Source organism: Phragmites australis, chromosome 9 (assembly GCF_958298935.1).
Source record: "Phragmites australis chromosome 9, lpPhrAust1.1, whole genome shotgun sequence".
NCBI classification, from domain to species: domain Eukaryota; kingdom Viridiplantae; phylum Streptophyta; class Magnoliopsida; order Poales; family Poaceae; genus Phragmites; species Phragmites australis.
In genome coordinates, this window is record NC_084929.1 from 23,975,287 (window position 1) to 24,046,898 (window position 71,612).

General features: G+C 45.3%; 4 protein-coding genes and 1 pseudogene across 4 annotated transcripts; 1 reads left to right on the forward strand and 4 right to left on the reverse strand.

Annotated features, from left to right (window-relative positions):
- The first annotated feature begins 2,655 nt into the window (after positions 1-2,655).
- On the forward strand, positions 2,656-6,913 carry LOC133928856 (uncharacterized). The gene is made up of 4 exons (XM_062375354.1): positions 2,656-2,849; positions 4,182-4,400; positions 4,495-4,537; positions 6,554-6,913. Exons 2-4 carry the CDS (start codon positions 4,260-4,262, stop codon positions 6,607-6,609), a joined length of 240 nt encoding a protein of 79 aa, XP_062231338.1. The 5' UTR covers positions 2,656-2,849; positions 4,182-4,259; the 3' UTR covers positions 6,610-6,913.
- On the reverse strand, positions 6,749-19,959 carry LOC133928081 (uncharacterized). The gene is made up of 2 exons (XM_062374361.1): positions 19,309-19,959; positions 6,749-6,862 (listed from the first exon to the last, which is right to left on the reverse strand). Exons 1-2 carry the CDS (start codon positions 19,957-19,959, stop codon positions 6,749-6,751), a joined length of 765 nt encoding a protein of 254 aa, XP_062230345.1.
- A 7,760-nt stretch (positions 19,960-27,719) lies between these two features.
- Positions 27,720-31,585, reverse strand: LOC133928857 (methyl-CpG-binding domain-containing protein 4-like). Its single transcript, XM_062375355.1, has 2 exons — positions 30,113-31,585; positions 27,720-28,466 (listed from the first exon to the last, which is right to left on the reverse strand). Exons 1-2 carry the CDS (start codon positions 30,338-30,340, stop codon positions 27,960-27,962), a joined length of 735 nt encoding a protein of 244 aa, XP_062231339.1. The 5' UTR covers positions 30,341-31,585; the 3' UTR covers positions 27,720-27,959.
- A 17,609-nt stretch (positions 31,586-49,194) lies between these two features.
- Positions 49,195-55,849, reverse strand: LOC133929787 (pyruvate, phosphate dikinase 2-like; annotated as a pseudogene).
- A 2,436-nt stretch (positions 55,850-58,285) lies between these two features.
- LOC133928082 (pyruvate, phosphate dikinase 2-like) lies at positions 58,286-58,958 on the reverse strand. Its single transcript, XM_062374362.1, has 3 exons — positions 58,872-58,958; positions 58,558-58,788; positions 58,286-58,444 (listed from the first exon to the last, which is right to left on the reverse strand). Exons 1-3 carry the CDS (start codon positions 58,956-58,958, stop codon positions 58,286-58,288), a joined length of 477 nt encoding a protein of 158 aa, XP_062230346.1.
- Positions 58,959-71,612: the final 12,654 nt, after the last annotated feature.

Sequence of the window (71,612 nt, forward strand, 5' to 3'; positions counted from 1 at the left end):
CTCTTGTCTCATCATTTGTGCAATTTTAATTAGTTGTGTAGTTTTGGAATTTTTTCCATACAATTAGTTTTTGTGATCATCTTGTTAGTATCTCTTATTGTTTAAGCTTTGTGCTGATATTAGAACAAGTATCACCTTTTAGACCTTAGTTGTTCTTGCTTAACCTTAGTTGTTCTTAAGTTCCTATATAGACCGGAGACTCCGGACTAGACCAGATACTCCGAATAGACCGGAGTATCCGACCTTCACCGGAGTATCCGGTATCTGTTTAATCCGCTAGTTAGTTTTAATTTTCAGAAAAACCTATTCACCCCCCTCTAGGCATCTTTAAGTACATTCAGGTTCACATGTTTAGCATTTGCTCCCTGCGTGAACACGTCCATGGCGTGCTCTGGCGACCAACAGTATTGTTAATAGTTGATCTAAGTTGTGTTCTGTGGATTGGTTGGAGGCGGTATAAGCAAATTTCGTTTTCTTTTCTTTTCTTTATACTTGTTAGGGAAACACTTGAAGGTCACATTTTTGCTTGCAATTACATAGTTGTTAGACATCATTTTGTTACAACTGATATTAGATTTTGTTACAACAAATTCGAGCTAGGATGGAGACACATAGTCTAAGTAAAGAAGAATACCTTAATAATATGATGAACATATTAGTTTCCCAACAAAAAACAACAGAAAGATATGAACCTGTAAAATTAGCAAAGGTGTGTGTCTATATATATATACATACATATATATATATATATATGTATATATATACATATTGTCGGAGGATGAACTCTACAAGCGGGGATCCGGAGGGACCCCCTTTGAGATTCGGCCGGGGGATGATTCTGAATCTACCTCGTATGTGAAATAAATGGGAGTAAATGAGATACAGGTGGGATGGATGGTCGGATGCAAGATGAAATAAATGCTCAGGGGATTTTAGACAGGTTCGGGCCGCACGGAGCGTAATACCCTACTCCTGTGTGTATGCTATAAATGCTCTGGAAATGCCTCTATGAGGATCTCTGGTGTTACAAGGGTTTCTATCTGAGTCTAGAGCTTCGTGCTGCGTGAGCCTCTGCTCTGTTGTGCTTCTTGAAGTTGTCTTAGTCCTGAAGAACTCCTTCTCGAAGAACTTGATCTGTAGCGAGCTCGATCCCCTTTCTCCAGGAAGCCTGCCCCCCTTTTATACCCCGTTGGGGCAGTTAGCGTGCCCAGAAAGGATGGCGCAAGTTCCAAGGCGCCATAAATGGAAAGCAACCATCATGAGCTGCAGTTTGATGTTAGGGGGGGGGGGGTGAAAACATGCCCCCGTCCGGTCCTATCGTCATCATCCCGCTTTTCAGCGGATGCAGTGGGCAGGGCCCACCGGGCAGCCACAGAGCAACCCAGCGTGCCCGCCCGGTCAGAGCGAGCCTGACACAGCAGAGAGGCAGGCGATATACCTCGAGCCCTGCGACGTTATCCTGAGGCGCGCCGGATGACGCGCGATGGGACCCGCCGCATTAAATGTCCCCACGCCTCCCTGCTAGGGAGTGGCAGGGGCTGACAGTAGGCGTGGGGAGAGTGGTTGGAAGTGACAGGCCACACGCCCTCTTAAATGCAGCATCGGGCCTCTTACCAATTGATACCTCACCGCTGAGCCCCTGTGGGGACCACCGGTGAAGGACTTCTCAGGTCCTCGGGGAACTGTGAGTGCTCGGGGACTACTGTTCACAGCCCCGAGCACTCTCTCTCGGATATGCCCTTTTCTTGGTCCTCGGGAAACTCGGGTACTCGGGGACCACTGTTCATAGCCCCAAGCGCCCTCTCCCGGAACTGTGTCTGCTCGGGTCATCGGGGAACTCGGGTACTCGGGGACCACTGTGCATGGCCCTGAGCGACCTCTCCTGGAACTGTGACTACTCGGGTCCTTAGGGAACTCGGGTACTCAAGGACCACTGTTCATGGCCCCGAGCATCTTCTCTCGGAACTTAATCTTCTCAGACCTTAGGGAGATAATCCTCGAGGGAGGACGCCACGTGACACTCTGCTGCCTCGGGACTCGGGAACCCCTGGTTCCCATGTCACCGACACATATATACATATATATACACATATATACACATATATATACATATATAGACACACACATATAGTGGTGCCAACAAAATCTTAGCTAAGGTATAATAAATATTGTTGCTAACAAGGTATAATGTGGCATAATATGTATTTTTGAATTAAATGTTTAAACATGACTCCACATATAGATTAAATATTTAATACTGCAATAAGAAATATAATATTTCAATGACAACAAGCAATGGACCACAACTTAATATTTTTGTTAACAACTGTTAGAAAATTTGGAGTGTTTTCCATAAATTTCGAATTTGAGTTTATAGTCAAATTTGAAATGTGGAATTTCCATGGAAAAGAAAAAAAAAAGAGAGGGAATGGGGCGGCGGTCAGCTTAATGGGCTACTGTAGGCAATGCCAAGCAGCCCATTTAGCCCACTCGGCTGCCGTGAGGGTTGCCCGAGCAGAGGCGGCGGTCGTGCGGCGGCACTCGAGCACGCCCGCTTCCTGCGCCACCGCCGCCACGTTCGCCCGTCTGATTCGGTCGCAGGAGTGTGGAAGCCGAGCTGCTGACCTTGCAGCTCCACTCCTTGTTACTGTAACAACGGATCCCTCCTCTTTCTACCCAATCTGCAACCTCAGCTTCTCCGTCTTCACTCCATTCCTTGTCCAGCTCGATTCCGTCGCGGTTCACCTCGTCTCCAACTCCGACAGGCGCCGGCTCGTTCCTCTGCTTGTTGCGCCGCCGGGGCACCTCGGGCGGCCGCCCGACCTCGCCCAGTGGTGGATCCGCCCCTGGTGTGCTACTATCTCTAAAATTTTGTTCTCTGATGTATTAAGTGTGTATTCTCTGCTCTTATTGTTCTGACATTTTTATCCGAATGTGTCCGTCATGTAGTCCTTTTTAGAGATTCTCCTCCATGCGTAGTAACCCTAAACTGGTGATTGTTTCATGTTCTTGAGCTAGAGTCTTCGTGGTTAATCTTTATGATTCTACCTATCCTACAATGCAAAATATAGGTTGAGCAGCTACTTATGCTGCTGGAAAATTAACTAGCCAGCATGTGTGCTTTCTGAACTCGTGATGGAACTGCATACAGTGATATCACCTTGGAACAAATATGTATCTTCTAACCTCACAGGAAGAAAAAAAGCCTCAAGTGCTTTTCCGTAGGGAAGTACCGTGCATGCAAAATTCACAGAACCTCGATTGCTGATCTGTAAAATACTATTAGTCATTGACTTCAATTTTTTTTTTGGCCAGCACCAGCATGTGTTAATTCATCGTTAGCAGCATGTGTATGCAATTGTAATTTTGTCCGGCTAGATTTTCAATCAGAACTATTCAGCATGTTCGCAGCTTGTGTTAGCTGAATTGAGTCATTTGTTAAATTATTCAATATCTAGCAGCATTGACTACAATACAAATTGATGTGAACAAAATGTGTAGGCCACTAGGTCCAAACAGATTTGTTAGGTTATTTGTCGTCTTTTGTTTTGACCGATCTATTGTTGGAACACTTCTATATAGTCATCCTATGTTAGCATACTCTATTATTTGAACAATTATGTGTTATTTGTGATTCATACTTGTGTGTCACTCTCGACAAATTTGTTACAAAAACAAAAACCAGAATGCTAATATATATTCCTTGATGATGTGGTCCTTGCATGTATTGGGCTCACGTGATGGTCAGGTCCTTGATAGTGTACACATTCATGCACAAGAAAGAGATGAATCGTGATGTTTGTTTGCAACAAAAACCCACCTACCTTCCATGGGTAGCATGGTGTATTACTCCTAGAACCCCTCTTTTCATGTTTCGAGTCAACCTGTCTGGGAAACATTTTCAGAGCTTGCTCCTGATTCTGTTGAGGAGTGCATCCTGATAGGAGCAAGGAAAATCCTAGAGCGGAGCCCTGCCAAACACACCCTAATAGCTGAATAGTGCAGACTGCAGAGCGGCGTAAATTGTTTTTCCCCTTTTTTCCCTTACAATTCTGACTGAGTTTGTATCTTAATATTTTGCATGGCTCTAGAAATGCTCTGACCTACATCTTGTAGTTCCTTTTGAGATTTGTTCAGACATGATTGTCATAGAATTTACAACTTTTAGGACATTTTCACAGGTCCAACCTGTCTGACAGCAACCGAAAGGCCACAATCGACTAATCAAGGTGGCACCACCAAAGCAAACCAAGGTCCCAATGAGCTCTTCCTCGAGCAACACCAGTGATGTGCCGCCGCCTGCATCCCAGCGTCCCCTACATGTGATGGATGCAGATGAGGAGGATGAGAGCGTGAGGCAGCTTAACGAGTGCGCCACGATCTACCTCTCCCTCCAGGCACTGGCCTCTCCCCACTCTGCACAAAAGCCACTTGTTTCCTTCAATAACCATTCTTTGGCCTCTCAGATTGTGATCTCATTTTCGTTTGCAGGACTGCCTTGTTGAGTCCAATCGCAACTGGAAGGCCTGCCAAGCACGTAAGTGCTCTAATTTAGCTGCACAAATTTGTCTTGTCTGAGACAAGATCTGTTAGTTCCCAGAAGGTTGGAGATGTATACTAGTGAAAGGAACTCAAATGCCTTGAATAAGGATGCTTTAGGTTGATTGATACATGCAAGATGTTTAAGTCTCTTGTGAACTGAGTTAGAGAGCAGTAGTTATAGTTATAGGTTAGGATTTAGTTGTCTGCTTTGTTTAGCTAGAGGAGTTAACCTTCGTGAACTGGTCAAGCATGAAGCTTGAGGGCTGCTTTGAGTTCCTTTTGGTGGAACCGTTACTGGTGGAGCTTAGTGGTTTTACATATAGCTTTTTAACTAGTTTATGTATCTGCTGGAGCTTGAAAAGGATCAAAAGTGTGTTCTAGAAAAGGCCTACCAGGTGAAAGTGAGAACTGGAACAAACTTATGTTTAGAGCAAAACAACTACTTTGTATTAGCATTAGGGTATACATACACCCCAGTCTTACGCTACATTTACCTTGTAATGATTTGCACTGATTTCACTGCATTAGGATATACGTTCTAGGGTTAGAGCAATGATCATCAAGCGTCCATAGATGTTGGCTGGAACTGGATCACTTTTATGTGATAAATGGGTCCTAATATTCTTTCTGGGCAGATGTCAAAACCTAATACCCTAGGATGTTTACGTGCCTCGGCTTCTGATCCTTTAGACAAGCATTCCACATCTACTCTAATCCAAGGCAATGATGTAAACTATAAATGACACTAATAACAAGTGCCAGAAATAATTTGAATAAACTCAATTTATTGATCATTAAATTAACATCGAGCATTATCATTGGTTTTGGAAAGCAAAATGAAGCACCATTCTTTAATTTTTGCGATGTTAAACTGCATAACTTTGGGGCATCCACTAAACCTCTTACTTTCCATGTTTTCCTTTTCCTTTTTGAGATGCGAAATCCATGCATGCGTAAATTCTGGTTCATGCATCCACATGGGTGTGACAACTAGTTTTAAGCTGGACGATTTGTCTAGAATTCTAGACAAAAGTCTTGTAATGTTTGGCCTACTAACTTCCTGTTATCACTGCTTGACTGCATTCAAGCAAACCACAAAATGTTCCCCAAATACTATATATTCTGGAATGGTACACTTCAGCATGGTGATGGAACATACCTTGTTAGGCCTCGCTTGTCAGATCACTATCAGAGTCAAATCTTTTTTTGTTGCATGTAATGGTCTTGACAATTCATCCAAGATAACTCATGTTGATATACTCCCTCAGGTCATAAATACTTGTCACTTTTGACTTTTCATGGTCTTTGATGTGCAACTCATTTTTTTCTATTAGAATATAGTCATAATATCTAATAAAAATATAATATTATGAAAGTGTTTTTCAAGACAAATCTACACATATGATTTTATGTTTCCAAAATAAATATTTTGGAAGCTATTGACAGTCAAAGTTTTAAAATTTTGACTGGGTCTTGGTCAATGCGACAAGTATTGATGACCGGAGGGAGTATATGTTTTCTGGCTTTATGGGTATATTAATGCTTGATATTTACTCATCCATATTGGTTTAATGTTTCTTAGCAATAATATGCTGTCACTCAGGGCTATTTTATAAGAACTAATAGTCCATAAAACTAATAGTTACTTAACTTTTGTCAGAAACAGATATAAATTATGCTGATCCCCTTGCATTGCGTAATGTTAGTTATTCCAGAGATTTTTATCGATTCTTCAACTTCTACTTAATGTTTGACCTTCTTGTAGTTGCACTGTTGGCATAAGGTAATATCTGCACAAGTGGTTGCCCTGTGGTAATATAGTATCGCAATGCATTTTCAGATGCCCTGTGCTGTATTTTGAATCTAATTTTACCTTCATTTACTTAATGTTTAGTTTTTTCAAGAGAAATGTGTAGCAAATTCTGGATGTTAGTATTACTCTTGTTATAGTTTAGATTGGCTTATATTATCTGCACTAACTAGTATCTATGTTACTTCCTTTTCATAACAGAGGTTCAAGCCTTGAAAGCCTGCCAAGCAAAAAGAAACAAAAATGGCAAAACCTAACGCTTCACGTCCGGGAGAAGCTGATATCGTAAAATGATCAGCACATATGTCTACACATTCCGTGTATTACTGCTAATGAGAAATTTCAAATTTTTTGCGCCATTTTGTGGATTGAAATTGTATATTTGCTCCTGCCCTGTCAGTACGCAGGAGACACCAGAACAAGCAATGTGTCTGATATCCTGAGCTGTGGATGGACATGAAGACCGTCTCGAACAACTCTGATGGACATGACGTTCTTTGTTACATTGTACTGTATAAGCGCATTGAATGGCAATAGAAAATGATGCTATATTACTGGATTGCTTGCAGTTTCTCTAACAGTATAAGGCAACCTTTTTTTTGCGAATCGAAGGACAATCCTTAAATAATATGAACATCAGGTAGATGAGGTCTGAAATACATATGCATTGAAGTCATAACGAGTTCTTGATTGTGAAATGCAAGAATTCCCATGTTTACAAGGTCAATCTCAATTTGTTTTGTGAGTTGTTGGATTGTATTTCAACGGTTGTCCTTGCTGCAGCTGTAATAGTTGTGGTTATATAGTGGATGGTGAACCTGTGCAGGTAGGATGTCGTCCACAAGAAACACTAGTAATCTTTGTTCGACTTTCATCAGCGTTTGACAGAAAGTTGTAAAAAAAGATAGCTTGAGTGATCGATAATTGAATGAATTTAAGGTAAACTAGCTTAATTATCATGTTGAAAACTGGGATGCTACATCAACTCACGCGAGTCAGATATTTTTAATTTCTAGTGGTTTATGTATTATGATGTTTGTGTTTTTTATAAATCCTGAACTAAGATGTAATTTTATAGACTAGAATTTTCTGTAAGATAGTAAGACTATTGTTGCTTGACCCAAATTCTTTTGGGTTGAATTTTATCTATAATTGTATTAATTCTTCTACTTAAGATTTGACATTTGCAAGCTCTCTTAGCAGTACTCATACTGGGCTCTGTCCTCATTTGACACAGGTTCACCATCCACCATATGAACAAAATAACAATTACAAAGTGACATCTGATTAAGAAACGAAATTACTAGAAATGCATTAGCAAACGCTATACACTTCCAACGGGTACCCGTTCCATTCTGCAAGCCCCTCCCTCCTTGTTATCGTTCGTTGCCCCCACTTTGTTCCCTCGGGATGAGCCAGCGCTCGCATCAACCCTCTACACCATCGCTCATTCCACCTCTGCATGTGTCTGCCTCTCCTCCACCGAGTGACATCCATCCGCCCTAGCCACCTGTAGCTTAGGCTCGTCCTCTGCTTCGCCCTGCCCCTCCTCGCCTCGAGCCTAACCAGCACACCTCTATTTATACTTGTACATAACTATGGGAATGTTTCCAACAAAATATCTAGCTTTAGAAAATTCACTCATTCTTATCTATTTCCTAGATATTTATCTTCATGACAAATATCTTTGCCATGAAACATGGAAAATCTAGCATACATGTATTAATCGTTCTACTTGGGCCTTGACATTTGCAAAAGGTTTTTCATGTATAGCATGCTTTCTATTGTGTCTTACAAATTTGTTCTCGCTCATAAGACTGATGCTCAATTTCAGTTCAAATAATTCTTAAAGCACATATCATACAATTTCGATCTTAATGGTATTGGTTATTTAGTGCATGACACAGTAATAAGACATGCAACATGGCCATATCTACTGCTAATAGTGTGGTTATCACAGAAGCCAAGAGTTTTCAGTCATGGGCTTGAGAATCACAGCATGAAAAAAAACTGAAGGAATCAATATCATTGAAAGTATGCAACAAAGTGCTAATTAATAGAGTTATGCTTAACTTCATGACAATTAGAAGTAGAAACAAGAATATCATACACAGTTGAAATGACACACACAGTTCGGAACAAAAATGTCGGGCTCTACATGCACAATCGAACAATATTTGCTCAGGTTTTTGCAAAAAACACAACGTTGGACACTGAATACGAGTTTCATATTCTATAACTTTGTGAACCATTTACATGATACTGACAAAGTTTGATCCACCTCTATGCATACGTTTTTTGAAACAGTGCGCAATTTTTTAACCCCAAATTAATTGAATACAAAATAGAACAAATTTGTAGTGTTCAACACATATCTGAAAGTGCATCTAGCTCTTAAGTGTGGTTTTGGTAATTAATGATAATACCTATAGACTAACAATATTATTGAGAATTATTGGTAGGTTGTTCCATAGGTGATGCATAGAGAAGAGATATGTATCAAGATGAATGAGCTCTAAGTGATGCTCGAGTAAGTGATGACAATACCTATAGACTAACAATTACATTAAGAATTGTTTATTATGATTATTCCATAAGAGATGCATACGAAATGAAGTGTGGAATCATTGAAGAATGCCATGAGATCAAAAGAAATGCATTATTGTCATTGAGCTCTTAGTGATGCTCATGAGATGAATGAGAAGCTCAAGAAAATTGACAACAAGCATGAAAGCTAAGTTACTTGTGGAAATCAAGTAACTAAAGGTATGAGATTATCAATTAGGTTTATGGACTAACCCATGTGTTTTGTGCTTAAAGATGAGTTAGGGTTAGATTCTATAAGAAGGCATGAGTTAAATTGAGATATTCAATATGCCAAGTTGGAAGAAGTAAGATCAAGACAAACTTAGTGAACAACTTGTGTACTTGATGCTTGCGGTTCATGCTTAAGTGGTGACCGGATAAAGATGATGTGAAAAGAGAAGTCTTCCATGCTTGGTGCATGAAGATCAAGTAAAGATCAAAATGGAAACGAGGATGCTATTAAGAGGGACTACCGAAAGCGTTGCTCGATTGTTGTGTTGAGTGCTCAAACCATGTGTTTAGTTTAGGATGAGTTTGTGTTGAGAGTTCGCTTTAGGAGTCTAGGGTATCTAAAATGTGTTTTAGATCTAACCCTTTGTGTTGTCGACTTTATTGGCGAAAAATGATTTTTAGAGTGTCAGCTGTGCTGAAATCATTTTTAGAGTGTCAGCTGTGCTGAAATCGGAAGTTCCTATGTGTAAAATTGGAAGTTCCGATGTCAGTCGGAAATTCTGATGTTTTAGAAATCCGGTGCTCTCGGGTTTGGAGGTAGCTTTTAATCGGAAGTTCCAATTTAGGGGATGAGAAGTTCCGATGTGTGTTGGAAATAGGCTATAATGGCTAGTTTTCGCCGTTGGGATTCATAGGATCGGAAGTTTCGATATGTTGAGTCTGAGTCCAACAGCTAGTTTTTCAGAGTGAGGTATTTATACCCCTTAGCCTCATTTCGTGGGGCTGATTACTTGGCTAGCTTTGTGCTGCTTGTGTGAGGTGTTTGAACTTGGTGTTCCACTTTGAGTGCTCCCCTTCCCTCTCTATCAAGATTTGGTGAGAATCAAACCATTGTGGCTTAGTGAATAGAGGGAGAGAGGTGTGAAGGGTGTGGTGCTTTGGTAGCCCATGGTTTTGCATTAGTTGCGTGTGTTGAGCACTCATCGTTGATCGTGCACGAGTTCGAGAGTTTGTTACTTTTGGAGACCACTGTCTCCTAGACGGCTCGGTGGTGGATTACCAGCGATCTCCTTAAGTGAAGATTATGAGGAGGTCCGGAAGTGGTTGCGGAACTCACCATCTCCGAAGTGGAGAAAGAGTTGACTATAGTGGAGGTGAGGAGTGCATGTGTGCAACCTCGTGAGAAAAAAGGTTGAAAAAAGACCCGACTCAAGTGTGACGGAGCTTACTCAACGGAGATGTATGATATCTGTCGGTGACATGGAAACCAGGGGTCCCCGAGTCCCGAGGCCAGGACAACAGAATGCCACGTGGCGCCTTCCCTTGGAGACTATCTTCCCGAGGGCCGAGAAGAGCCAGTTCCAAGAGGGGTGCTCGGGGCCATGAACAGTAGTCCCCGAGTACCCGTTGTTCCCCGAGGACCCGAGAAGAGCCAGTTCCGAGAGGGGTGCTCGGGGCCATGAACAGTGCTCCCCGAGTACTCAGAGTTCCCCGAGGACCCGAGAAGAGCCAGTTCCGGGAGGGCTGCTCGGGGCCATGAACAGTGGTCCCCGAGTATCCAGAGTTCCCTGAGGACCTGAGAAGCCCCTTGCCGGTGGACCCCGCAAGGGCTCAACGGTGAGGTGTCAATTTGTGAGAGGCCCGATGCTGCATTTAAGAGGGAGTGTGGCCTGTCACTTCCAACCACTCCCCCCACGCTTGTCGTACTGAGTACGTCAGTCCCTGCCACCTCCTGGCAGGAAGGCGTGGGGACATTTAATGCGACGGGTCCCATTGCACATCACCCTGCGGGGCCCATAAGGGAAACGACTTGGAGATATCGTTGCTCGGCTCGAGGCATATCGCCTGCCCCCTGCTATTTCAGATCTGCTCTGACCGAGAGGGCATACGGGGTAGTTCGGCGGCTGCCCGGTGGGCCCCCCTGCATCTGCTGAAGTAGGGCGTAATGGGCGACATGACCGGTCGAAGGCATATTTTCAACCCCCTGTAACATCAAACTGCAGCCCCATGACGGTTGCTTTCCATTTATGGCTCATGAGAACTCGTGCCCCCGTTCTGGGCACGCCGAGCCTCCCCCGACAGGATAAAAGGGGGGCGGGTGCACTCCGGAAGCTAAGCAGAAGTCTAACAAGCTCTAACACATAGCTGAAGGTCGGAGAAATCCAAGTCGAGTAGAATCTCAGAGAGATCGGCACTTGAAGACCGAAGCTCAAGACTTAGACAAAAAATCTTGTAACACAAGAGATCCAGAGAAAGGCATTCTCAAAGCATTAATAGCATATCATACACACAGGAGTAGGGTATTACACTCCGTGCAGCCTGAACCTATCTAAATCCCTTGAGCATTTACTCTCACTAGCCGACGATCATCCGTCCCGTCTAGATCTCATATATTCACATTAAATTCACGTACGAGGTAGATCCAGAATCAGCCCCTCGGCCGAATCTCAAAGGGGGTCCATCAGGATCCCCGCTTGCGGTGTTCACCCACTAACAACTGGCGCGCCAGGTAAGGGGGTTGCATCCCTTAATCCGCCTTGTTTTCTGCAGGAAAAATGGCGGGCGGACATCATCTTCAGCGCACTGGCTCAAACTCGAGCGAAGAAGTGGAGCACGTGGCCCAGGAGGCCCCAGCTACTGCTGTTCCTCAGCAGCAGCAGCAGTCGGCCCGTACGGCACCTCCCTACATTAGGGATAACGGCGTTGGTCCCAGCAGGGCCACCGCCACCGTAGGCGGGCCGCCAAACCCTCAGCAAGTGGCAAATGCCCCTACCGCAAGATCGATGTCCGGATAGCACCGGGCGCCGTTACGGCGTAGGCTCATCTTCGGTGACGCCAGCCCCGGGAGTGCTTTGCTTGCGACGCAAGCACTCCTCAGGCACCCACCCGTCCAGGCAGCGGGGGAAACCCCGGAGGGCCGTTGGCTGCAGGAGGTGGCCACCTTGGTGGGCATGGCTCACCGGCAGGTACTTACTGAAAGTTCCCGTGCCACCTCCCACTGCGGTGCAACGAGAGCCGGACCATCTTCGGGTGGCGGCAGAACCAGCCGGGGGCGCTCCGGACGAAGTACTGCCCCCTGGTCACAACAGGAGCTCAGGACCTTCGCTTGCACCTCAATGAGCGGAGGGCTGTTGAGGATGCGCGCGTCACTCTCGAGCGTCACCGGGAGTCCTGGCGCGAGGCCGAGGCAGAGGACTAGGCTTCCTCTATGCCAGGCCTGTGACCGCCGGGGTTCCCCAGCGTGCCAGCGTTCTCCCCCCAAGGGCACTGCTGGCGCCGTGGGATACGGCACGGGCTACCTCGCATTTACCAGTGAGCTCCATAGGGTCAACTGGCCCATGAAGTTTCGGCCAGAACTACCGGAGAAGTACGACGGGTCTATTGATCCCGTTGAGTTCCTCCAAATCTACACCACCGCCATCCAAGCAGCGGGCGGGAATAAAAAGGTTATGGCCAACTATTTCCATGTGGCCTTGAGGGGCTCTGCCTGCTCTTGGCTTATGAACTTACCCCCAGGATCTATTGGCTCCTGGGATGATCTGTGCCACCAATTCGTGGCTAATTTTCAGGGCACTTTCACACGCCCCGGCTTGGAGTGCGACCTCCATGCCGTTAAACAACAAGAGGGGGAGACGCTGAGGCGCTTCATACAGCGTTTCAGCCAGGTCCGCAACACCATCTCGCGGATCACCCCCCATGCCATCATTGTCGCCTTCCGGCAGGGCGTCCACGATGAGCGGATGCTCGAGAAGCTAGGTACGCATGAGGTCGAGACCACCGCAGAGCTCTTCGCGTTGGCCGAGAACTGCACCAAGGCGGAGGAAGCTCGGGCGTGGCATGTCCCGCGCCTTGAGCAACTCACCGCCGACAAGGTAGGTCCTTCCTGCTCTGACAAGTGGGAAAAGAAAAAGAGGAAGAAGCGCGGTGCTGTCCGCAGGCCGGCACGTCGGGCGGTTGTCGACAAGAAGCACGCTCCCGCGAGGCCCGAACCAGGGAAATGGTGTGAAATCCACCAAACTGACTAGCACAACCTCACAGAGTGCCGGTCGGTCAAGGGCCTTGTCGAGCGGCGCCAGAAGGAGCGTGAGGAATGCCGCAGGGGTGGCGATGACAAGGCCGCCCCCAAAAACCAAGAGCTCGGGTTTCAGGAGCCCGAGCACACCGTCGCCTTCATCAACGGAGGCGCATACACGCCCTCCTCTCGTTGCTGCGTTAAAACACAATGCGGCATGAGGTGTGCTCGGTAACCCCAGGCGCTGCGGTCGCAAGGCCTCTGAAGTGGTCGGAGACCCCAATCACCTTCAGTCAGGCAGACCACCCCGCGAGTACTACAGGGGTGGGGCGACTGCCTCTGGTAGTGTCCCCCACCATATGCAATGTGAAGGTCAGCCGAGTGCTGATCGATGGGGACGCAAGCCTGAACCTCCTGCCCCAGGAGGCATTCAAGAAGCTGCAGGTGCCTTCGAGGCGCCTAAAGCCGTCCCTCCCCTTTTATGAGGTGACGCTGGGACACACACTACCCCTCGGGCAGGTCGAGCTGCCCGTCACCTTCGGGAGCCGGGACAATTTCCGGACGGAGAACGTCGTCTTCGATGTCGCGGAAGTCCCTCTCCCCTACAACGCCATACTCGGGCGCCCGGCGCTCGCTTGGTTCATGGTGGTCACGCATTATGCCTACCTCACGGTTAAGATGTCGGGTCCTACCGGCCCCATCTCTGTGCCCGTCGAGACCGGCAGTGCTGTCTCCTGCGTCGAGCAGTAATACTCGGCTTGGATCTCCGTTCGGGCCGAGGTCGAAGGACACCTAGGGGGCCCGGGACCCTCTTCATCCAAACCCCGACTCACCGCCAACGCCTCCATCCCCACGAAGGAGGTCATGGTGGGCGAAGACTCGTCCCAGGTCATCCGAATCAATGGTGACTTGGGCGACAAATAGGAAAGCGCGCTCGTCACCTTCCTCTGGGCTAACGTCGACGTGTTTGCATGGTAGCCGTAAGATATGCCCGGGATCCCTATGGAGGTGATCGAGCACCACCTTGTCGTGCGCCCGGACGCACGGCCGGTAAGGCAGAAAATCCAGCGGTAGGCGCCCGAGCGCCAAGAGTTCATTCGGGAGCAAGTCAACAAGCTCCTCGATGCCGGCTTCATCCAAGAGGTCCTCCACCCAGAGTGGCTAGTAAATCCTATCATCGTCCCGAAGGCCAACGGCAAGCTGCGGATGTGTGTCGACTACACCGACCTAAACAAGGCTTGTCCAAAAGACCCTTTTTCTTTACCCCGCATAGATCAGATAGTCGATTCCACCGCGGGGTGTGATCTTTTGTGTTTTCTAGATGCAAATTTGGGTTATCACCAAATCCGCATGGCCAAACAGGACGAAGAAAAAACATCTTTTATTTCCCCAGTGGGGACCTATTGCTATGTGTCAAGGCCTTTTGGTTTGCGCAACGCTGGATCTTCATTCCAGCGAGCCGTGCTCATTACCCTTAACACGCAGGTTGGTCGCAACATCGAAGCTTATGTCGACGACCTCGTTGTCAAGTCCCGAGATCGGGCCACCCTGCTGGAAGACTTAGCCGAGACTTTCAATAGTCTCCGCACCACCCGCCTGAAGCTCAACCTCGAGAAGTGTGTTTTCAGGGTACCCGCGGGCAAGCTCCTCAGTTTCTTGGTTTCCAGTTGGGGAATCGAGGCCAATCCCGAGAATATTCGGGCCATCGAGTAGATGCATCCCCCGACTCAACTCACAGAGGTCCAGCACCTCGCTGGTTGCATGGCGGCCCTAGGGCGCTTCATCTCCAAGCTTGGGGAGCGAGGGCTCCCACTCTTCAAATTGCTAAAGAAGACCGGTCATTTCGACTGGGCACGGGAGGCCGAACAGGCCTTCCAAGACTTGAAGAAGCATCTTACCTCACCGCCCGTACTGGTAGCCCCCTTCGAGGGCGAGCCTTTATTGCTCTACATCTCGGCCACTTCTCAGGTCGTGAGCATGGTACTGGTGGTGGAGCGTGACGAGTGCTCGGGGCAAGGTGCTGAGCCCGAGCTCCCAGCCGCCCCCGAGCTGCCTACAGGTCTCGGGGCTCCTCCCGACCAGGGAGTCAAGCCCGAGACCTTGGCTCCTCCCGACCGAGGAGTCGAGCCCGAGACCTCGGCTGGCCCCGACCACTACGCCGAGCTCAGGGGCTGTGATAAGTCCTCGGGCGAGGCCGCAGTCCGGGCCCACCGTATACAGTGACGAGTGTACTTCGTCAATAAAGTCCTCCGAGATGCCAAGACAAGATACCCTCAAGCCTAGAAAATGCTCTATGCAGTGCTCATCACTTCCAAGAAGCTGCGCCACTACTTCCAGGTGCACAAGGTCTCGGTGGTGACCACATACCCACTGGGGCCGATCCTGCGGAACCGAAAAGGTGCTGGGCGCATTGTCAAGTGGGCAGTCGAGCTCACAGAATTCGATCTGCACTTCGTCAGCCGCCAAGCAATCAAAAGCCAAGCTCTGTCCGACTTCGTGGCAGAATGGACACCGGTCCCCGAGATCGACAATGAAGAGTTGTCCGCATACCCCGGGAAAGATGGGTCCGGATACTGGGTCATGCACTTTGACGGCTCCCTCACGCTGAAAGGCCCGGGGGCTGGAGTGGTGCTCACCTCCCCAACGGGTGAAGCTGCATTTTCGAGCGACCAACAATATGGTGGAATACGAGGGCCTCATCGCTAGCCTCCGAGCAACGGTGGGTCTTGGGATCCAGTGGCTGCTCGTTAAGGGAGACTCCCAGCTGGTGGTCAACCAAGTATCCAAGGAATACCAGTGCGCAGACCCGCAGATGGCGGCGTACGTGGCGGAAGTCAGGAGGCTGGAGTGGCACATCGACGGCCTGGAGCTACAGCATATACCTCGCCGCGACAACGCTCTGGCCGATGACCTCTCCCGCTTGGCCTCTGCCCAGGCGCTCGTCCCAGCCGAAGCCTTTGAGGAAAGGCTCACACGGCCATCCGTCCTGCCTGCCGACCAGGATGAAGGGGAATCCTCGAGCCTAGTTGGGGGAACCCAGGCAGCACCCTCAGTGGGAGGTCCCGTCAGGGTATCACCGCCTGGTGAGTGCACGGTGCTTGCCGGTAGTTCTCAAGAGGCCTCGTGGATCGATGAGATCCGAGGGTACTTGAAAGAAAACATCCTTCCCGGGGATGATGCCTCTGCAGAAAGGATTGCACAGTAGTCCAAACGCTATGCCATAGTAGATGGGGATCTCTACCAGCGCGGCATGGATGGTGTCCTCATGAAATGCATCACTCGGGTAGAAGGCAGTGAGCTCCTCACTGAGATCCACGAGGGCGAGTGCGGTGGCCATGCATCATTCCGCACGCAGGTCGGGAAGGCCTTTCGGCAAGGCTTCTACTAGCCTACAGCCCTCCAGGATGCTTCCGAGATGGTTCGGCGCTGCAGGGTGTGCCAATTCCACGCAAAGCATATTCACTAGCCAGCTCAAGCACTTCATACCATCCCCCTGTCTTGGCCCTTCACGGTCTGGGGGCTAGACATCTTGGGTCTATTCCTCCGAGCAATCGGGGGCTATGAGTACCTCTACGTCGCCATCGACAAGTTCACCAAGTGGCCGGAGGCGGTCCCAGTTGTCAAGGTTACCAAGAACACGGTGATCCAATTCATCCGTGGTATCACAAGTCGCTTTGGCGTCCCGAACAGGATCATCACCGACAACGGCACCCAGTTCACAAGTTCTCTGTTCGGGGAATACTGCGAGGACCTTGAGATCAAGCTTTGCTTCGCCTCTATCTTTCATCCTCGGAGCAATGGGCAAGCCGAGCATGCAAATGCCGAGATACTGAAGGGGCTCAAAACCCGGACCTACAGCGTGCTGGCAAAGCATGGAAAAGGGTGGATCGACGAGATGCCTGAGGTGTAATGGGCCAACCGGACCATGCCAAGCCGGGCCACCGGGGAGATGCCTTTCTTCCTCGTCTACGGTGCCGAGGAGATCCTTCCCTCTGAGCTCACGCTCGGCTCCCCTCGGGTGAATGCTTACTCAAAAGGTGAACAGGAACAACGAAGACGCGAAAACGTCGATCACTTGGAGGAGCGTCGGCGACGAGCCACCGTCCGAGTTGCCAGATATCAGCAGAGCCTATGGCACTACCATCAGCGCCACGTTCGGGCCCGGTCACTCGAGGTTGGGGATCTAGTTCTCCAACGCGCCCAGACGCACGAAGGAAAGAATAAATTCTCCTCCATGTTAGAAGGCCCCTTCATCGTGACCGGTGCTCCGCGGCAAGGCTCGTTTCGGCTGGCCACAAAGGACGGGCAGCCTCTCCCAAACGCGTGGAACATCGAGCATTTGCGCAAGTTTTATCCCTAGGTCAGCATGTTTGTGCTCAGGCCAACCAGGACAGGGGCCTTCACCCTGCCCAAGTTGGCCGGGGGCTGCCACCAACCATGTAAGTTAGCACTTCTATACAAATCGACAATATACGCTCATATTACTCTTATTTCGAGTTTTTCCTCTGGAATCCATATGTTTAATCTGCTTGGTGAGATGCTCGATTTGTGCAAGAAAAACACACTTTCTCATTTTTTCCGTTGATAAAAAAGTATGCGCGCAGGCAGTGACTGCTAACTTAAGTCTGTTGTGGTAGGCTGTGGTGCCCGGCTGCATGGCATTACCCCGAATACTACCGAGCCTCTGGGGTTCTCGGGTAATCCTACCGCTCGAACATGAGTGGTCGAGACCGCCTAGACCCCAGGGTGGGCTGTCGGTGCTCGGCCTGGTCAATCCTATCCCGGGCACCACTGAACCATTGGACCTCTTGGTCATGCCTCTGTCTGCACACTTCGCCGGTCCAGGCATTTGAGAGGTCTCGGATAAAAAATGAGAGCAGTCTATAATGAGTACCGCACTAACAGAGTGCACCAAGCAAAGAATCTTTGCCTATTTTTCAAGCTTACAGATAAATGCTCGAGAACCAAGCAACCTGACCACAAGGGCCTCAGTGCCCAGGGCGCTGCTCAAGCCTTTGGGGTCCTCGGGTAATCCTACCGCTCGGACATGACTGGTCGGGACCGCCTAGGCCCTGGTTCCACTACCGGGTTTCCAGTACTCGGTGCTAAAATGACGTCCTAGGGGCTTAGGCGCTCTGCACGAGGGAACCCATGTTCCCAGGCGCCCCGAACTCAGGGCATCTACCCTTTCCTGGATCGGTTAGTCGGAAGGCTGATAGCTATCCGGTGAGTTACTAAAGTTATATGAATTTCCTTTCATACATACGCAATAAACTATTATTCCTGAGTTATCCTTGGGACCCTCGCATGCTAATTTGTTAGGCGAGTCAGTCTCCTCGTGCGCAAAACCCCACCCACGTGCTCGCTTTTTCGGAACGACAAAAACAAATAGTAGTTGGTGTACCGTATAGGCGGCGATGGCTGACCTAGGTCCTTTATGGTGGTCATGGTGCCCGACCGGCTTGGCAGTACCCCGAGCACTACCGAGCCTCTAGGGTTCTCGGGTAATCCTACTGCTCAAACATGAGTGGTCGAGACCGCCTAGACCCCAGGGGCGGGCTGTCGGTGCTCGGCTTGGTCAGTCCTACCCCGGACACCACCAAACCGTGGGGACTCTTGGTTGCGTTTCCGCCTGCACGCGTCTCCGATCTATTCGTTTGAGAGGTCGCAAGGCAAAAAGCGTTCACTGGCCGTGGCGTGTACCGTGCTAGATGGATTTGTCTCCCGAGCAAAGAAGTTCGTGTCTATGTCTCCTGACTCTGCAGCCGCGCACTCGCGAGGGCTCGGGGGCTGGATGCTTGGGTGGTCCCGCTGCTCGAACATGAGTGGCCGGGGCAACCTAACTTCTTGGGGGAAGACTGCCAGCTCGGTCTGGCCAGTGCCTCTCGGGACATCAAGGAAAAACAGACAACACAAAGAACAAGTACAGAGCGGAGTTCGATTCCAAGAATGGCTTCTATTATATTAAAAGGAACCGTTCAGAAGGGAACCACTCCCATATTTATAACATTCAAATAACAAAAACCCTAACTTTTTACAGGCTAAGGAGGAGGGCACGCTTCACTACTGCTATCGCTGCTCGGGCCCGGCTCCTGCACAAAACATTCTGCCACCTTTGCTTCAACCACACCCGGCCGAGCTGGCTCCAGCGGGAAGACGGGTCTCGGCTGCGGTAGCAGGCGAGAACGTGCTCGGCCACACTTTGGGCCAGTGCACGCCCCTCCCGGGTCGCCAGCTCCTGGACAGCGGCAGGAAGGGCCTCAAGGCGCCGGGCGATCTCTGCGAACCCGAGGGCGATGTGGCCTATCGTCTCTGTTTCCAGCGACTGGCACCTCACAAACACACGCCCAAGCTCGGCTACCTCCACGGTGTCCCGCGCCTGCCGAAGGATGTCCCGCATCATCAGCTTCACGTTCCTCCGCTCTGAGAGGACATCATCGAGCTCATCCTTGGCGTTCTTCAGCCGGGCCTCGAGACTGCTGTCGTCGGCGGCACTGATAGGGATGCCTCTCATGGTCAGTATCTCCTGGTGCTGGGCAGCCACCTCGGCCTGGGATTGCTCCAGTTGCTCGGCCCGGGCCTTGACGGCCTGCTCTCGGGCAGGCAGGTCGACCTCTTGGTTGGCGACCTGCTCCTCCCAGGTGGCGAGTGCTGATGACGCCAAATCGGCATCTGCCACACGCCGCGCGATCTGCTCCTCCCGAGCGTCAAGCGCTAACGACGTTATGTTGGCATCTGTCTCACGCAGCGCGACCTGCTCCTCCCGGCGGAGGACGTCGGTGCGGCCGCGCTCGAGCTCGTCGTTCTGGCGGCAGAGGTCCACCTGTGCAGACCGCATGGCCTCCGTCCTCTTGGTAGCCGCCTCCTCTCGTGAAGCAACCTGCCGCTCGCACTAGGAAAGTTGACCCTCATGAGCGAGCAGCTCTGCGTCGCGCCTCCTCGATGCTTGGTCGCGCAACGCCACGAGCTGCTCTAAGTGGTTGGCTTTCTCCTGCGCGGTGAAGGCCTCGTCACGGGCCTCTTCCAGTGCCTCCTGCTCCACGGCCACCTCCCGCATGGACTTCTCATAGGCCGTGGGAGCCGAGGCCACGCGGGTCTCCAGCAACTTTTGGACCTCCTCCAGTCGGCCCTTCTCGTCGACTAGGGCGGCGTGCTCTTTTTTGAGCTCGGCCCGCTCTACCGCAACGGCCGCTTCGAGCCGCCCGATGATCTCCTGGGTGCTTCCCAGCACCTCAGGGAGTGGTTCCGGGGCCTGGCCAGAAGATGGCTGGGGGCTGGGTCCCCTGCGAGCCCTCTCAGCAGAGGCGCTTGGGGACCCCGACGGTAGCTGCGCCGGCGCCACTCTTGTCGTGACCACCTCCCCTGCGGCCATTTTCTCCTTCCTCGGAGGGCTCTGGGCAGGGCCGGCCGGGGCTCTCGGCACAGGACTAGCTGGGGCTCTTGGCTCAAAGCTGGCCGGGGCTCTCGACTCGGAGCCCGTCAGGGCACTCGGCTCAGGGATAGGGGCTGGCGTCGGCTGCTCCGGGGACTTCTAGCCTCATGTAGAGTCCTTGAGCGGTCTGAAACGAAAACATGTCAACAACTAGCTAAAATCCGGGCAAAATGTGCTCGAGAAAGAAAGGGGGCTTACGTGGTTTTGGGCCTGCGGGATATCGCCATCGGGACTGTGGGATCCAGAACTCTGGTTCCTGTGGCCTGGGCTCAGGCCCGGGGTCCACCCTCCTCCTTTTCGGGGGAGGGCTCTAGCCCTTGGACCGCCGCGAGCTGGTCCCACCGGCCGCCCTGAAACCTGCTCCCGAGGATTAGCCAGTACGGCCGCCAACCATCTTGTCACCGGTCGGGCTCTGGCCCTCGGGCTGTTGTGGGCTGGTCCCAGCAGCCGCTCTGGAGTATGCCCCGAAGGCTGGCCGGCTCGGCCGCCAGCCATCGCGCCGCCGCCCGGGCTGGACCCGAGAAGAGCCATTTCCGGAAGTGGTGCTCGGAGCCATGAACAGTGGTCCTCAAGTACCCAGAGTTCCCTGAGGACTTGAGAAGCCCCTTGTCGGTGGACCCTACAAGGGCTCAACGGTGAGGTGTCAATTGGTGAGAGGCCTGATGCTGCATTTAAGAGGGAGCATGGCCTGTCACTTCCAACCACTCCCCCTACGCCTGTCGTACTGAGTACGTCAGTCCCTGCCACCTCCTAACAGGAAGGCGTTAGGACATTTAATGCGACGGGTCTCATCGCGTGTCACACTGCGGGACCCATAAGGGAAACGGCTTGGAGATATCGTCGCTGGGCTCGAGGCATATCGTCTACCCCCTGCTATGTCAGATCTGCACTGACCGAGAGGGCATGCGGGGCAGTTCGGTGGCTGCCCGGTGGGCCCCCCTACATCTGCTAAAGATGAGCGTAATGGGCGACAGGACCGGCCGAAGGCGCATTTTCAACCCCCTGTAACATCAAACTGCAGCTTCATGATAGTTGCTTTCTATTTATAGCTCATGGAAACTCGTGCCCCCGTTCTGGGCACGCCGAGCCTCCCCCGACAGGATAAAAGGGGGGTGCACTCCGGAGCTGAGCAGAAGTCTAACAAGCTGTAGCACACAGCTGAAGGTCGGAGAAATCCAAGCTGAGTAGAAGCTCAGAGAGATCGACACTTGAAGACCAAAAATCAAGACTTAGAGAAAGGCATTCCCAGAGCATTAATAGCATATCATACACACAAGAGTAGGGTATTACGCTCCGTGCGGCCCGAACCTGTCTAAATCCCTTAAGCATTTACTCTCACTAGCTGTCTAAATCTCATATATTCGTATTAAATTCACGTACGAGGTAGATCCAGAATCAGCCCCCCGGCCGAATCTCAAAGGGGGTCCCTTAGGATCCCCGCTTACAGTGTTCACCCACCGACAATATCGGTGGACATCTGAATTTCGGTAATAAATTATTTGTCCTTGTGTTTACTTATTCTTGTGCATTAATTTGATATATATGTTTGTATGCTTATTTGTATATGCATAGAGTTAATTTCTTGATACTGAAATATGTTATTTTGAACTGATCAGAACTTCCGATTTTTGGAATCGGAACATTCGATGAACAATAAATCAGAACTTTTGATGAACAGTAATTTTAGAATTTCATATTAGAGTTATCTTGCTAGATTTGGATAATCTTTGTCACACCTTAGGATTGTAACATTCACATTTGTTTAGGGTGATTGTGCACTAGTTGAGCCTAGCATATTTAGGTTTTTCACTTGTGAAAAATCTGTTAGTTTATTTTTGCTACAAGTTTAGGCAAAACAGTAAAATGGGTGAAGTTGTGTTAAAACGCCTATTCACTCTCCTCTAGATGACATCATTGTCCTTTCAATTGGTATCAGAGTCAAGTCTCTCTTTTAGGGCTTTACCGTCTAGAGAGTAAATGTGACATCCTGAATTTAGCATATTAATTAAATAGCAAAATCTAGTGCAAATTTAAATTTTTATAGTAAATTAAAACCAAATAAAATCAAGGGAGTATATGTGTGAATATTAATACTGGTATTAATTGGTTAAGTATTCCAAAATGCTCCAAATTTATTTTAAGGTAATCTCTTCCTTAAGTTGGTTCATACGCATTTGGTTTATGGTTTTTATGAATTTTTGAGTGGGGATTTGAATTGAATGTCTCTCAAATTCAAATCCTTTCTTGAAATTCTTTCCAACTCAAGTCCAAATTCAACATCACTGCGGCCGCATCTACCTCTCGTGCTCGGCTTCAACACCACTCACATGAGCTCCTCGCCATAGCCACTGTTCGCCGAGCTCGATGTTTGCCGTGCCCATAGTCTCCCGAGCCAACGCGCGTCTTCCCCGTCTCCTCATTCCTCTCCCCACGGTCTCCTCTCACTGTTTCCTCATCTCCTCTCAACGTTCTCTGAGAAGGTAGCCACCTCGTATACGTTCACTGAGCCTGCCATCTCTCGAGCCAAAGCATGGCCACGTGCCTTCCTCGTCTCCTCATCTACTCTCTCCACATCTCCACTGCGCGAATGTTGTGTGAAGATGCTTGTGGCAATAGATAGGTCTAAAGGAATGGCAAAAAGCAAAGTCGCTTCAAGCTAAGTTTGAGTGTTAAAGATTATGCTTTTACAGTTTTTTTGGACTTACTATTGTCACTCTATCGGATAGTAACTTAAGTTGGCTAGCGTGCAAGATGTATAATAGATGGCGCATGGCTGCTGTACTAGGAGCTCTTTGATGTGAAATGTCTGAAGATCTCTTGGTACAATAGCTTCACAACATCTGTTTCTATTTTTAGATTTATGTATAAAATACCCTGCCACAAACATTTCGACATGGGGTTTATGTCTTATATTTGACATCAAACTTAAGACAGATCCCCATGTTGAAGAGTTTGTGTTAGAGTATTTTTGCACATCTGAAAGGATTATCACTGTTGGTTCATGCCTTGAATCGTCAGTAATAGTTTTTATCACGGTCGGTTCATGTTATGAACCGACAGTGATAGTAAGGTTATCACTATCGGTTCAAGGCTAAAAGTGATAGTGATACTTACTATCATTGCCGATCTAAGGGTTAAACTGATTGATACTTACTATCACTGTCGTTTCATAAGCCGCTAATTCACTGTCAGTTCAAAAATCGACAATGATGTTAATTTTAAACCGACAGTGATGATATTTTCTGCAGTAGTATGTACTGTGAGCGTGAAACGGCTTGGGAGGTGTTTCTCCCTTTTCACATCATGTTCCTTCCTGATTTGCCTCCACGTCTGACTCCTCATAGACACCGGCTTCGCCCCTCCGATTGGACCTCAGCATGCCACCCCTTTGTGCGCCTGCCCCTCTACCCATGGTGCCAGCCTCCGCTTCCTTCTCATTGCCGCCACTCTAGCCACTACCCGTGCCACCGCTCGATCTTTTCACCTGCTCGCATAGCCACCTACCCCACTGCTTGAGCAGCCGCCTACCCTGCCACTTGAGCTGCCACCCGCACACCGAGCCCTCTCTATAGCTCAATCTCTCTCTCTTTGCTCTATCTGCTTAATCCCCCTCTCTGGTCAATCTCTCTTTGCGTTATCCTCTCCCCCCCTCTCTCTACCAGGTGGGCCCCCTGGGCCGAAATAGAAATGTTATAGATCATTAAATCAACTGAAACACTTTAAAATGTATAGTAAAAAAATAATATAACTCCAAACATTATGAAACCAATTTTGTTGATTATGCATTAACACACTCTACATGTTAGAATTACTCATAACCATGAAATACTCACTAAAAAAACAAAAAAGACAATCAGGAGAAGGGCAAAATGGTCAATTGCACCATCGTTCTCTTTTTTAAGAAACTGAATTCAGACAACTAGCCAAACGGTTTTCAAAGGTGATTATGATTTACGAGAGAAATATTTTCAGAGAGAATCTTGAACTGAAATGTTTTTAGAAGAATCTAGATTCCTACCAAATTGGCCCTATGAAGGACAAGAACATGATCCAAGGTTTCAAAAGGCATCTTGGGATGACGAACTTCGTGGTTAAAGATTGCGAGGGGAAGAGTTGTGGTCTTGTAGTCTTTTGGAAGGAGACAAATCAAGAGCAGAAGCTTTTGCTTATTTGAAGGATAGGGTTTGGAAGAGAATACAAGGGTGGAATGATAAACTTTTATCCAAAACTGGAAAGGAGGTGTTGATCAAGGCGATCGTGCAAACGATCCCTGCATATGTTATATCCTGTTTTGACCTAACAAAAACCGTTTTGTGATGAAACCAGCATGATGATTTGCTGCTATTGGTGGGCTCAGCACGACAATAAGAATAAGATGCACTGGCTGTCAGGGGAATTACTATGTCGTAGAAAGAGGGGGGGGGGGGGGGGAGGGGCATGGACACAGAGATTTGCACTTGTTGAATCCTGCCATGCTAGCAAGTACGAGAAGGACCCGTACTACCATGATGGTCATTATGGGCAGTAGTCTTACGTGCGAAAGTACTACCATGCTGGTCAACTGCTGAATGTACGAGAAGGACCAGGCATTTCATACTCATGGAGAAGCATCGTGTGTGGAATACATGCCCTGAATTGAAAGATGGCTTAATATGGAGAGTTTGCGATGGCGAACAGATTAACATTTGGCTGCATCCATGGATCCCGAGTGGAGTCACCAGAAGGCCTATCACGCCACGAGGGCAAACCATTCTTACTAGAGTTTCTGAAATCATTGATCCATCGACGGGTGAATGGAACAGAGCCCTGATACAAGATGTGTTCTGGAAGGAAGATGTGAAGCTTATCTTGGCCCTGATACCGGTCAGGTACGAGATGGAAGATCTTTAGCATGCCATTTTGACACGGAAGGGGCAATTATCAGTGAAACCAGCATATCACGTTCTGGAAGATCAGCGTGAACGAAAGGCAGAACAGCAAAAACGAGAAGCCTCCTTACCAGTAACGAAATTGGATTGCTTTGACTGTGGAGAAATATGGAGTCTCTCATGTCCGCCCAGGATAAAGCAGTTTCTGATGCGTTGTGTGCTGAGACTGAAGCCTGTCTTGCGGCCCTGGTGGCAGCTTCGGCGCAAGGCATGACTCGAGCTAGAGAATGATTCATCGTGCTTGGTGAGTGCCCTAATAGCACGTACAAATGGGTGTTTAGAGGAATGTTTACCCGCACTTGCATATGTGCTTAGGAAAAAAGCAAAATGCTTACTTAAGCACTACTTCTTATATTAGTACTAACAAAATAATTAACTTTATTTAATCACATGTAGTCTTTGTTTGTATTGGAAATTAAATTTTTTATGTAGGTACGTAACACAATCTTTCTATAAGCACTTAACCATAACCGTTTAGCATTGTTCATACTCTAAAAGCTTATTCTTTTGATCAGTCCCATGAGGTGTCCTGTTCAGAGACGTGAAGAAATTAGGACTCATTTGGTTCGCGCCTAAATTTGCCACGTCTAAGATTTTGACTATTAATAACTTAAAATACTTAGTTTAGAAACACAAAATTTGTATGTGTAGATTTATCTTGAAAGGAACTCTTACAATAACGTAATTTTATTGAACTTTATAATAGAAAATAGTAGTCAAAGTGACATGTCCAAAATGACAGAGTATTTTTGAGGGGAGGGAGTAATTTGGTATTGATGCAGCCATGATCCTTAACAAGACCATAACTTTTGGCTCGAGAATCTTGCAGTCCCTGCACTAACTTTGTATTTCTTGCGCAGATCTGACCAGCAAGAACATGGTTGCGAGGCCGCAGTTCATCGGAATTCTCCTCCCTGAATTCTCCAAGAAGATGGTCAGCTAAAACCACACTTCTCCCTTAACAATTTCTCATGTTTTTGCTTACTACATGTTCTGGTTCAATGTTCTTGCAACCAATGCCTCCACGGTTTGTGCGAAATCATATGGCGCGAGACGATGACAGGCAAGAGGCCATGGTCTTCAGCCCCCTCGGCAAGTTTTGGTGCATCGGGCTCGAACGCAGTGGATCCTACATCTTTGGGAGTGTCTGGGCAGAGTTTCTGACGGCTCATGGCCTTTCTGAAGGCCACCTTCTGGTGTTCACTTACGAAGGGAACATGGTGTTCACTGTCAAAGAGCACTACGGCACTGCATTTTCAGGGGACGTCGCTGATGAGAAAAGCCCAGGTGATCCACCACAAGCAGGTAAGCAGTTTCACTTATCAGAAGTTTGAATATGTGGAGATGATTTCCAATCATTTATACAATTGCGCGTTTTCTTTCGCACCTTTTTGTTCAATTGTCCAGAAAAGCTGAAGTCTGAAGTATCGTCTTTCGGTCGAAAGAGGAAACACGCGAGTGAGAGCGCTAATCCTGAAGGAGCGAAGAAGCAAAAATGGTTCCCCAACTGCTGTGAATAAAAAGAAGGCACATCCAAAGCCAGTGCATTTGACCACGAAGATCATCACAGCCCGTGCACTGAAATACAATTTTCGTGAGCACTGTTATATCCCTTTCAATTCCAACGTAACGATGCACATCCAAGGGAATTCTTCATACAAAATGCTTCCTGATTTGTTGCTAAGCCTCATGAAATTCCAATTCACAACGCGGACGATAGGACGGGCCAGATGCGTTTCAATTGGCCTCCCTACAAGCTGTACTGTCACACAGAAAACATCGGGGAGCAAGAGATCATGGAAGGCGACCTTCAGGACGGGCAACACCTACTGGTGCCTCCAGTCAGGCTGGAAGGAGTTCTGCCGGGACAACAATGTCAGAGAAGGCGACCAGTGCACCATCGACGTATCCGAGACCACTCTATGGCATGTTATCATCAGGTCCAGCAAACTCAGCTAAGCCTTCATACATTGTTACCGAATGCTCCTGATCTGTCAGTTTCTTATTATCTTCTACATGCAACACGATATGGGCATGTTAGATTCAGCTGATGCATGACGGGAATTGTCATATGGAGCTTTTGTGATATTTGATGTTTCGTACTAGATGAAATCAAACGGCACACAATTATTTTGGTAGGAATGCCCTAGCTTGGACAGCATTTATCTACCATGCTCCTAGCTAATGAGAAGTCCATGCCACTTGTGAACTGAAAAATAAAACTGGGAGATGCTGTAATTAGGAAGCACATGACTTAAGGATATGTAACTGAAGCAGTTACAGACCGACAGCATTTTATCAACCATCTCATGGTTTTCTAAGGAATTGACACAAAAGGGTTCAAAAGTGCATCAGATCACGCCAAGCTAAGTGATAGAGATAAAACAGACTTAACTTCAGTTAAACTAGATAGGAAGACGTCGTGATCCTGATCTGATTTTCACCTAAACAAAGAACAGGCACGGTTTAGAGTTTCAATCACTTTTGGCCACTCGAAACGTCTGCCTTGTCCTGCTTCTTGGCCTTGGCAGCCTTCCACGCAGTGTTGTGAGAAACAGTCTCCTCAACAACCTTGGGTGGTGCAAAGCTGAAGTTTGAAACTGATATGCGGTCTTTGTACTCTGGATGTGCCTCCAGAAACTTGTCCACATCCCCAGAGCACCTTGCACGCTTCCCATTTGGCATGACATAGTAGGTATCCATTTTAGAGTAATCACGCCTCATAATCACTAGTCTCTCAGTCTCTGGTGGAGGCTTTGGTATGTTGGGCTTGTCGATGACCCAGATGCGGCTGTTGTCATACTCAATGTCAGCGGGCTCTTCACAAGAGCAATCTGGTCTTCTCCTGCAGAACCATGGTTCCTCAGTGAAGTTCTCACGAATTGTCTCAAAATCTTCTTTAGTTGGAACCATACGCCACTTGTAACATTCACAGCATTGGACAGCATACAAGCCAACAGAATCCTTGGTGGAATCTCGTTTTCTCTGCCAAATCAAGGGTTTATTTTGTTATTTTTTATATCGTAGATGGAAAGGTAAAAGAAAATGTATCTGATGTGAACATATCAAACATCAAAGTTAGATTATAGCAAGAACAAATGGACGAGGGACATTAGTGACATGAATCTTCTGTGGAGCAGAATAATGAACCATCTTTTCAACAAGCACATTGCAAAATTGAAAACTGCCAATATAATACGAATGATTTTTTTCCCATTACAGTGCATAAAAAGGCTTTTGTTCTTGACCATCCTACTTTGCATATTGTTTATAGCAACTTTTGCATACTATTATACATAAGTCAAGTTCTGTTACATAGAAGTAATTGCAGCAAAAGAAAACTAAATCCAATTTAAAAGAGGGTGGAATTCCCCAGTTCTGTCCATCATTTTGTTCAGAATCCGTATTGAAGGAAACTAAAACAAACTAAAAAAGCTTCATAAACAACAGTAATTTAAAGAATGGTACAAAGTACTTTTAGCTATCGAGTTTCCCATTGTTCTCAGCCCCTAAAAAATCTATTTCACTCACCCTACTCCCATTTGCACATGAGTGGTGGATGGCGGAAAATGTGTATGCAAAGCATATAAAATACACATACATGCAGCATAGCCACTCCTCTAGTCTAACCAAAAAGTGCATTCCCAATTTATAAAGATGGAAGAAAGGAAATAATTAAACAAATGATGAATATGTTGCAAAAGTATATTTATCTTCCATGGCAACAGTTGTCTTTAGACGAGATACAGTTGGTAACATGGTAACATAGCAATATCCTATAATGTTGTCCTCAGCAGCATCTAAAACAACCATTTTTTTTGTTATCTTATTTAGCCATAGCGATCTGCTATACTGTTGTCTTCAGCATGGCTTCAAAAGTCATTCTTTGGCTGACTAATGCCACTATTTTTATTTTGACACACTACAGTTCATTACATTGTGATGCAACTTGGTTCAAGAATGTATATTATCATGAAATCTTAAAATTTGCAAAAAAGCTAACATCCCTACAATGGCAGGGCATAGTTGTTACGGCAGCGTGGCAAGGCATGGAGACCCACCGCCTTCACAACTTTATAGGAAATTATATTGGCCAGTGTCAATGTAAATGTAGCTCAAAAAGTTATAGTCTAGGGATATTAGGAAATCAAAATAGCAATGTAAATTGTAACAGAATATGTGGTATACTTGGTGTTGTGCTATACTGCTGTGAGTGCTGTCATGCTGTGCTAACACTAACAGGATATGTTCCATTCCATACCAGTCAACAGGATACGTTCCATTCCATACCAGTAAAATCAAGGACAAAGTGGCCTACTTGTAAATTGTAATGCAATCATGCATTAATGAACACAGAATACTATTTCAGATCAGATAAAGTAGGCAGTAGCAGTTAGCACTTAGCCAACATTCATGTATGAGAGCACAGAGCAGAGCAGAGCCAAGCTTTGGCACCAAGCACCAGCAGTGGTAGCAGGCTAACAGAAGAGTTCAAGTAACTTACTGCTAACCTGCTATACTTATTATTACAGTTCAAGTAACAATGCCAGTTGAGAAGAGAGACTGAGAGAGAAGAGACTAAGAGAGGCAGAGAGAGAAGAGACTATGAGAGGCAGAGAGAGACCACTTACTGAGCTCAAGAGGGGCTGCGCAGGGGCGGACAGGGCGACGGCAGCGCACGGTGAGATCTCGGGCAGGCGGACGGAGAGGAGCACGTGAAGGAGGAGTGGCAGACGGATCCGAGCAGGGGCGGCGCCGCGGTAGACGGATCTGAGCAGGGGCGACGGCGACGGGGCGGCGCGCGGCGAGATCTCGAGCACAGGCAGGCGGACCAGTCTCGGGCAGGCGGACACAGACATACAGGCAGAGTGGTGGAGGCGGACAGCTCTGGCAGCGCCGCGGCTCACGAATCTGAGCAAGGGTGACAAACGGCTCGGTCTCGGCGGTGGCGGCGGTGACCCGCAACTCACCAATTGCCAACTAAGGCTAGGTCAGGTGCTCTCGCGGTCTCATCTCAGTCTGCGACCCACCCGACCTCTCCTCCTCCTTCTCATCCCCTCAATTGACCGGTATGGTGCCCACCACAGGACGCCTTATCGGCCCCACAGTGACGCCATGCCGATATGGCGGATGCATACACTCCGGCGAGGAGCAGATCACCGCCATGCCGCCATATTGTCGTTATGGCGACGACATAACAATGCCACGACAACTATGTGGCAAGGACACATGGATCTTCGAATTGCCCAAAGTGATTTAGACTCTATATCACTTGGCTTATTTGAAAACACGAGCAAATGCTATTGGGCAGATTTCTCGTGCTTCTGTTCATACTTTCTTTGGTTCCAAGCTCAATTCAGAGAATAACATAAACTGATTTGTTGTTATTTTGAGCTCCTAACCTTCCTATAACTTGCATACAGCCTTAGGTGTTTGCAGCTACCATATGCACCAACGCAAACCAAATGCCTTCAATTTATGCAGTAACAAATGTAAATTCAGCCTAAAAGATATGTCAGGCCCATTAAAGCCAGACTTCTCATGTGTATCCATCACCTAACAAAGACTGCTTGGAAGTAACAGTTATTTTTGTTATACAGCCATTGAAGATCGGCACTTTTTTACATAAAATAAATAATTTTTCGCATCAGGAATGTGCATACTACGATATCGAGCACACAATCTACCAAAACCTTTCGAAATCAAACGACAAGATGCCACCAAATCAGTACTACCAACCTAATCAAAAGCTGCTCATGATGTAGCCGACACAAAAAACCCACCCACATCAACAACGGGCCAAACAGATTTGGGGGGGGGGGGGGGGGACCAAAGCTAAGGGAAGGATCGATTAACCAAACAAGGGTACCAGCGATCGGTGTGAGGTAGGGCAGTCCTGGGAGACGACGGAGGGGGGCGAATCCTGCGCCGGCGAGGAGATCATGTCGACGGGGAGGTGGCCGGGAGCGGCCACCAGCGATGGCGTCGATGCTGGATAGGGGGATGGAGGGGGTGTGAGGGGATCAGGGGAGTTGGCGGTGGCTGGTCCGGGTGATACGAGGGACGGAACTGCCGAAGGGGGTTTTCGGGATGCGAGGGTTTTCCACTTGGAGTCCGTGAATTTGCTATTCATACTAGCGGAAATTTTCCAATTTTTTCGAATTTTGCTAAGTTTGACTCGGATGTTTTCTCCCATCCAACACCTGATTTTTTCCATCCCAGTTGTGCTCTGTTTTTCTTCCTTATATCGGTGAAGTCTTTAACAAGATTTTAGAGTTTAGATAGGGATTTATCGAAGTCCGATGGTACAAAGAAAAGCATGTAGCGACAAGCGTAATTATCAAATCGTCAAGTCGAGCCGAGTTGCCGAAGGTCAGACACTCAATGTAGCAAGGGGAGAGGATGATGGTCTACTATATCTCAGCCCAGGTGAATCAGAGCACAACTAAAGAGGGGAAAAGAATTACTCAGTCCATACAAAATGGAATGGATGAGGAGGTGGGCTGAGCGTAGGGGTGGTGGAAGGTTTTGGTCCAGAGGAAAATATTTTCTAGGATTTTTTCCTTTTATGCTTTCTTTAATTATTTTCCATTAATCTGAGAGGCTTAAAACAAAAACACAACATAAAGAGCACAGGGCAACTACTAACATTATTTTTAGCCTAAGGTGATTTCTCTCAATTTATTCATTGACTTTTAATTAATTTAGTCATTTCTTGATTATTGTTTCTTGTTAATTAATTCAAGCTTAATAAATTTGGAAATTTAAAATTGGGTTGTTACAAAATCTACCCTTAAAATGAATCTCGTCTTAGATATTCAAGCTTATTGGTGAACATTTTAGGAAACTCTGTCTTCATATCATCTTTCTATAGCAGTTGCTCCTCTGGTACTCGTAGGCTTTTCTTCAACTAAGAGGTGTGGAAGGCATCGGTGCATCGGCGAGCTTGGGTGGTGATTCTAATTGATAGGCTACTTCTCTTTTGTTGCGAACTCAATTTTGACTACTTCTCCATTGGTTAGCGTGACTACTCAACGGGTACACTCTACTCCTTTGAAATTAGCCAGCCAGTCCATTACAATGATGACATCTATACCATCGAATTCTAAGACTATTAGATTTGCTGAAAATTCTAACCCCTTAATTTAAGAATTACCTTAGGGCATATACAAGGGTAGCTCTTATTTCTCCACCCGGTGAGTATACTATCATTTTGTGCTTCAGGGTGGCTACTGACATACTATATATTTGGACATAGTGAAAGAATGCGAAGCTCAAGAATCAAACAGGATAGAGGTAGGTCCGAAGTTGATGAGGAACATACCAAGTGTGACGCATGGTGCATTCTGAGCTTTTTTCTACAGTGACATGGTTCACGCGTCCCCTCATGTTGTTCTATTGTGCCCGATTAGCCGGTGCAGGGGTCTGGTATGGGTTTCATCCTGGAGCTGGTGTAGGGGTCTTGGCTAGCGTGTCCAGGTTGAAGCGAACCAAGGTCAGGACTTGATGCCTCTTGGGACACTATTTGACAAAGTGTCCTTCCTCTTGGCAGTTGAAGACTTGAAGCACGATTTTCTACCAGTGGCTTGGGGTTGTTGCTTCTATCTAGGGTGGAGATGTTATTTGGGTGCGGTGGTTGATAAGCAAGAAGAGGAGCATGCACATGGGGTTTGTACGGACTAGGGGCATAATACTGTTTACCTTGCTGGGGCACAGTGTGGGGTCAAGAGTTTCTCCCAGGTTACTGTCCTTGTGTGATCATCTTTCTCTTGTGAGTGTCCTTTAGTAGGCAACGCTTGTCATCCAGAACCAAGGCCTTGTTCAATAGGTGTTGAAAATCCGCAAAGTCATGAGTGCTTAGTTGCACCTGTATCTTGTAGATGAGTCCATCCAAAAAGCACTCCTGCTTCTTCTCGCCAGTATCCACATCTTCAAGTGTGTACGTGAAGAGTTGGGTGAACTTGTTCACATAATCATTCACCATCATGGTCCCCTACTTCAGGCTGTGAAACTCTTTGTTCATCAAGGCAATGGCTCCTACAGGCACATGATGTCGATAGAAAGCTTCTATGAACTCCTCCTAGGTTATGGACTGGAGATCTTTGTGGGTGCTGCAATAAGTATCCCACCAATCTGATGCAGAGTCTGTGAGCTGGTGCGCAACGTATAAGACTTTCTCCTGATCGTTGCACTAAGCGGTCAACAACTTTTTCTCGATGGTCTTCAACCAGTCGTCAGCTACGAGTAGCTCTGTAGTGTGGGAGAATGTCAATGGCTTCTTCCTCATAAATTCTCCCAAGTTGGATTGTCCTTGAGGGTGCTGAGACTGTGGTTGGGGCTAGGACTAGGATACTTGCTGCATGTTGGACATCGTTTGAGCTAGGCCTTGGAGAATCTGAGTCTGCATCTCCATGAGTTGTTCCATGTTCATTGTGGATGAGGGCAGAGCTCAATTGTCATTTTTTTTGGCGTTGTTCCTAGTGTTCACCATTTGTTTTGGGTTGTGAGTTAGGCACATGTTAAGCATTGATTTAAGTTGGTGAAAACTTGATTTATTAAAACTTTTCTTATTCTTATTTTTATTCCTAATTCCTAAAGATGTCGATGCATACAAGGTGCCCAAAAGCGGTTCTGCAACCACATCGAACACTCACAAACTATGAAGATCCAAAGAACACCAAATCAATCTAAATGATCACTAAACGATTAAGAATGACTAATGGGACATCTTAGACTCCTAAGTGAATGGGGTATCTAGAGTGTCTTTTGTGTCACTCTCAAATCCTGAGGTGCTAGAGCTAGTAGCGGAGAGGGGTTTGGATCCCAATTTCTTGCTACTCTATGTGGAGGGTAATGGCGATAGGTCTCCTTGAAGTTGGCATTGGTGCTCCATGATCATCTCCTTGGCAAGGTGTAGATGATGGTGAATATCCTCTAGCTCGGACAAGGCAGAATCCAAGATGTTGTCCAAGGCAAAAGTTAAGTTAATCTACCACTGAAGTCTCAGATCCTGCTCGTGCCCACTATAATAAATCCCCTTTTCTGGGTCATCCTTGCATCTGGAAGGTATGTAATAGAAACATGTGTCTTGGAGTTCCTTGGCACGGTTGTCACACACCTGGTATAGGGCTTTGAGTCCAGCATCCTGAATTCCAGCCTAAAAGCTTGCTCTCTTTCTAGCAGTGTCGTAGATGCGGGCGACCTTTAACTATTCATTCTTGGCCCATGTATGAGGAACGGTGACGTCCTAAGAGCGGGTGAATTAGGACACTTAGAAACCTAAAACAAATTGGCTCAAAAACTTCACAAGATAAACCTATATCAAATTTTATCTAAATATGCTCTAGGTTATCTAGTGTGTCTACTCTACTGCTTAAGAGGATTGCAACCTACTCTAGCAAGGTAAATTACAAGTATGTAATGAGAAAATATAAATAAGGTAGAGAGATAAACTCAGCACAAGGGATTTTTAATCTGTGGTATCGATGGCATAAATGCACCCCTAATCCACATTGGAGCTTCACAAAGGATATGCTCCCGGTTGCCAAGTCTCTTCCGGTCATGGCTCTTGAGCTACCAAATCACCAAGACAAGGTCTCAAGCGTGATGAGTCACCAAGCCACTAAGACAAGGTTTCACCACTAGCCCTCTCTTCCGGTCACTTACCATCGTGACCACTTCGGAGCTTGAGCCACCAAGGCAAGGGTCTCCGCATCCCTGTACACGTGTTTTGCTGCCACTCCACACCAAGTCGGATAGTCAACAAGCTTGAGCCACCAAGGCCCAAGATGTCAACAAGTCAGCAAGACTTCAAGGTACCGACGTACCACTCAGTACAAGTTAGGTTCACTCCTTGATCCCTTCTTCAAGCTGCAACACCTAGCTACAACTTACTCTATGCCTATAAGCACTAAACACTCTCTAATCTTGTGCTTAATCGTCTTGGATGATCACTTTAAGTATTTTGGTGGTTTGAATGTCTTCTTAAGTGTGTATGAGCTCCCAATAGACTACGGCAGCATGCCACACGTCAAATAACTAAGTGGAGAGGTATTTATAGCCTCAAACCGCCAACTAGCCATTTTTCCAATGGCCCAGAAAAGCTGTTAACATCAAATGATCTGGTGAGAACGGTAGTACAAACACCGAATCATCCGATTAGTACAAACTCAGAAACTAGTCGTTGGAACTCCACTCATAGCCTCTGTGAACACTGGGCACTCCAGTGTACCTTCAAATCCATCACCGGACCTTCTGGTGAGTTATCTTGAGCCATTAGAGCCTTTGCAGCCTCTCCGTGTAAAATGCTATGGTGCATTCATCTGGTGTTCATTCTATACACACCGGACCATCCGATGAGTTGAATCTTCTCTTCTTTTTCCTAGAAATGCTTCAGTGCAACTATCTCTGTGATCATCAGACTATCCGGTGAGTTGAACTTCATTCTTCAGCAATTGCAGTCGTCTTTGCAAGAAATGCTCCGGTGCCATACTCCGGTGTGCACAAAGTAAACACCGGACCTTCCGGTAGGTTGATCTTCAGTTTTCTGCACTCACATTCTTTTCTGCAAGAAATGTTCCGGTGTTACCCAATGCAGATCACTGGACTAACCGGTGAGATCATCAGTCTTTTCCCCCTTTGTCAGAAATACTCTGGTGAGTTCAACCCACAGAGTATCGGACTATACGGTGAGGCTATTAGCCTCAGTGCACAATACTCTGCCGAGTGCAAACTCCTATGCACCGAACCTTTTGGTGAAGTCAATTCTTCTGAGACTTCTCTAATTCAATCAAACTTTGTCCCGGTTGTGGTAGCTTCTTGACGTATTGCATCCATGAGACTTACTAACATCTATTCTTGATAAACATGTTAGTCTCAATGGCCATGTTTTCATTAATTATCGAAATCACAATCATGGCCTAATAAGGCTATTTTCGCTACAATCTTTTTCCTTTTAGTGAATGATGACAACACAACCAAAGTAAGTGGTAAATAATAAATGATACCAATCGTAAAGAGTGCAAAGCCTTGCCATATTGCTTGGATGCATGTTATTACCATTTTGGTCCCCCTTTGTTGTGGCTCCTATTTTCTCCATTGCCACTATCTCTCTTGATCGACCCATGCAAAAGCTTCTCCCTCTTTTCCAACCTAGGTACCTCATGTTGCTTCTTGTACCTTCTTCTTCTTTCCCTTGTCAACTTCTATATTCCTAGACATCTTGTATCAAGCTTCTTACTTTGGTCATCAAACTTCTCCCCATTTATCAACAATCTCAAAAGGAGCTATAAACATATATTGAACTCGAGGAAGAGAGTTAGAGCACATGGGAGAGAACTTCATAAATCATGCTTTAATAAAATGATACCAATTGAAAAGATATACCAATTGTAAGGATATGAGGCATTGATATCAATTAAAAAAGACAGACAAGGATCTAATTCATGAAACTCACATGATGTAACCTTAATTATCCATTTATGTGTGTATACAAATAATGAGACCCACTTGTGAATATCACTTATAAAAACGTAGTAATGTATGTACTTCTAGACAATAAGTATAGGTAGGAAATTTAAGTCATATTATGCAAGAAGGTAACTTAAATGTAGAAATGAATTGACAATGATAACAATTGAAGCATTTAAGCATTGCATAACTCCGGGGACGTGTTGATTTCTCTATGAGACTACAAAAGATACATCTAGCAACATATGTTAGTCTCATAATCACAATCCATATGATATACTCCCCTAAATATGTACATATAAGTGTTGAATACTTACAAGATATATGCACTTGTTATTAATAATAATAGGAATGGTACCCTATAGATTGGTTCATAACACGTAAAAGATACCAATTGTGAAACTAGTGCTATGTAAAGGAAATACAACTAATAAACCATGTAGGTTGCGCATGGGTTAGAGATAAACATAAGCAACCTACTATATGAAAACTAGGCATTACTATATGAAAACTAGGCATTGCAATAAATTAAAATATGCACATGAAATTCTAGATAAGGCAAATGTGCTAGATGCAAAAAGAAATGCATGAACAAAAGTCTAGCTATCATTTACTTCTTTTACCTTTGGATGAAAATTTAGGTATATAATGATCATGATCTTCATCAAAGCGCTCAATTTTATACACTTGGCTTCTTTGCTTGAACCTTCATTTTCATTTTGTAAGCCAAGTCTCCAAATCTCAAAAGCCGCCTCGAGCTTTAAGTCATCTTTGGAACCTAAACCAATTGGGGTCCCTTCATGTTGGTGATGACTTTCTTAGGCATCCAAATGGGTTGGTTCCACCCTCGGTCCTTTCTCTCAACCATATGTGCAACCACCTTGCTATTCTTCTTCTTCTTAAGCTTATAGTGGTTGCTCTTAGTCTTGATCTTTTAGTTGGGCTTGATGTAAAAGTTGGAGGTCTTGTTGGAGAGGTTTATTGCTTTATTCTTCTCCTTTGTTTGCTTCTTGATTTGTTTGCATTGGAAGGACTTATGGCCTTCTTGATGGTATTTGAAGCATGTTATGGTGGACCCCTACGTAAGCTTCTTCATCATGGTTGCACGGTTATCTTGAGGGGGTTGGATATGGTTTTTGCCCTTTAATATTGCCAAGTCCTTCTTGAGCTTTTCAACTTCTTACTTCAGCTCATCATTTTATTGCGTAATGAGTTTATTAGATGGTTCTATACGAACATTCTCAACATATATCTTATTGCAAAAGAGTGAGCATGATATATCAATTAAATCATCACAAGAAGTGCAAGCATCTACCTTAGGATTAAAATTAAATAGAGAGATAGATTGCTCCAAAGGGGTTTTAGATTGAGATTCAATGCACTCAAATTTTGTCTTAAGCTCATCATACTCATTGTCTACCAAATTGAATATTCTCAATAATTATTTATAATTAGAAACAAAGGTAGCATGAATGTCATTGAGGGCATTGAATTTCTTAAGTTCCTTAGATTGTTTCTTAAGAGCCCTTTGTTGCTTATTAATCAAAGGAAGGAGTTCATCATAAGAGGGAGAATCCTCATCGAATTCTTCATCACTTACATCACTTCCTATACCTTTGGTCATAAGGCACTTGTGTGATGAAGGCTTGCGTGATGACGACCTTAAAGAAGAGCTTTTCTTAGAGGAGTGGGTGGTAAAGTTCTCATTACTTGAGCTTGAATCTTTATCTTCACTCATCTATCTTCTCATGCTTGCAAATACTTTAGCTCTTCTCCTTGTCTCCCTCTTGCTCTTTGTCTTTTTCTCTTCTTGATGAGATCAATTGTTTTGACTAAGTCTTTCATGGAGATTCGATGATTAATCTTGGCATTGATCTTCTTGATGTTCTTCTACAATTGAGAGATGAGCTTGGCAACTTCGGAATCCATTTCTTCATCATTTGATATGCTTTTCTCATCATCTTCATTACTCTCTTCATCCTTATCTTCATCTTCATCTTCTTCGCTTGAGCTTGACTCTTGCTCTTGCCTTCTATCTTCGCCTTATGTGGGGGTATGATGCTTGCTTGCTTGTGAGAGTAAGGTTCTTGGCGTCGGATAAGGAATAAGCTTCAACCCCAATGTTCATTGTCATCTCATGGGCGGTGATCTTGCCGAGCACTTGACTTAGAGTTATCTTCTTGATATCGTTGCTGTCATAGATGATGGAGACTATCAACTTATCCTTTGAAAGAAGGGCTCTAAGTATTCTTCTCACCACTTGATCATCGTCAATTTGCATCAAACCTAATATATTGATCTCATTGACAAGAATATTCAAATGTGAGTACATGTCATTAGTATTTTTATGAGGTAGTTGTTTGATGATATTGAGCTTAGTAACAAGTACATGATATTTCTCATTGCGCACATCTTCTATGCCTTTATGTATTTCAATGAGACTATTCTAAATATCATGTGCATTAGTGAGAGAATAAATACGATTAAATGCATCAACATTTAAAGATGATAAAAGGATACTTTCGCCAATGCATCTAATTGCCTCTCCTTGTTGGTAATGCGAGGTCTCATCTCTTCCTCAGTGTCTCTCCAAACATCTAGACCATTGGCTTACAAATAACAAAATATTAGAATTTTCCAACAGGGACAATTTGTGCCATCAAAAAGTCGAGCACTATGAGTATCCATCCCAACCCCAGACGTCACAACTCTAGGATATTAATCCTATCAAGAGCACGAGGCTCAGATACCAATTGTAAGGAACGGTGACGTCCTAAGATGAGGGTGAATTAGGACACTTAGAAACCTAAAATAAATTAGCTCCAAAAACTTCACAAGATAAATCTATATCAATTTCTATCTAAATATGCTCTAGATTTATCTAGTATGTCTACTCTACAGCTCAAGAGGATTGCAACCTACTCTAGCAAGGTAAATTGCAAGTATGTAAATACGAAAATGTAAATAAGGTAGAGAGATAAACTCGACACAAGATATTTTTAACCCGTGGTATCGATAGTATAAATGTCATCTCTAATCCATATTGGAGCTTCACAAAAGATATGCTCCCAGTTGCCAAGTCTTTTCTAATCATAACTCTTGAGCTACCAAGTCACCAAGATAAGGTATCAAGCATGATAAGCCACCAAGTAACCAAGGTAAGATTTCACCACTAGCCTCTCTTCCGGTCACTTGTCACCGCTTCATACCAAGTCGGAGGGTCAACAAGATTAAGCCACCAAAGCAAAGATGCCGGTGAGTCACCAAGACTCCAAGGTACCGACATACCACTCGGTACAAGCTAGGTTCACTCCTTGATCCCTTCTTCAAGCTACAACACCTAGCTATAACTTACTCTAGGCCTATAAGCACTAACACTATCTAATCTTGTGCTTAATTACCTTGGATGATCACTTTAAGCACTTTGGTAGCTTGGATATCTTCTCAAGTGTGTATGAGCATCATCTAGACTCTAACAGCATGCCACACATCAAATGACTGAATGGAGTAGTATTTATAGCATCAAACCCGCCAACTAGCCATTTTTCCAATGGCTCAGAAAAGCTATTAGCACCGGATGATCCGATGAGAACAGTAGTAACACTGGATCATCTGGTGAGTACAAACTCGGAAACTAGCCATTGGAACTCCACTAATAGCCTATGTGAACACCAGACACTCTGGTGTGCCTTCAAATCCATCATTAGACCTTCCGGTGAGTTATCTTAAGTCATCTGAGCCTTTGCAGTCTCTCTATGCAAAATACTGCGGTGCATTCATCTGGTGTTCATTCTATTCACACCGGACTATCCAGTGAGTTGAGTCTTCTCTCTTTTTCCCTAGAAATGCTCCGATGCAACTATCTCTGTGATCGTTGCATTATCTGGTGAGTTGAACTTTATTCTTCAGCAATTGCAGTCGCCTCTGCAAGAAATGCTCTGCTGCCATACTCCGGTGTGCACAAACCAAGCACCGGACCTTCCAGTGGGTTGATCTTCAGTTTTCTGCACTCGCATTCTTCTCTGTAAGAAATGCCCTGGTGTTACCCAGTGCAGATCACCGGACTATCTAGTGAGGTCATTAGCCTTTTTCCCCTTTGTTAGAAATACTCCGGTGAGTTCAACACATAGAGTACCGGACTATATGGTGAGGCTATCAACCTCTCTGCACAATGCTTTAGTGAGTGCAAACTCTTCTACACTGGATCTTCCAGTGAGGTTAATTCTCCTGGGACTTCTCTAATTCAACCAAACTTTGTCCTGATTGTGGTAGCTTCTTGATGTATTGCATCCTTGATACCTACTAACATATATTCATATTGTCATTAATCATCAAAATCACGATCTGCCTAACATGGCCATTTTTGCTACACCGTGTCTTGTAGAAGTATACATCTTTGAGCTATACATTCCTCATGATCGTGTAGGTTGATTTTGAAACCTTGGTAGAGCGGCTTCTTCTTGTGTCCCCTGAACTTCAGCACTTCCCATAGCATCAGTGTCAAGGTACAGCTTCCAGGCCTTTTGAGTGGTGCAAATCACCTATCTATAGGCTCATGTAGGAGGGGGTTAGTGAGGAGAAAAAGGTATAGATGAGGAGTCTTCAAAACATATCTTTTAAGATTAATGGATCGAGACACCATAGAGTGGCTATGATGATCATCAAGCGTTGTCTTCTCTTATCCTTAATAGTTGATTCTACCTAGGAATTCGATGGAAAACAATGTCTAATGAAACTATAATTTGTATGTATTTCGTTGTCCAGGGACAGATGGACGAGGTAACTAGACAGTCGATAATTAATCAATACAATCAATACAAGTTACTATCATCTACCATCAAAAGGACAACAAATAAAAATAAAATAGAGAAAAGAAATTGAAATTGGGGTAGCTGGTTCAATGCAAGGAACGGTCTTTTACTTGAAAAAACCAGGCTAGGCTAAACTGATCCCTTTCCAGTTTATTCCAGTAGAACTGATCTGGTGTGGTAATAAATTTTAATAACTATGATTGTAAATAGAACCAATCCTATATATTCTTAGAGAACGGTTGGGCATGGTACAAGATATATAGCTCATGATATTTTTAAGGTGTCCTTGATGGCTTCAAGCCTAGGTACGAAAGTAATATGATGCTGGAGAATAGCAGGCTTAGGCTGGTCACATTGCTATTGAGAAGACGGCAAATCACAAGCCATAAACAAAGTACTAAATTTCACTTGTCAAATGTTTGGTCTAATTGATCTTGAAATGGTACTTTGCACTTTGATGTGCATCTGTTAGAACTTTTTTTGATAAGTTGGACCTTTTATTTGACTTTGAAGGGAAGAAACGTTCTAACGTATCATCTTCTCATCGAAACATTAACAATGAGAATAAAAATATAATCAATTATATTCATAAAACAAGAAACAATAATGCTTACCCCACTTCTTGGAATAAGATGAAGAAACAACGTCTACAAACCTAATCTGTCACTTTCAACAATGAAGTACATCACATGTTGTCCACTTAAATACAAATTTATAAGCACATCAACAAAAATCAAAAACATTTATTCTAGTCTCAATACCCTCATTTGAAAAATATTTATATACTATATCGCTTTCTAGATTCTAACTATAGAATTATGGCGTGCCAATTGACGCTCTATATATAACCCACATGGACTACTTGCTGATGTTAGTATAATATCTAAACTGAAAAGCCTTTTTTTTTGGATGAAGCTCACTAAGTTATGAAAATTATTTATTTATTAATCTAAAATAGTGAAGCATCAAACATCACAGTAATTGTTAACTCTACAAGTTACTACATCAAGATCAAACTGCTGAAAAAGCTTTTTTCTAAGATGAAGTACATCCCTAGTTTTTTTTTCCAATAGAATGTATACTAAATTCTTGAATAGATATATGATTATCATTGTTGGAAGTGGTCGATTTGAAACATTTATCAATGATGTTGACATACATTAATCTCGACCACAAAAACTCGTATTGTATGACCGTAACAGGATACAATGTATATTTCGATCCTATGAGTGTATCAAATCTTGGCGCCTAAATTAAGACCCAGAGGTTCAAATCCTAACTCCCTATAGAGCAAAGCCAAAGTCAAACATTAGAGTATCATTATGGGCCAATGGCACTTATGCGTAGGACACTACTGAGCAAAAGGAGAAGATATATATGCCACCACAAAGTAGGTAAATTAGTTAGAACAGAATCCTTGGTTGAGTGGTACAGAAATGGAAACATCTTATGCTTCTTTGTTAAGAACGTCTCGATAGAGCAATAAGCTATATGAAAAGGCTAGCACAAAGCAGGTCAATTAGTTCTAACATAATCGGTTGAGTGGTACAAAAATAGAAATACCTGATGTCTGTAAGCTACATGAAAATATTAAACCATAAAATGCTTTATCAAACAACTTGTTATTCAATACAATCTTGTAAATTCCACACGATAACAAAGATACAAGTGCCGGTAAAAATAGTGATTTTTTTCATCCTTTTTGGTTAAGCCATCCATTCCATTTGTCCATTTTCTATAGGATACAATGCATCCTAGCTGTATGACTAATATACAGTATTTTTGCATTGCCAATTGCTCTATAATTTCTTTGAAACAATGTTAGTCTATGAAAAAAGAAATATTGCAATATGTTCATTCTATTGAGCATAAATTCTATTTCAGGACATTTCAACAATTGATTGAATTGAGTTCTAGAACCCTAATCCTTAACTAGCCTTATTTTATTACAAAATATCAAATAAACAGAAAATTGGAGCGTACTTAGGTGCAAGCAAGTCATTAACTAGCCTTATTTTGTTACAAAATATCAAATAAAAATATGACAACCTCACTAAATAGAAAATTGGAGGAATAAAGGTAATATAGTTGTGTGTCTGCATTCATAAAAGAATGACTTGCTTGCACCTTAGTATGTAACCCATGCAAAGTAATTCTACAATTTAAATCAACAATAGATTCTAACACTAGTGGGTATATGAACACAATAAATTCATCAAGAAATTTATACAACTCACTTTCTAGTGTGCCTTCCGAACCCCCATCACCCTTTCAGCCCCGCCGTTTGATTGCTGCTGCAAAGGTTCATAATGAAATAACAAGTTAATAGAAATAGAAATGCTCACAATTATTTAATTAACTATTCTCTCAATCATTTCATAGTGTTGTAAATTGGTCTAGAAGAATAGCTGCCTAGCATATAGGAAGGGAGGGGCAAGAGAAGAGAAAGGAGTACGTGACAATGTGACACTATATAAAAAACAGACAAATGAGACACAAAATTAGTGACGGGTTGTCTGGACCCATCACTAAAGACCCATTAGTGACGGATCCTACTACGATGTAGCGAAAATGGCCTTATTAGGTCATGATTGTGATTTTGGTGATTAATGACAACATAATCAATAGGACTAACATGTTTGTCAAATATATGCTTTAGTAGGCCTCATGGATGCAACAAAATAGAAGTCACCAAAGCCGGAACAAAGAGAGGAATGAATTGGACTTATTTCATAAATTTTGATGTGATCAAATGGGATGGATTTCTGTATAATCTTGTATAGTTCTTCAAAAGCTTTCCATAGAGCTAAAGACCATCAAAATCGGAGTTCGGAGCGAAAAGTTATACCCAAAATACATATCATTGTTCGGCTGAAATTTGCCTGATTGGATAGTCTGGTGCTCATATAAAAATTAGTCTGGTGCTACATAGGATAATCCAATAAGAACAATAAAAAATAGTCCGATGTTCACAAAAAATTTAAAGCGGAGTCTTTTGCCTTACCGGATCATCCGGTGTTCACAAAATGAACACACCAGACTATTATTTTCAGAGAGCTCCAAATTGAACATATGCACATAGGATAGTCTGGTGCATTTGTCCGGTGTTCAATAAGTTATCACAGGATAATCTGGTGTTTACAGATGAGTCTGAGTGGGTTCCAACGGCTAGTTTCTTCTGCTATACTCACCGGATGATCAGGTATTCACAAAATGAACAAACCGGACTATTATTTTCAGAGAACATCAAAATAAACATATACACATAGGATAATCCGGTGCATTTGTCCGGTGTTCATAGAGACTTGAGTGGGGTTCCAACGGCTAGTTTGTGAGAGTGTACTCACCGGATGATCCGGTGTTAGTACCACTGTTCTCACTGGATCATCTGGTGTTAACAGCTTTTTAGAGCCGTTAGGTTAACGGCTAGTGCGCGAGTTTGAGGCTATAAATACCCCTCCACTCAGTCATTTGAGTGTGCTGGAGTTCAGAGAAGTTCATATACATCTGAGAAGATATTCAAGCCACCAAAGTGCTTAAAGTGATCATCCAAAGCGATTAAGTACAAGATTAGTGAGTGATTAGTGCTTATAGGCCTAGAGAGTGAGTTGCTAGGTGATTGCTGCCTAGAGAGTGGATCAAGCAGTGATCCAACAGTGTACCTCTTGGTACGCTGACACCTTGGAGTCTTGATGACTCGCCGGCAAGCTTGTTGACCCTCTGATTTGGTGTGGAGCGGCGACAAGGCTATTATGCGGGGACGCGGAGACCCTTGCCTTTGTGGCTCAAGCTCCGAAGTGATCACGACGGTAAAGAACCGGAAGAGAGGCTAGTGGTGAGACCTTGCCTTGGTGGCTTGGTGGCTCATCCGGTGGAGGCCTTGTCTTTGTGACTTGGTGGCTCAAAGGCTGTGATCGGGTGTCGATCTGAAGCATATCCTTTGTGGAGCTCCAACGTTGACTAGGGGTGGCATTCATGCTATTGATACCACGGAAAAAAAATCATTATGCCGAGTTTTCTCTCTCTACCTTATTTACATTTCCACATTTACTTACTTGCAATTTACCTTCTTAGATAGATTACAAGCGCTTTGATCTGTACAGTAGACACACTAGATAAATTTAGAGTATATTTAGATAGAAATTGATATAGGTTTATCTTGTATTATTTTTTGAGCCGAAATAGTTTTAAGTGTCCTAATTCACCCTCCCCCCCCCTCTTACGACGTCATCGATCCCTACAAACGACCAGTCACTAATGTGCCATCTGATCGAGACCCAACATAGACCCCGTCACTAATGAGTGTCTTTAATGATGGGTCATAACATGACCCATCATTGATGATAATAGTGACGGGTTAAGAGAAGAGGAAGGAATATGTGGCAATGATAGAATAAGAAAATAACAAGGTGCAAGAGCCCACTTGACCCAAATAAAACCATAAAATGGGAAAAATTGCCCATCTCATTTTCAACCGTACCACCACCCTTATCCTTCAACTTTTTCTCTACTTTTGTTCACTACCCTGTCACCACCCCTTCACTTTTGATCCACTCTACCATCCTCCTCCCCAACCCAACATTGGCATCTAGTGGCAACAAGAGCCTTCAATCACCTACCAAGCCTAGTGAATTAGCCACTCAGCCTGCCATGCCCACCTACATCAGTCAAACAGAACCCAACATTGACTGTGTAGGCGAGTCCTCCGCATACTTGGAGAATTATGCCCTAAGTGTGGCAAGGCACCATAGAGTGGCTATGATGATCTTGGAACATTGTCTTCTATTATCATTAATGGTTGATTCTACTCTGGAACTCGATGGAAAATAATGTCTAATGAAACTATAATACGCGTGTATTTTGTTGTCAAGGGAGAGATGGACAAGGTAACTAGGCAATTGATAATTAATTAATACAAATTACTAACATCAACCATCAAAAGGAAAACAAATGAAAAATAAAATAGAAAAAATAAATTGAAATTGGATTTGAATTACCTCAGGAGCCATGACCTTGTTGGGATTGGTCTAAGCGATTATATAGGTGTTGGAGATGAATCAATCTAGAGATTTAATAGCTCTCAGTTGGCCAAACAAGCACCAATAAGGAAGAGGAAAGCGGGATGAGGAGGAAAGGAGAGCAAGAGCAGAGGGGCAGAGGAGGAGACAAAGAGGAGGAGCCAAGAGAGGAACTGAAATGCGACATGAGCTGAGGCAGAAAGATGGTGTGTGCAATGGGGATTGACATGCATGAGATGAGGTTGAACGATGGTGGCACTGCAGGGGGCGACAAGCGACAAGGTGAGGTAGAGAGAGAGAGTTCGCATTAGGATTGGGGTTCCAAGGGTATATATAGGCCTATTATATTGTGGCTCATTCAGCCCAAGAAGAAGAGATGAAGCGCAAATCCCATTCTCCTTGTATAACACATGCCACACTCTACTCTAGCCAGCCACCCTTCTAGACAGAAAGTGCTATATATACACGCTGACTGATTAGCCTAACTTCAAGAAACAACCATTCTATAGAAACACATCCATCATTCACACTCACGCATGTAAGTCCAAGCTTACATAAATTTCGTAAAATCTTACCTAAATTAACTAGGCAAAGAGGAAATGTATTCACTCGTGAATATTTTCAATGCAATAAAGTCATCTTCATAAGGTAATGATTAAGAAGCATTTTCTTTACATAATATCAAATGGAAATATAACAACCTCAATATCCAAGAAATTGGAGGTAGGAAGATATCATAGCCGCATTTATAAGAAATGGTGTGCTCACCTCCTAAATGTCCAACATATTTTATGGAATTCAACATTAAAGCCAACATCAGATTATATACCTAATGAGTACAAGCGCAATGTCCTCAACAAATAAAACTCACTTACTAGTGGGCCTCCTAAACTCCCATCACACTTCCAAACCCACCATTTGGTATATGCCGCTGCAATAGTTTACAATGAAATAACATGTTAGTAGAAATATAAATATTCACCTATTGCCTAGGTAACACGTAGCATATAGGAAGGGGCATGGGCAGGAGGATAAGCAGAAGACAAGCCACTGTGGAACTGAAGAAAAAGAACTTTCTTTCAAAACAATTAAGAAAGTTCCAAAGGGTAAACGGGTAAAAAAAAAAGTCACCCTCTTCAATTGCACACATTTACCCCTTTCATATTCATTACCCTTTCTTACACTGTTCAACCCTCCTCCCCTAGTTGACCCTCCCTCACCCCTGCCCCACACACACACTCTCTATCTAATCTCCCTCACTTTCTTGGCACGCATCACCACCCGTAGGAGGCTTCAATTGGATAGCAAGCCATAACAATCAACTTATGAACCCCACCATGTGTACCTGCATTAGCAGCAGTACACTCGACTTTGACTTCCTAGATCGGAATCCATCTGCCTAACAGATCAATTGATAATCAACCAATACATCATTGCTAATATCTACTACCAAAAGGAAAAGCATTAGAGCAGTTAAATCAACACAAGGAACTAAAGTTGGATCTTAATTACCTCAAGAACCATGATTATGCAAGTGTCGATGATGGGTGGAGTTAGGGAAAGGGAATGAGTTGGGCACCCCTAGATGAGCAGAGAGAGGCTCATATGTTTGGACAGATGAGGATTATTTATAGGGGTCCATTGAGACGTAATATTGCAAATGATGGGTAAAGTGTCCAATTACAACAATTTATAGTTGGAAAAATTATTTATTATTTTGAGAAGATATTGTACTGTAAATTGTTTTTGATAGGTTGTGCTGGTATAAGTTGAGTATTTATATGGTTTTATGGAGTGCAGACATTTGTAGCCTATACTAATATACCATAGGAATACACAGTATGCTTTACGCATACTTATATTTGTTAACACAAAAAATTTTGAGCCTTTGGATGGCCTATATCTTACGGACCATACTCACTTTGTGCAGTTATTATCTAGCAAAAAATGTGTTTTGCATTTAGTTCAAAAGAAATGGCAATTACATTTTACATCAACACTTCTCTAGGAACACAGATTCCACATGCACCTTGACTAGTAAAATAAAATGGGAGACTATGCCCTTTTTCCTGCATCCACTTATTTTGGCTTATAATGTGTCTTGCCAATCTACCATTCACAGCAATTTTTAGTCATTCATCATTATAATGCAATGAACTACCAATCACTCCATACCCTGCTATAACCAATTAATTTAATACCATCATAACCAACTAATATAATTTCCCTCACAAAATCTTGTGTAAACAGTTGTGCCATTGATATTTTTACATTCTATAAAAACACTTTTGTAACAACATTGATTCCATGTGTACGTTGACTAGCTAGTATTTGAAAACAGAGAGCAAAGTGTCTAATTAATTTCCCTTTTCTTGCATCAAACAGAAATTCATTCACTATATCGTATATGCTGGCCTCAGTTATATATTTGTGATTTCTAGAGTGAACATATTTGAAAACATGTAATGGAGCTAGTTACTTTTCCTCATTTGCATCATTTAAGAATTATTGTATTCATGTGGTACATGCTGGTATTGTTCTTTTATTTAAGGCACGTACAATGGTGCATGTAGAATTTCTTTTATAAATATTTAATTGTTTATTATTATGAAAATAGGCTCATGCTATAAGTTAAACAAAATAACCACCTATGTATAACCAGTTAAATTGGTGACAGGCTTGTATAATCATTAGAAATTTGGTGATTTTTCCTCCTGTAACCTATTCAGCTAGTTATAGGAGGCCATAGCTACTTCAATTTGTTACATACAGCTCCAAATAAATTAGCAACAGGAAGTAAGAAAAACTAAAAAAAATGCAAGTTAGTGGAATGTTATCTCTAACGTTCCTTCTGATGAGAAGTGTGGAAGATTTAAAAAAAAATAGAGAGAGACAAAAGATGATGTAGAGTGTATGTTGCATGCGCGCTCGCAGACTACATAGAACAGCCTTCGCCAGGCAGCAGAGTTTCCACCATTCCATGGCTCTGTATTATTATTCTTCACCAGATGCACCAACAGCAGGCGATCCGGTTGCCTACGAGGAGGCACCCTCAGACGAGCAACTGAGCTGCAGCTAGCCTAGCAATCGGGACCCTGCAAAATAGGTTTCATATCAAAGAGTTAACAATTGTGCAATGACTAACACGACCAAGAAGTTAGGATGACATTAAGATTAGTTCATCGCTCAACCAACCTGAAAGGAGAGCAAGAAACATAATCCAGCCCGGTCTTTGCAAAGAAAGCAACCGACGAAGGCTCCCCACCATGTTCACCACAGATGCCCACCTGTTTACAAACAAAACCAAACAATCAATCAAGCTGTGATTTCTATGAAAAGAAGCAATGTCCACAACTGCAAGACTAACCTTCAGGTTAGGCCTAGCTTTGCGGCCCCTCTCTGTAGCAAACCTAACCAACTCGCCCACTCCTCTCTGATCAAGCACCTGATATGTTTATCAACATTCAATAGGCGAGTTAGAGTTACTAGGTAGAATTTGACCAGAGTGTGCAAGTACATCAAAAGCCAGAAGGGCATGCAAAATGCCTAGAAGACATGAGATGCTCGAATTTGTAAATGATGGAAATACAGGTACAAACTAAAATTGAAGGGTGAGAGTTGCTACAATTTTACCTCAAAGGGGTCATGTTGGAGGATACCCTGAGCCAGATAAATGGGGAGAAACTTCCCCACATCATCCCTGCTGTAACCAAACGTCATCTGTGTGAGGTCGTTCGTTCCAAAAGAGAAGAATTCGGCCTGCTCTGCTATCTTTCAGGTTGCAAAACGAAAACAACAATGTCAGATTTTAAATTACAGGAGAAATGTGCAGATAAACTTATTATTTGCACTTGGAATACTCATCTCATCACTCACTATTCACATGTTTTAGGGTAATTCTGAGGGTTCTTAGTTCTACAACAAACGAATTCATGTAAAATACAGTCTACAAGCTAAATCAAAGCCATGTTTTAAGATTTTCTGAAATAATGGAGCTATCAGTTGTTCCTACCTCATCAGCCACTAGAGCTGCCCTGGGAATTTCAATCATAGTTCCAACTTTGTAGCCAATGGTTTTGCCCATAGCGGTGAAAACTTTGTTAGCAATTTGACGGATAAGAGTCACTTGATGCCCCAATTCCTGGAAAAGTAAATGCCAGTTGTCTGAAGGAAAAATCAAGTGACTGCAATAAACTAGAATATTGAGAGAGTAAATTTCAAGAAAATGAGTTTAGTGGAAGGAAAATTGGGTGTAGGTGACTTGATGTTTCCATATGTGTTTTATTATTCCAGAGAATCTTCAATTACATATTAGCAGTTTATGCAATTTTTTCATCATGAATTTTGTCATTTTGAACTGCATGAACTGCACAGATAACATGCACGTAAATAAGGAAATAAAGATGCATGCCTGAGGTGTTCCAACAAGAGGAACCATTATCTCTGGAAAAACTTGAATACCCTGGTTGGCCATCGCTATAGCAGCTTCAAAGATGGCACGGGCTTGCATTTCTGTTAATTCAGGATACGATATACCAAGCCTGAAATTTTTCAGTTCCAACATTAGTCAAGGTAAAATGTACAGATATTATATTCTTCTTTAATATTTCGCAAACAAGACAAGCTGATATACATCCCATCAAGAAAAGCTGATATAAAAGAACATAGACGCAAGAAGAGCAAATGGATCAGGGAGAGGAAAAAACTGCTTTAAAACTGAGTAGCATAGCACAAAAACCAACCTGCATCCACGGAAACCAAGCATTGGATTCACTTCTGAAAGTTTTTCTATTCTTGCAAGGGCATCCTCCTGATTGGATCCAGTTTCAGAACATAATTCATGCACAATTTCCTCAATATTCCCTTCTTGAAGGAACTCATGAAGTGGAGGGTCCAGGAGTCGAATAGTTACTGGAAGCCCTGAAATGCAAATATGGATGTTCAAACCAGTCCAGCATTACAAATACATAGTCTGGAGCTAACTATAATTTATGTTGGATGGATCACTGATCCATTCTAGTAACCATGAAACGTGTTCCATGTACCACTTGCAAAAAAGAAAGGACAAGTCATACCAGAATTGTATGCTGCTAACTAAAGATTGATGCCAAATAATATGCTAAATTATTGGCACGATTATTATAGTATTTTGCATCCTAATCTAGCAAATTTCTATTCTGTCTGCATTTGATAGTCAATTTTTGCTTATTTAAGAAAGTTGCTCCCTCCTGTTTTCTTCAGCGGAACTCGCTGGTGGATCCAGTGTTTTTAAGACAAAGCATGTACATGAATACTTAGTGATTATTACATACCATCCATAGCACGGAAAATGCCTTCAAAGTCAGATCTCTGATAAGGCAAAAGACGATCTAGTGCCTTCTGCCTCAGTTCACTTCAACAGTGGGAGCCATAATCATCTGCCTCACAGCCTTAATCCTCTCATCTGAAGCAAAGAACTGCCAAAGTACAGAAAAAAAGAGAACATGAAACTATTTTCCTTGTCTAGAACAGGATACTCGCATCCTAAGTTTACCTTTAACTGTGAACTCAACAAAGGAATTTAGGTAAGATTCCCAATTATCCTAGCCAAAAAATATTACACAATAACTAAGTCTATACATACCATGTGTTCCGTTCGGCAGAGTCCAATTCCTTCTGCCCCATTGTTCCGTGCTGCCAACGCATCCTCGGGGGTATCTGCATTAGCCATAACCTAGGACATGGAACATATACACAATAAGCATTTTTACTGAAACTTGTGTAATGGGGGTGATTAGCTTTGAAATGACTGAATAAATAAATTAGAGCCCTTTTTTAGTTGATTTCAACTTGAAACATTTCTTCTCCGTGTTGTGACTAATTCATTATTTCTAAGATTTTACCTTTAGCTGTCTAGCTTCATCCACCCAGGACATGAAAGTTCCCAAATCACCACTAAGGGCTGGCGGAGAAAGTGGCTGCTTGCCAAGGATCACTTCACCAGTTGATCCATTCAGTGATAGCCACTCACCTTCATGCAACACCTTGTCTGATATCACTACTACCTGTACATATAGACACAGCAAAGTAAGCAATTATCAAATCTCGTTGAGCATTTTAAGGTGGCATGTTGCCTTCTGTCTAACAAAGCATTTGTTGAATATGTGCAAGCAACAAATCCAATCACCTTTTCAGTATCATTTACACGGATGCTTGAGCATCATGAGACACAACATTTTCCCCATCCACGTGCTACAACAGCAGCATGAGAGGTCATGCCACCTCTTGCTGTAAGAATTCCAACAGCTGCGTGCATGCCACCAACATCCTCTGGGCTGGTCTCTGTTCTCACCTATATATTCATAAAGGGCAAAGAAATTCTCATGATACAAGAACTAAAGTAACACAGTATGGAGCTTTCCATATGCATTTTGAGTAAAGCTGCTTCAATAGATGGGATTTTTTGCCTGTAAGCAACTATTCTAACATTTACAGGAAACAGATAAATTTTGCCATGACAATTGACAAACATTTTTCAATGAAGCACAAGTCCAACACAAAATTACATGAAAATTACAGAAGATATTTTCCCCTTAAAAATAGGGGATGAAAAGCACATGTACCAGAATAGCAGTTTTCCCTTGGGCGTGCCATGCTTCAGCATCCTCAGCAGTAAATACGATTTGACCAACAGCAGCCCCAGGTGATGCTGGTAAGCCCATGGCAATAACTTTATCTTTGTACGCTGATGGGTTCTCAAACTGATATTCATAAGATAAGAGTAAAACAATGGTGTCATACATTGCTACTAATTCAGTTGTGAACTGAACTCAAGTAAGGCATGCTGAGTTCTATTTGAGAAACCAGCAAGCAAAGAAAGGTTAAATAAGAGCTGCAAACATCAACACTTGTGCGGTTAAGTATGGCAATTGTTGGTAGAAAATGGTATAAAAGTTGATCATGTACAAAATAAAATTAGATAATTTACATGATTTTCTTCTGTCCAAAAATCATTCTCAACAATATGCAATGCTCAGAATTTGTACGTATGAAAAATCTAGTTTATAGGTCATAAATGGAATGGATGATGAGAGAGCTGCAGTCCAAGCCCAATGAGGAAAAAAAAAAACATGTACAACTTGCTTCATTCTCAGCATTAGTTATAGACCAGAAACACAGACATATAATTGTTTCTTCTTATTTACAAATGCATACTCAGAACAGTGGTTTGGTTCTTCTGTAACATCAATGAACCATTCACAACTCATGCGAAATAAACAGATGACATTTTGATTTTAGGATAACAGAGATGCTGAGAAAATTGCTCGAAAAAACAGAGATGTTAAGAAATTCTATTCATATATTTAAATGCTTCAGTTTACAAGTAATTCATGGTTATTTATTACCTGAGGATGGAGAAGCTGGTCCAGGTGGCCTGGTTCTACCATCTTAATTGCTGCACGGCGCTCAACAAGGCCCTCATTAACCATGTCCACGGCAATCTTTACAGCACCTTTGCCTGTACGTTTTCCTGTTCTGCACTGCAACATCCACAGCCTGTTTTCCTGAACAGTAAATTCAATGTCCTGCATCATATGAAAAAGCAAGTCAGTCTGAGTTCATAGCCAATGGCAGTAATAGAGAGTTTGAGATGCAATTCCAATATATATATAAACCATTTGGAGCAACATCAGGATTCCAAGCGCACTTGTATGTGCAAGTTATTGAAGAGATTAATGTAATAATGCTTGAATATGATAAAAGGATGGTGCACTATTATGGGTGAAAATGCAATAACAAGGTACCATCATTTCTTTATAGTGGCTCTCCAGTATTTTGCAGTTCTCAACAAGCTCATCATAAGCCTCCGGCATGTGGTCCCTCATGGCATCAAGATCTTCTGGGGTTCTGATTCCAGCAACCACATCTTCGCCCTGAATAAGAAACACAGTTGCATCATGCAAATTCATTGAGTTCACTGCACATTTACCAAAACTTGAGACATGTAATTTGACCAAACAGGGGTACAAACAGTTCATGCAGTATCCATACATGCATAACACAACAGCTAAGATTCAGAATCAAATATAGGCAACATGAACCGAGTCATACCTGAGCATTCACAAGGAACTCGCCATAGAGTTTCTTCTCTCCAGTGCTAGGATTCCTAGTGAAGAGCACACCTGTACCAGTGTACCAGAAGTGTTTCCCATGTTGCCAAACACCATGCACTGCACGTTAACAGCAGTGCCTCGCAGCCCGGTGATCTGGTTAATGCTTCTGTACTTCTTTGCTCTCGGGCTGTCCCACGAGTCAAACACAGCCAACACCGCTAACTCAAGTTGCTTCCTCGGATCTACAAGGTAACATAATTCAGATGCCAAGAAACTGCTTTGATTTAAAGATACTGTTTTGCTATGACTTAAGGGTGAAAGTGCATGAGCATACCCGAGGGAAATTGCTCCCCTTTGGTGTCGACGTACACATCCTTGTACTGACCCACTAGTTCTTTGAGGTCAGTGGCAGACAGGTGAGTGTCGTTCGTCACCCCCTTGGCTGCTTTCATGGCCTCAAGCTTCTCCTCGAACAGTGCATGAGGAATGTCCATAACCTGGTAAACAAAGGCCCTCCTAAGAAAGACTAATCTTGGCACCAGTTACAAACAAAATATGAGCACAAATTTTTTTTACAAATTTTGCACCTGAGACCCTGACCCTCTCTAGTGAGGAATGCCTACCACAACATGTAATGCAAATCAACTTTTGAGAAAAACTCAATCTGAATTCAGTTGAATTCTATTTTGCCCAAACAAGCGAGTAAAAAAGCCAGCAATCCATACAATAAGCTTTCGCGATCTAAAGATTGGCTCTTTCTCATTACTCGTTATTTTACCAGGGCGCCGCGTCCGGGAGGATCGAAACCGATCTAGCCGTTGGGTCTGGGCTCCAGCCTCCATGGGGAGCACAAGGGCGGCATGGACGGTTGGCCTCATCAGCGCGGGAGTCACCTGCTGCCGGCCCGCCGGCTGCCGCATTCGCCGGTGGAGTGGAGTCGTGGGTGAGCATTGGGTCATCCAGAGAGAGGAGGGAGAGGAGCCGGGTGCCGCATTCGCCGGTGGAGTGGAGTTGGATCATGGATGGTTCAGCTCCATGGACCATGGACCGGTAGGTGCGAGGTGAGATGGCTAGGTGGCACCCATGAGCGACATGCGACCGACCGGTGTCCAGTGAGGCGAGGGTTGCATCCCGGCACCGACCACACAGTTGTACATAGAGACGTAGATGGAAAAGGGCGGGAGCGGGTTTTTGTCTCCACCAGCTCCCACTCGTATGTCTCCTGTCCTATCCCGCTCCGTCTCCCCCAGATTTGAGACTAGTTGATTTTTTTTCCTCGTCTTGTCCAATGGAGCCCTAATTTTGATTCGAACCGTACTGTTCCATCCCGATTAAAATGGTTAAAAGGTCTAAATCAAACCTAATTATAAGGTAATAACTACAACGTACAAATCAATAAAAAAAATCATCTAAATTTTACCACACCTAACATAACATAACATTACAATAATTATATATGCATTAGTTTACTAAATTTTTTATTAAAAAATAATAAAATTTCTAATAAACTCACTAAACGTATATATAACATATACTCCAGGATATGACGGATTTTAATTGACCTTCACCCAGCCCCGATCAGTGCCCCGCTCCATCTTACCCAACTAGGGTAGGACGGATAGAGACCCGACAAGTCAGGTGAGGATTTAGATCTCTAGTTGTACACAAGTAGAACTGCTTACCGTTAGGGAGCTTTTGTAAAAACAATCCTACAAGTTGGTACTTATTTCAGAAACCTCCATTCAAGCTTATTTCGACTCTTTTTCCTTTTTGAGAAGGACACTCTCTGTATATAAGCCTACTCAATTGGAGCGCCAAAAAAAATTACAGCAATCAGTACATGGCCTAAAAAGATCCTTTCATATACCTCCATTAAAAACAGGGGCAAGTCGGCAGGGTATATTTGTAATTTCTCTGAAATATTAAGTTTGCTATGGATATTAAGTTGAACATCTGAAATAATTTTATATTTTCCATCTAATTCTCTCCTTAGAAAGCCATGTTAACTGTTACTGGTCTAGAAGTGGAGAAATGATTTCCTTTTTCAAAAAATTCATTGCTCAATCAGTTTTTCTAACAAAAATAAAATATTTTGAAGCATATGTACTTTGGGGGGGGGGGGGGGACGTCGTGAAATGTAATTTTTCTGACAAAAAAGGAAAGAGTTTCATTATTCTTTTGGACGGGTGACAAAAGAGAATCGTAGTAGCTAGTTGCCAGTAATATTGAGCTTTCTTTGAATCATTATAGATGGGACAAAATCAACTTGGAGAATCTGTTTAAACTTCTCCAGAGAAGGCTAATACTGCAGACGTCATGAATTGTGTTGTAGCTGAACTAACTAACCTTTTCCCCTCAGCTCCCAATGGACAAAATCGATTGTTTCATGAAATGAAACGTGGTGACCCAAGAAAGAAATTTTCTTCCTCTCTCTTGGTTTCATTTTTTCTTCTTCTTGGAGTAAAAGAGTATGAAACTCTGCTGGTAAAGACAGGCGTCTCCTTCATCGGTTCTTCAGTCCAACAAACAAAAAAAGCGTCCGTATCCCCAGTATTCCGTGTACATGTCTCTTAGCTCATAGTTTGGAGCTCAAATGCTGACAATAGCACCCTCTATGGTACTTTTGTATAGGGATATAATACATATGTACGCATTTACAAGTTTTTTTATCTGACGAAACAATGTTCTCCCCGTATATGTATATATTTTCTTGAAGCGTCAATTCTCTTTCTCAAATTTAGATCATGCTAGTAAAGCAAGGGTACACTTAGTTAAGGAGTTAAGGCTTTTGCTCACCGGTGAAAGGATTTTGGAGTTAAAAAAATAGATCAAAGCCAGAACCAGGTTAGTCGTGAGTTGACGAATCATGCCTGAATATATATAGTACATTCAGTAGTTGGTTAGGGTCTATGGATAATGTTGTATCTCAACTAATTCATAGCGAATATGTAACATCTGTTGATGATTAATATATTCTCTTTCCCCGCAAAAATAAAAAAAGCAAGGGTAAACTTAGCCCAATCATTTGACTAGTAAACTCCAACGCAGCATCGCGCACGATAACTGGCCTGACGTGCCGAATAATCCCCACCCGTTGCGGGTGACCCAAGGAAACTGAACACTAGTACCTGGCAAACAGCCAAAAATCCTCCACCTTGCTGACCCCACCCGGCCGCAAAGCGCAAGTGTGCAACGAACGCAGCAGCGAACGTCACCCACGGCAACGAACGGTCGATCGGTCGGTCGGTGCACGCAAAACTATGCAGCCCAGCTAGCTAGTCGGACAACTAAGCGAATAGGAGTAGTTGCAAGCTAGAGTGGTATGCAATGCAACCGGAGCTGAACGAGTAGAGCCTAGCTTAGCTATTGTCCGATCCGAATCCGACGAGCTGCTGACTCGGTGATCGGTTCGGTTAAGAGTACTCAGTACTCACGACGTTGCCGAACATGTCGAGGAACCGGCGGTATGAGTCGTAGGCGAAGCGGTCGCCGCTCTTGGCCGCCAGCCCCACCGCCACCTCGTCGTTCAGACCCAGGTTGAGCACCGTGTCCATCATCCCGGGCATCGACACCTGCACGCAGCTTGCACGAGATCAGACCAGCGTGCGTGAGACGGACGGACGGCGCCCCGTGCGCGCGCGGCCGAGCGGGCACGAGGGACCGGCAAACGAAGAAAGCAACGCACCGCGGCGCCGGAGCGGACGGAGAGGAGGGGCCGCTGCGGGTCGCCGAGGCGCGCGCTCATGTACTCCTCCGCCCACTGCAGGCCGTCCAGGACCTGGCCCCACAGGCCCGCGGGGAGCGCCCGCCCGGCAGCCTGGTACTGCTGGCACGCCTCCGTCGACACCGTGAACCCCGGCGGCACCGACAGCCCGATGCTCGCCATCTCCGCCAGGTTCGCGCCCTTCCCGCCTAGCTGGAGACATGCATGGTCGATGAGAAAGAAATTAAGAACACGCAGTAGTACACGAACGATCAGTGTTCGTCGGTACTACTCACCAGGTCCTTCATGGCCCTGTTGCCCTCGCTCTTGCCCTTGCCGAAGTGGAACACCCTCTGCATGGGCACACATTGAGCGGGCGCCATTAGTGCAATGCAAACAAGTAGAGAGATCGAGCAGGTGGTGAGTGTGGTGATCGAGCAGCACCGGCCTGGCCCTCTATTTATAGCAACTGAGGTGGGCGCCGGGACTGACGTGGCGCGCCTATGTGACCTGCAGAGGTACTTCACCGCACGAATGGCGCATGCGGGGGAAGGATCAGCCCGGGAAGGGGCTGGGTGGGTGACGGGGCGAGCGCAACTGTGTACAAAACGATGCGAAGAAACTTGCAAGCATGTAACACTTTTGTAAAAAAAAAGAACAAAAACAGGGTGAGCGTGCGCCCCTCGCAAGCAATAAAAGAGAAACATGTATGCACAAAAACAGTTCAGGAAAAGATTGCGTTGCCCACGATCGTCGCAGAAAATTCCAGTGCGGATGAGTTTTACACGTAGTTTCAAGTTTCAGAAATGGTCTCAAGTGAAAACTGCATGCCCCGGTTAACTAGAGCAGAGCCAGACGTGACACACCGAACTAAAGCTTCTCATGCCACTCTGTAGGACTAAGATACATTATTAGAGAGATGAATAGATATCTTAAATATTTATTTCAAAATAAATTGTCTACTTTTTATTTACCTAACGTTTCTAAAAACATATAAATTAAAACATAATCTTTAGAGAGACAAAACAAGAAAATAAGTTCTAAGCTAACATGACTCCACAGATAAAATATGAATCATATATTCTATTAAGACGATTTCATATGTCTTTATACACAAAAGCTTGAAACTTGAATGAATAATAAAGAAAAAAGACCCTCTCAAATATAAGAGTATATGAACATTTATGCCTCTAGCAACAAAAAAAATTATTTCACAAATGTGGAAACACTACAGCTCAAAAGGAAAAAGAAAATCGCAATCGGAAAAGAAAATCTTACAAACTTGCAAGGGAAACAACAGAGAGACTAGAAATAGGGAAATTCAAGCATATGCAAAAACATAAACTTTATAACTCAAATAGATCAGTCATATTTTAAAAGGATTACAAAGATTTTTCTCTCAAAAACTCTCACCTATTATATAGGCTAAGCACTCATCTTCATCTCATCTAAAACACTAGCACTAGGCTTTCAAATAGCTAGCACAAGAGACTCAAGTGGCTGATTCAAACTCTCTTATAGTCATTTTCCTCTATTTATAGGTCTAAAAAACTTGACCGCTAAGTTTTCTAACTTATTACCAAAATACTCATCCTTTATAGTACACTCCTACCTACCACAGATGACATTTTGGTTCATTTCTTGCTCCGTCCATCGAACGATCATGACGCTTTCACGATTTAGCTTCACCTTGATGCAAACTTCGCGATGGTACTACATACTCCTCTAATCTTCCCACAGTTTTAAGGCCTAACTGTGAAACCCTTTACACGCTTCTCAAAGCGTGACTCGCCAACCTTAAACAAGCACTCTTATGTCGACATGTGTACTCTATCTTGCGATCCTGACCGCCGATAAGTCTCTCCCGCTCTCGATCCCTCAAGTAGCCTTGTCACTTGCACCGTCATCTCTTTCACTTGACTTTGTCAACACACCGTCTTCATCATCCGTTTCATATTTTGCTTGACCTCCACGTGTACAGCTAAAATCACTCTTGACTTCGCTCGACCTCCTTGATCGCCCGACACCAAGCATCTGCTTAGCCTCGATCACCCACCATCGACCGCCAAGTTACATCCGCCACCTGCACACCATGAGATAAATAAACACATTTCTCCAACTTTAACTCCAATTAATTCATAATCAAAATGCTCAAACCAAGCTCAAGCAATCCAAAACTCAACAAACCAAATCAACAACATTGCCAATCACTCATCACATATAGACTGTTGGAGCAAGAGTTCATCTTACCCCAGTAAATACGGCGAGAGTTTCTTCTAAGGAGGAGACTCAAGCTTGGAGACGAAGTTTGAGAGGAAGGAACATCATGAATGTATGGATTGTAACGATATAGACTAGGCTGAGGGGGAGTATCATAGGAAAAACTCTGCGATTATGCTCCTCCGTGCTGTGTTGAGTGTGTCCTCTTCTTTCCTCCCTCTTTCCAGGTGACCACGACCCCCTATTTATAAGGCAGTACGTAGTTTAGTGTACAAATTATCACGATGTACAAATATCTAGGACCTGGCCGAATTACTGGGCCTTATGGTGGATAACTACCTTTTGCCCTACATAGAAGATAAATATCTATTGTGGCAACTATGTTGGTGCTTGCCCCCTAAGGGGTGAGCCGACTGCCAATTACGGCCGGTGTCGCTTTGCTGGGGGTTTCAGGACGACTTGCATCGTGTTAGGTGTTAGGATAAGCACCACTTGCACCGGCATTTATCACCCGTCGCCTCGCGTCAGGTCGGCGGCAGAGAGGGGGTTGTCCTTTCTTCCCCGATATTATCTCCCAAGGCCGGTCGCACCTTTAGGCTTCAGAAGGCCGCATGGGCACCGGAGGGGTACCCCGAAGGGGTTCATAGCCCCTGGGGATAAGGCCTCCTGTTGAGTTCAGAGGCCGAAGGCTCCGGGGGTACTTGCTGTAGCTCCGAGTCTTCAAAAGGCCACGTATGAGCCAGAGAGGTGGTCCGAAGGGACATGCAGCCTTCGGGGATGGGGCCTCCTGCCAAGTCTTGAGGCCGAAGGCTCTGGAGGGACCTCTGATAGCAACCGCCAACTATTATCAGGCTGATCTATTTTTTTCCAACAGTACCCCCTCATTCTCTGGCCTCGACGTTTTGAGGGATGAGGGGATATAGAGGAAAACCAACTCCAGCCTGGGTTTGTAACAAGAATGCCTGAAGGTCATTCCCTGTCTCTGAGGAGTTTTTCAATGTGGGGGGATTTCGTGTGGGATCAAGGAATCCCCGCGTTTGCTCGTTTGAGGATGTGTCACTAGTGCGTTTCTGACTAGATAATGCATGGGTTCGTCTACGGTCTTGTGCCCACGCCCGTGGCAGGCGCCGAATGGGGTCTAGGTCATTTAATGTGATAGGACATTTGTGCGAGAAAATGAGGCATTGCCGTGGGATGTTGCCATGTGTCGATGGGATGACCGGGATATGGCCACGGGCCGACGTCGAGTTGGTTCCGCTTCTCTTCCTGGGCGAACATGGCCGCTCAGCCCGAGTATAAAGCAGGGGTCATCCGACTGGATCTATCACCGCCCCCTCCCTCGAGCAAACCATTAACTTGTCTTTGAATACGGCATCGTCTTCCTCCTCATCCTCTTCAGAAACATCGATGATCTTGACTGCTTCTACTGGGGCTGGACCGTTTTGGCCACCAGTGGTGGTGCCCGTGGCCATCCGGCTTTCGTCCCTACGGGGCGGACAGCTTCCTGTTGCCCCTGCCCAACCCCTGGTTCGGGAGACCATGCCTGTCGAGATCATCAATATTTCTGATGATGATGCGGGGATCGACTGGGATCTCCTGTGGAGGGAGAGTGACGAGGAGGAGCAGACTTCAGCAGTGAGAGCTGGGAAGAAGCGGGAGGAGGACCCAACGGTGGCTCCCTCAATTTCTTCCTCATCTTCTAACAGCTCGGGGTCGGCTACTGCATCAGCTTTCGTGGTGGCAGGCCACGGATGAGGTGTATGCACCGCTCCATGCAAAGGTGGCCTTCAGGGGTGCTTCACGGATAGCCATGTTCTGCCATCCGATTATGGCCCTGCCGCGGGTCATAGTTGTCTTTTGCCACCTTGCACTCTTTCTCCCCCATGGTTTGCTCTCTTGGGGTTTGCCCCCCTGCAGCGGCCTTTGTACTGTTTGCTTCTTTGTACGCATCCTCCGGATGCACGATTTGTTTAATAATATAATTTGGACCCTTGGGGGCGATTGTATCTCTTTTTGGGCCAAAGTGTGAGAGGGTCCTTCGAGCAGGGGACCGCGTGTCTGTGTGCCTTCATGCCTTCGAGCTGGTGCTCTTCGTCCCCTTTCATAAGCGATGGCTAGTTTTTTGGACGACCGACGTGCCGAGCCTTCACGTAGATCATCGCCAGTTCTGTTCCTTCCAGGGAAGAGGTGACCTCGGGAATCTGGCGGTGGCAGATACGTAAGGTAACTAAGGTGGTCCAGGTGAAGCAGTGGCGACCTCGTTGTTTTTGTTTATCGCGTGCTCCTCGGGCTCTACGTTGATAGGGCCTTCTTCCAAATTTTTTCCAGATTTCTGACCTAGCGAAGCCTATCTGGAACCTTGCGAGGCAAGGTCCGGAGGTGGTCTTCGACCCTTTTAGCCACTGCCAGGCTCCGGAGGTAATTCACCCGGGACCTGGAGATGGTGTGTTGGAGGCGAAGCCGAAGGCCAGACGGGAGAGGTGGTCCTCGACCACCTTAGCCCTTAGCCGCTGCCCGACACCGGAGGTAATCTGCCCGGAGCCTGGCGATGGAGTGTCGGAGGCGAAGTCGAAGCCTAGACGAGAGAGGTGGTACTCAACCCCCTTGGCCCTTTGCTGCTGCCCGGCCCCAGAGGTAATCCGCCCGGAGCCTGGCGACGGCGTGTTGGAGGCGAAGCCGAAGGCCAGATGGGAGAGGTGGTCCTCGACCCCCTCGACCCTTAGCCGCTGCCCGGCTCCGGAGGTAATTTGCCCGAAGCCTGTAGTTGGTGTGTCGGAGGTGAAGCTGAAGGCCAGACGGGAGAGGTGGTCCTCGACCCCCTCGACCCTTAGCCGTTGCCCAGCTCCAGAGGTAATCTGCATGGAGCCTGACGATGGTGTGTCAGAGGCGAAGCCGAAGGCTAGATGGGAGAGGTGGTCCTCGACCCCCTCGGCCCTTAGCCACTGCCCAGCTCCGGGGGTAATCCGCTAGGAGCCTGGTGACAGCGTGTTGGAGGCGAAGCCGAAGGCCAGACGGGAGAGGTGGTCCTCTACCCCCTCGGCCCTTAGCCGTTGCCCGGCTCCTGCAACTACCAGCTAGGGATACATACTATTTCCCATGCCACGTACAGTGGGCTTTTACTTATTGTTAGCATGACCTTCATAAACGACGTAAGAACCATGTCTTTAGATGAGATTGCAGGGTAGTGACTTTACCTATTACCATACGTGTCTAAATCATGCGGGCCATACCTATTCGGCCTGTTGGATGTGCCTGTCGGAGGCTAGTGGGCTACGCATCCCTTCGGCATGGAGGCGTTTGCCTTCAAGATGCCGTAGGATTTTGTCCGATAGGTTTTTTTTAACCTCTCCGTCTGGCGAAGGTTTTGTGAGACCATTTGGTGGAGGTTTTTGTAAGACGCTCCGCCTCGCAGAGGTTTTTGGAAGTCTCTCCGTTTTGCCGGAGCTTTTGCAAGACTGTTTGGCGTAGGTTTTTGTAATACGCTCCGCCTCGCGGTGGTTTTCGGAAGTCTCTTCGCTTTTGCCAAAGCTTTTGTAGGACTCTTCGTTTTTGCCAGAGGTTTTGTAAAGGGCTCTCTATTTTTGCTGAAGGTTTTGTGGGACTCTCCGCTTTTGTTGAAGGTTTGGTAGGACTCTTCATTTTTGCCAGAGGTTTTGTAAAGGGCTCTCCATTTTTATCGGAGGTTTGGTAGGACTTTCCATTTTTGCCAAAGGTTTTGCAAAGGGCTCTCTATTTTTGTCGGAGGTTTGATAGGACCCTCCGTTTTTGCTGGAGGTTTTGTCAGAGGTTTTGTAGGACTCTCCGCTTTTGTCGGAGGTTTGGTAGGACTCTCCGTCTCTATCAAAGGTTTTGTAAAGGGCTCTCCATTTTTGCCGGAGGCTTTGTAGGACTCTCCGCTTTTGTCGGAGGTTTGGTAGGACTCTCTGTCTCTGCCGGAGATTTTGTAAAGGGCTCTCCATTTTTGCAGGAGGTTTTGTAGGACTCTTTGCTTTTGTTAAAGGTTTGGTAGGACTCTCCGTCTCTGCTAGAGGTTTTGTAAAGGGCTCTTCGTTTTTGCTAACGATTTTGTAAGACTCTCTGCTTTTGTCGGAGGTTTGGTAGGACTTTCCGTCTCTGATGGAGGTTTTGTAAAGGGCTCTCCATTTTTGCCGAAGGTTTTGTAGGACTCTCCGCTTTTGTCGGAGGTTTGATAGGACTCTTCGTCTCAGCCAGAGGTTTTGTAAAGAGCTCTCCATTTTTGCCGGAGGTTTTGTATACCCTTCGGCATGTATTAACGCCGAAGGCTCTACACAATACCTTCCAGGAAACCTAGGCAGCCTTACCTTCCAGGTGACCTAGGCATGCTACGCCCGCGGTGTGTATGCTCACTGTGCTCCCAAGGAAATGCCCCGGGTACACCGCAACACTGTCCAGCAAGGGTGTGCCCTGGCGTGTGGCATTTATACGACCGAAGTTGTGCGATGCTTTTCAAGAAACCTAAGCTTGATGCTCTCAAGGTGACCTAGGCATGCTATGTTGTTGCAGGTGTGTGGGCTCCACTGCCTACCAGGGTAAAGCTTACCCTCTGGGAAACTTTTTCAGGTGACTTTAGGTTTAGGCAAGCAATGCCTACAGGTGCGTGTATGTGTGTCACACCTCTCGAAGAAATCCGTCGGGGGCGCCGTAACTACATTACCAAGGAAGTCCCTTGATAACCGGCATCTACACACTATCGAGGCTATGCAACGTCTTCGAGGACACCCTAGCAAAATCTGCCCTCTGGGTGACCTAGGCCTGCTGTGCCCACAGTGTGCAGGCATGTCATGCAACGAGGATTCCTTGCGACAGCATTCCTTAGAGCACCGCATCACCGCCCCGAGGACATCCCTTGGGGCGTGGCTTTGACACTGTCGAGGCTATGTAATGCCTTCCAGGACACCTTGGCAAAATCTGCCCTCTGGGTGACCTAGGCATGCGACGCAACAGTAGCCGTGGGTTTTGCATGGTTACTTACTAGTTAAGTTTTGCAATCTACTGTTGGCAGTAAGCAGCTAATTGCAGTATAAGATATAGCTAAGTCGGATGACTACTCATAACTCATGTCAAAGGAAGATGCAACTTAAGTTCTACTGCTTACTGCTAAATAGGGACATAATCTAGATCTACCATTCTACCTAATGGCTATTTGCTGTAAAAGCTTCTAGCAGTAAGGTTGGAGGCCTCCAACATATTTTTTTTATCATACCGTACGAAAGATAGACCAACTGGGTAAACTATCTATAGGAAATAGTGAGCGTACCTTTGCCAGAGTAAAGCCTTTATTATGAGGCTTGAAGGCCTCGAGGCCTACGACTAGTCCAGCAGAGATAGTCCTCGACCCTCTCGGCCCTTAGCTACTGCCCGGCTCCGAAGGTAATCTGCCCAGAGCCTAGCGAGGGCGTGTCAGAGGTGAAGCCGAAGGCCAGTCGGGAGAGGTAATCCTCGACTCCCTTGGCCCTTAGCCGCTGCCCGGCTCCGGAGGTAATCCGTCCGGAGCCTAGCGATGGCATCTTGACTCAATCTTTGCTGCTGGGGTATTGCGTCGTAGGTAGCGGAGTTGGTGGCGATGGAGCGGGGTCAAAGGGCCAGGGATCTGCTCAGGAGTTTTCCCCAGGCTTCCGACTCTTGTGTCGTCCTTTGCTGATTCCTTCTGTAGCCAGGTATCTTGCTTGTCTTTGGAGATACTCCTCCCAGAAGGTCGTGTGGGTCTGGCAGTCGTTGGTGTTGTGGCCGCACCCTGGTCCATGTAGGATGAACCTGTATGCCTTCGGGGGTACCGGAGCTTGTGGTCGACATTGAGGTCGCTGCCAGGGGCCGCGTGCCCTGGAGCGTGTGGTTTCCCTAGGGCCTCCTTTTCTTTGGGGAGACCATCGGGGTTGTCTGGCGAACCGATTTTTGGAGCCAGAGTGGCTCCAACTGCGCCTCCTCGGGCGAGGTGGACTTGGGGTTCCCCGGTTGCGGTTGGCATCTCGAGGGCTGCATTGAAGGCGCAGTCGGGGTTTGCGCACTCCGGGGCAATGCGCCTCTTTGGAACTTTCTTCTACCGGGGGGGGGGGGGGCGAGGAGGACGCTGGGTGTGTAGGTTCTCCGAAGGTGTAGGCTCAGCTGGGGCGTCCCAGGTGTTGTCGAAGGAGATACTCTAGAACCAAGTTCAGGCGGGGACATTCCGGGGTTCGACCACCCAGAACCACTGGAAGGTGGCCTGTTGGGCTGCGACCTCTTTTGGTGCAGTGAGGTCTTCACCATGTAGGGGCTGGAAGGGCTTCGTGCCGTCTGGAGTTTCCGTACCGAACCAAGGTTCTAGGTTGGTCAAGGCCGGAGGAGCGCCATCCCATACGGTAGTAGGGCTGGAGGGTATACGTGATGCGCATGGTTGAGACGGCCACGCGTATGGTTGCATGGTTGTAACAGTGGATATGGTGGCTAGCGCGTAGGTGGTTTTTCTGGTGGATTTCTACATCTCTTAGCACTTTTGTGTTCGATGTCCCCACTGATGGCGCGCTGTTGGAGCAAGAGTTCATCTTGCCCCAGCAAGTACGGTGAGAGTTTCTTCTAAGGAGGAGACTTAAGCTTAGAGACGAAGTTTGAGACGAAGGAACACCACGAATGTATTGATTGTAACGATATAGAGTGGGCTGAGGGGGAGTATCACAGAAAAAACTCTACGATTATGCTCCTCCGTGCTGTGTTGAGCGTGTCCTCTTCTTTCCTCCCTCTTTCCAGGTGACCATGACCCCCTATTTATAAGGCAGTACATAGCTTAGTGTACAAGTTATCACGATGTATAAATATCTAGGACCTGACTGAATTACTGGGCCGAATTACTGGGCCTTATCCTAGATAACTACCTTTTACCCTACATAGAAGATAAATATCTACCGTGATAACTATGTTGGTGCTTGCCCCCTGAGGGGTGAGTCGGCTGCCAATTACGGCCTGGCGCTGCTCTGCCAGGGGTGTCAGGATGACTTGCATCGTGTTGGGGTGTTAGGATAAGCACCACTTGCACGGCATTTATCACTTGTCACCTCGCATCAAGTCGGCAGCAGAGAGGGGGTGTCCTTTCTTCCTTGATATTATCTCCGGAGGTCATTCGCGCCTTTAGGCTTCGGAAGACCGCATGGGCACTGGAGGGGCGACCCGAAGGGGTTCACAGCCCCTGGGGATAAGGCCTCTTGTTGAGTTCGGAGGCCGAAGGCTCCGGGGGTACTTGCTGTAGCTCCGAGTCTTCGGAAGGCCACGTATGAGCCGGAGAGGTAGTCCGAAGGGACCTATATCCTCCGGGGATGGGGCCTCCTGCCGAGTCTAGAGGCCGAAGGCTCTAGAGGGACCTCTGATAGCGACCGCCAACTATTATCCTCAGGCTGGTATATTTTCCCCAACATAGACCAAGACACATTTCAACTTGATTTCTTAATCTCAAAATTTTCTCAGATCAAACACTAGATATTCTAGCAAGGTTTTTTTGGATGGATTAAACCGAGATGAAACTTGCTACAAATACGAAATTAATCAAAAATCAAAACCAAGAACGCAGAATATAGAACAAAAAGAAAATTCTAAATTAGCAACTCATTAACTTACGGAACTTGATTTTCATTGCATAGATGAGTTTACAAGATGCCTATCCAAAATATCCAATAAAGATTTTCATGAAATATCAAACCCTAGATAGATCTACTCCCTAGATCAAAAGTCTAAATCTGATCTTGTTCTTAGCTCTCCTTACCCTAATCCAGGCCCTCTCAATATATAGCCCTCCAAATTGTCCTTGGTTTAGAAACAACCTGGTTGTATCCTACCCATACACAAACCATACCAAGATATGTCCACCCATAACCGAATCCAACTTGTGCTCGAGTCTAACTCAGCCTAGCACTCAATTTCTTATGGGACTGGACTCTTCGCCCAATCAGATTGTAGCCTGACCTTGCCATGTACTCGAACGACTCCATCATCCGAACACACAATCTGGTTGCCTACAACCATGTGTACATCTTCCCTTCTCCACAACGCACCTAGTCGCACACATGCAACATTGTCTTCACGTACATTATTCTCTAGCCTGAATGTCCCGCATGACTTCCTCGATCACTACGATCTCAGTTCCTCTTGAACCTAGTCGATGAACCTCAGTTCCTCCCTAAACTTAGTTCGTCGATTCGTCATCGACCATGTTCACCTTCGAGCAACACCTACACATGAATTAAGAAACGAGTACGAGCACAAGTCCTTCCCGACTTGACTCAAGATCAGTTCATGCAACACTACTCACACGAGTATATTGCATCACCTCTATGCTAACACCAGCGTATAACCATATCTAAGCAGCAACTTAGTAACTCATGAACATTATCCTAATATCATTAAGCTAAATTACTTTGCTCTTTGCTCTGCCAATTTAATCATCCAAACCAATTTTCATCACATGATCTCACAGATTGGTCAAACAGTCGACCACCTGCTCGGATTTGGTCGAGAAGTGTGACCACCTGTGCGGGGTTGATCGCAGATCTGATCGAGAAGTTGTTCAAGGAGTTGGAAGTGCACGACATTGGATTGGTCTATTCCAACTCTTCTTCCGCTACACTGTACGTCGAGTGGTAATGATTTATGATCTCCTACTAGCATTGTTTCCTGGGTTAACGCGGTAGAAAATTTTATTTTTAGGCTAGCGTAGCCAACTCATTCCCCAACACGATCCTCGTGCACGAACGGTCCTTTCAGGATCCAATGAAAAACATCCACCATCCTACGCATTTCACGCCATGAGGTGCAGACACTATGGAAGAAGGAGAAATCTTCTTGATGCCGCAGATTGTTGGAGATTGTCGAGCAGTCACCGAATCGGGAGTTTCTGCCATAAGATCCAAAGTGAAAGATGAAGTCTTTGAGTAGAATACAAACAATGGTGGATGAATTTGAAGGGCGAGACTGCAGAGGAGGCAACAAGGCTAAGACAATGACGGTGAAGTCCTCCCCTCAGATAATTAAATATTCCTTGCCTCAAGATGAGACTCAGAAATTATTTCCACTTTGGATAAAAATTGTGGTGCTTCGATCGGCATGAAAAGTGGGATGATGGTGTCGTGCGAATCTTTTCATGCCTGTCTGATCGTATTTAATGTGCATATACAAAACATTTCAAATTTCAGAGATCTTTTTAACTCTACTAAGAGATGGATGTCGACAAGTCGATATTATTGGCCCTTATTGAGTCTCGAGTGCGGATAACAACAGGGTGCTCGACCCAAAAGTGTTTCCACTAGATACTCGGAACAGAGCCTCTTCTTATTCGATTCTTTCAACTATGAGTTTGATTATCTTACTTGACCAGGCTTTGACTTGGCGGTACTCGAGTAGGCGCTTGCAGAAATTCTCCCTACTGATTAGAGTTAGAGGGCTACTGTCGAATATCTAACTATGGGGTATATACGTATAAGGAGAATACCATATATGGATGGGGTATACTGTGTGCATACTTAATAACTCCAGATACTATAGAACTGAATTCGTGGTACCTGATATGTCAAGAATCCAGAAGGTGTATACTAGGAAGGCCTCGATTGCTTACCCAACTCAAGAAGACTAGTATCCATAAAAAATCTATCTACTTGGACGACAAGTAAAATAACTCCCTATTGATTACGGGTGGATAGGAGGTGGTACATCACCCCTATATAAGACGGGGACCCAAACGCCCAGGGGAGACTCTCTCTTTCTCTCGGCTACTGGAGGCAGGCATTAAGACCTTAGCACAGGAGGAACTTGGCGACTCTAGCCCTAGGTTAGACTAGATTTGATCTACTCCTTGTAATAGGTTAGTCCTATTGTCTGTAATCGAGTGAATGCATACACATAATCATCCACACAGGGCGTAGAGTATTACTCTAACTGGAGGCCCAAACATGTATACATCACGTGTGCTTCGCTTACTGTTCGATCTTTGATCCACGAAGGTAACCCCGTTATTTCCGAACACATTATCAGGAAGAAATCCTCAACACGAATGTGGTCGATGTCAGGGATCGAGACTACGTTCATGGAGGAACTGAGGTCAAGACAGTCATGAAGTCATGCGAAACGTTCGGGGTTAGAGAACTGTATATGTGAAGATAAATTACACCATAAAATGTACACCGAAGATGTATGTGCTATGAGGTGGAGGATCACGTTATGTGGCGTATGTTGCGAAAGGTGTATTTTATAGAGCATGCTTGCGTGTATGCTATGGAATAAAAAGATAAAAAAGGAGTCGTGCATGTATTGTGTCGGCGAGCACAGTCAGCCTGCTGGCACTAACGGCCCACCCAGGAGGGGCGCGGCCTGGGAGACGGTACGGCCCGCTTGTTGGCGTGTTGGACCAAGCATGTGGGTGCGCACATTCTAGCTGGCGATTGGGCATGCAACCTAGTTACAGGGCACTTGTGCACGTGAGGCCCAGCACGTGGGTGAGACGGCACTGCGTGTGGCATTATGGGCCAGGAGGGTGATGCAGGCATGGCCCGGTGAGGATGGCCTAGGCGCAAACACGACGGTGGACTGGTGGGCGCCGAGGAGGCCCAGGAGGGTGTCCTTGTCACATAGTGAGAGCGAGGCCTAGGCGGATTAGTGTGCAGAGTGCAGACACATGAAGCAGGCCGAGCCACGATAGGACGACGAGCCCAGGTGTGTGCCAAGCTTCGATTTAGTGTCGGACAATATTGGTGATACGAAAATAAAAGGGATGGTACCGTAGCAAGAGAGAGAGGTGGGAGTGTTTTTGTTTTTTCTTTTTAGCAAAAAAAAGAGGGAACTCA

Bases quoted from the DNA above. Each gene is read 5' to 3' on its own strand.
- LOC133928856 (XM_062375354.1), top strand. From the start codon at position 4,260: ATGAGCTCTTCCTCGAGCAACACCAGTGATGTGCCGCCGCCTGCATCC. The intron at 4,401-4,494 runs CTGGCCTCTCCC...CGTTTGCAGGAC, and splicing joins TCTACCTCTCCCTCCAGGCA to TGCCTTGTTGAGTCCAATCG. The intron at 4,538-6,553 runs GTAAGTGCTCTA...TTTTCATAACAG, and splicing joins CTGGAAGGCCTGCCAAGCAC to AGGTTCAAGCCTTGAAAGCC.
- LOC133928857 (XM_062375355.1), bottom strand. From the start codon at position 30,340: ATGTCTGTGTCCGCCTGCCCGAGACTGGTCCGCCTGCCTGTGCTCGAG. The intron at 28,467-30,112 runs GTAAGTGGTCTC...TTGATTTGGCAG, and splicing joins CGCAGCCCCTCTTGAGCTCA to AGAAAACGAGATTCCACCAA.
- LOC133928082 (XM_062374362.1), bottom strand. From the start codon at position 58,958: ATGGCGCCCGCTCAATGTGTGCCCATGCAGAGGGTGTTCCACTTCGGC. The intron at 58,789-58,871 runs GTGAGTAGTACC...GCATGTCTCCAG, and splicing joins ACAGGGCCATGAAGGACCTG to CTAGGCGGGAAGGGCGCGAA. The intron at 58,445-58,557 runs GTGCGTTGCTTT...AGCTGCGTGCAG, and splicing joins CCGTCCGCTCCGGCGCCGCG to GTGTCGATGCCCGGGATGAT.
- LOC133928081 (XM_062374361.1), bottom strand. From the start codon at position 19,959: ATGCGGTCTGCACAGGTGGACCTCTGCCGCCAGAACGACGAGCTCGAG. The intron at 6,863-19,308 runs GTTCTCGCCTGC...GCGCTTATACAG, and splicing joins CCCAAAGTGTGGCCGAGCAC to TACAATGTAACAAAGAACGT.